Source organism: Salmo trutta, chromosome 25 (genome assembly GCF_901001165.1).
Source record: "Salmo trutta chromosome 25, fSalTru1.1, whole genome shotgun sequence".
In the NCBI taxonomy this organism is placed as follows: Eukaryota; Metazoa; Chordata; class Actinopteri; order Salmoniformes; family Salmonidae; genus Salmo; species Salmo trutta.
In genome coordinates this window covers 32,875,560-32,947,648 of record NC_042981.1, presented here as the reverse complement: position 1 = coordinate 32,947,648, position 72,089 = coordinate 32,875,560, and the positions used below count along the sequence as shown (strand labels likewise).

Genomic DNA, 72,089 nt, shown 5'->3' with positions numbered 1-72,089 from the left:
TTTTGAGTTCAGGCTGTAACACAACCAAATGTGGAATAATTTAAGGGGTATGAATACTTTAACAGACAAAACAACTATTTCATTCTGTGCTGAGGTGCAGATACAGTGCTTTCTGTCACGCCTGCTCCCGCACTTCCCCCATGGCGCTCGAGGGCGCCAGGCTCCCCAGCATTGCGCACTCCTGCCATCATCATTACGCACACCTGCCTTCCCCCCGTTACGCGCATCAGCAATTATTGGACTCACCTGGACTCAAACACCTCTGTCATTACCTTCCCTATATCTGTCTGGTTCCCCGCTCTGTTCCCTGCTTCTGCATTGATTGTGGTCTGTCTTTGTGTTTCCCGGTTCTGACACTGTTCCTGTCCTGCTGCATGTCCATTCCAAATTAAATGTTGACTCTTCGTACCTGCCTCCCTTCTCCAGCGTCGTCCCCTACAGCTTTCCCTAGTGGACAGAATAGTATCAGTGGATTCAATACCTATACATGTATAGGTTACTGCCAAAATAAAGGAAACCGTTGAGTAAATGAGGGATACAAAGTATATTGAAAGCAGGTGCTTCCACATAGGTGTGGTTCCTCAGTATATTAAGCAATTAACATCCCATCATGCTTAGGGTCATGTATACAAATGCCCAGTTGCCCATTATTTTGGCTACCATGGCTAGAAGAAGAGATCTCAGTGACTTTGAAAGAGAGGTCTCAAATGAGTATAGGGGGTTTACGTGTGTGTGTGTGTCAGTCACCAGATCTCAGCTCAATTGAACACTAATGGGAGATTCTGGAGTGGCGCCTGAGACAGCTTTTTCCACCACAATCAACAAGACACCAAATGATGGAATCTTTCTCTGAATAATGGAGTCGCTTCCCTCCAATAGAGCTCCAGACACTTACAGAATCTATGCCAAGGCTCATTGAAACTGTTCTGGCGGCCCAACGCCCTATTAAGACACTTTATGTTGGTGCTTCTTGTAGCTCTTTACCTTGTTTGGAGCCATGAAAAGGCTTTGTGGGAGCACTTTAGACTGGAGCATTTACCAAAGTGACAAACTAAAAGCATGTCCTTCATGTGTCCTTGAGATACTGTATGTAAGGAGTATACAGGTAAAATAAACATTTGCCTTCCAGTGGAAAGGAATTCATCTTACAGGGTACAAAAAGGCATGGAGCCCCTTTATATTAAGCATTCTCTGCTCCAAGAGGAGACTCTTTGGAGATTTGATGGAGAGTGAATTTTTCATTTCTACAGCACTTTCGGATGCCTCTAAGACACTTCGGATAATTTTAAACGGGAACATAGGCCTGCCCTACAGGGTGTTGCCCATAGAATTGCAAGACACAACAATCTAGTCATTCCATTTCAAGGTTTTATTAGTTGTATGTAGAGGATACACATCAATAGAGGCTCCTCAGAGGCGGAAGGGGAGGACCATCCTCCTCAGTGAATTTCATAAAAAATAAAATTGTGAAACATTAAAGTTATACTTTTTAGATAAAACTATACTAAATATATTCACATCACCAAATAAATGATTAAAATACACGGTTTTGCAATGAAGGTTTACAGTAGCCTCAGAAGACCTCTGTAGGGTAGCACCATGGTGTAGCACCAGCTAGCTTCTGTCCTCCTCTGGGTACATTGACTTCCTTACAAAACATAGGAGGCTCATGGTTCTTACCCACTTCCATAGACTTACACAGTAATTATGACAACTTCCGGAGGACGTCCTCCAACCTATCAGAGCTCTTGCAGCATGAACGGACATGTTGTCCACACAATCAAATGATCAGTCAATGAATCTAGTATTGAAAGCATAAGCTACAGCTAGCTAGCACCGCTAGTAGTTGAGTAGTTAACTCAAAGAGAGAGAGAGACAATAGTTGAACAGTTTTGAACAAATTAAGTTCTTCCAAAATTAAAAAGAAGCAAGAGAGAGAGAGAGAGAGAGAGAGACCTATCTATATTTGGTTGCAGCTGCCTAGTTTAGCCTACTCAAACTCCCGGCTCAAACAGAGAGGGATGCTATTTTAGCTAGCTGGCAATGGCTATCCAACACTGGAACTCTTCCAAGTCAAGGTAAGATTTAGATTTTATAAATGTACTGCCAGCGGGGCCCACCGGTGTAACTGCTAAAATGCTTTCTGACTGTACACTGTACTGCATGACTATAGCGGGTTTACTAATGTGTTAGTTCTAGTATGTTGACTATGAGAAACAGTGACATAGGCCTACATTCTGAATAATAAAACATTCTGAATCCCATATTGGTCTTTCACAGTCAGGCAAACCCAAGCTGTACTGTGTAAGTAGGCTAATAGTAGGACTACCATTGAAAGAGATTCATGTAAAAAAAAAATGCACAGGTTTTCAGATTGATGCAAATAATCATGTAGCTACTATAGTTAACATTTCATTTGGGAAAGCCTTCCCATCTACCAGAAGATGGTTAGGCCTATAATTAGCATGGCTATATTTTTTCTATTCCTTAATTGTTTGAAACCTGGATGTTTTACTTCATATTATGAGGCATGTTGTAACAGTGCCTCTAGCCAGAGGGGGGTGTGTGGAATCAGGAGCAGGAGAGCAGACGGGTTCCAGGAGAACATATGTTTATTACAGGCGGTCCCAAATGAACAGCACAACCACAACGGGAAACCGCACAAAATGTAGCATCCACCCACAGGGAAGGAATTAAGTACACACAGAGGAGAAATCTGGACTCCGTTAACTAATCGAGCAAAAATGTCTCACGGTAAACACATACCGCACAAAACAAAACAAAACCCGTGGTGCAGGCACGCACCCCTTTACAGTACAAATCAGTAACAATCCCGCACACAGCCAAACCTGCAGCGGGGAAATATAAACCAACCGAAATCAGTACAACAAGACACAGGTGTGTAAAACCAGACAGTACTAAACGAAAAAAGGAAAATGGGATCGGTGGCAGCTAGTAGGCCGGCGACGACGACCGCTGAGCACCGCCCAAACAGGGAGAGGAGCCACCTTCGGTGGAAGTCGTAACATGTATTACTTTACTTGAAAGTAGCCTATAGCCAAAATCCCACTATAGAAACGTGGAGGCAATTATTTTTTATAAAGACTCATAGGCTTTCTCTTGTTCTATTGGTTTTATTTCAACTTTCTTTCATTGTCTAACATCCAAGTCATATTAGCAACCCATGATAGTTGTATATTTAAACCCCCCTCTTTCTAAATGTATAATGGATATTTCCAGCTCTGTCCATGAAACTGCTCACATGTGCGGCGCACATTTTAGAACAGTTTCGCTGTCCGACAAGGCTCCGCTGATAGCCAGCTGTAGCAGTGGTAAGGTGTTGGGACTGCTGTTGGGACGCTGCTGTTGGGACAGCTTTATGTAGGCCCTAACAGTTTGTGGGAACCGTTTGTCACTGTTATAGTCCAATTAATGTATTGTTTAGTTTTGTGTTGTGTCGTGTAGTGTAGTGAGTTTGCCCCACGATTGACATGCTAAAATCACCACTGCACACATGGTATACACCATCCAACAAAATGCTTACTTGCAGGTTCCTTCACGACAATGCAACAACATTAACAAATAAACAAATAAAAGAATACGATCTTAAAGTAAATGGCTCAGTAGAATAAAATAAATATTTTAGCATAAGTATACCAGAAGGCAGAATTTATTTAAGTGATAATGCCCGAGAAGCAGATGTTTGGAGGATATATTGGCACGGGTGTTAGGCCCGAGACGAAGTCAAGAAAATGTGCTCTCTAGTCAGGACACTGTTGTTCAGAGGAGCTAGCCAACAACACAGCTAACACAATCACTTCAAACTGAAGCTGGAAAGACTGCAAACTAGCTGCATTGCGTTTACTTATACCTGTTTCCATTGACATTTCTTTCTAAATATCCATAAAAATGATGCCAGCTGATGTATGATTTTGACTGGCTGAGAAAAGCTGTCTGCCTGTCACGTCCTGACCATAGTAAGTTGTTATTTTCTATGGTAGAGTAGGTCAGGGCGTGAGAGGGGGTGTTTGTCTATGTTTTGAATTTCTATGTTCAGTTTCTAGTTTTGTATTTCTATGTTGGTTTTGTTTGGTATGATCTCCAATTAGAGGCAGCTGGTTGTCGTTGTCTCTAATTGGAGGTCAAATTTAAGATGATGTTTGTCCCACCTGTTTTTGTGGGTGATTAATTTTTGAGTAGTGTTTATTTCTCTCTGCGTCACGGTTTGTTGTTTTTGTTATTCTAGTTATTTGTGTATCGCAACGTTTCACGGAATAAATAAATATGTGGAACTACAACCAAGCTGCATTTTGGTCCGATCCTTTCGACAACCGTGAAACTGCCTGTCTGTCTCGTCCCGACAAGTTCATTACTACAGCTGGAAATCGAATTTCAATATTGAAACAATGTTGCAAATGTCAGAGAGACAGACAGCAAGGTTTATACAAATCTCTGCAGTTGAAAACCAAATGCTAGTCTGAAAGAAAAGGGAGATAATGTCTAGATGCTTTTTATAGTGGAGATCAAGTTTATAAATTGCCTGGCTGGCCTGATGAGACAGTGGATTGCGCAGTGAGATGGAACAGAGTAAATAGGCATTTCAACGTCATAGCTTTAGCCGGTGGTAACTTGTTGAAGACACCGGTTGGAATGCGGTTTTAACCAATTAGCATCCAGGATTAGACCCACCTGTTGTATAAAGTCCAATATTTACATGTGTTTTGGGGAAGGGGGGATTGGGGGAAAGTGTATCATTTGTTCAGTAAAAGTCTGGTAGCGGCAGTTGTGGTGTGTGTGTGTAGTATGAATGTACTGTATACAGTACGTGTGTGTGAGTATCTGTAGCCTGCTGAAGGTGCCCCAGGTGTCTTTAATAACATTCATTGCTTTATGGTTTAATAGATGCAAATCAAAGCTACTCTTTGTGTAATTGTAAACTTAGAAAATTGAAAGTGAACAGAAAGAGAACAATTCTTGACATAGCTTATTGAGAGCAGTGGTCACATAGGAAAGTACAGTGTACGTCTGATGACAGCCATGTCAACATATGGGATCCATTCATGTAACTCAGACATAATCATTGAGATTTCCATTGTTATGGGAGCATTGTTAGTCAACTGTTAGGGCACTCACACTGTTGGTTAAATGGTTTGTCATGAGTGCATCCTGCATGGTCATATACAAGCATAAAGGGGCATTTATTTCTATGGTAGACACATCCGTTGTGATACAAACTACACATTATATGGCATGTATTCACATCACATCCAACTATGACTCGGCTTTGTAATTGGGAGTGATGATCGTATGTAAAATGACCCATATAGCAAGTAGCCCATGCTTGATGCTTCAACAACAGATCTCATACTATATGTTGAAGAGCCGATGCTCTAATATTGTCTGTATTATCCAATAAGTATGTATACTTCAAGAAGTCATTGAGTCTTGAATCACAGAATCTCCCCTGACATGGCAGGGTGCTCTAGCAAACAAACAGCAGGGAACTGAGGACACCATCCAACCTGGAACTGAGTGAGTAGTGTTTGGTCTGATACTATTTTGAAAGCCAAGAAGAAAAAGAAAAAAGAAAAAGAAAGTACATTACAATGATATATTTTACTTTATGGGGACTGAATGCTGAGTTAAGGCTGCAAGGCTTGCAAGGACAGACCAGATACAAATTCAATTAGCACTAAGGTGTGAAGTAAAAGGTGTCGAGGCCTTTGGGCCCAACAAGTGGCAGGAGTCTTTGAAGCATCCTCTGAAGCCCCCTCCTGCTGTTCAAAGACCATTCACTGGCATTTTCTACAAGAAATCTGCCTCCAGAAATAAAAGCTTCTCCCAAGTGTGTATGACACGCCTGTTGCCTGCTGCACTGCTGCTTGGATTCCACCTGGCGATCTGTTCACCATCTGCACTGGCCTGTCTCCCCCTGTCTGGTACAGGTACCCCACCACACTCCCCCATCTCTCCCGATCTTTCGCTCACCTCCAGCACACACGCACTGTTGGGGCGAGTGACTCTGAACTTACAATGGCTAGCCCAAAGTCGTTATATATTGCATTTTTTTCTTGTGCATTTTGCTATTTGCCTCATGACTACTGCATGCTTTGTTGACTACAAACTTTCTTTACCCAACCGTGGGACAGACAGGTTGTTCCCACACTCAGGACTCTGACCCTCTTATTGGTTACACAGACTTTTGGCCTCCCATCCCATTCTAACCACCTCTCGCCGGCTTTGTATTCATGTTACCTGATGAAATTGCTGTACAATATGATCTTGTTGCCATCTGATGCACATTCAGATGTTATATATCAGCACTGCAGAGCTCTCTGTCCTATGCCGTGCCTTGATTGTATTACTGTTGATAATATCTGGAAATGTGCATGTACACCCTGGCCCATCTACTGTTGCTATCCCAAATTCTGACTTGTGCTCTGATATCTGCTTCACTGATTTCTGCTCATAAAAGCCTGGGTTTTCTGCATGTTAGAACACTAGAAGCTTATTACCTAAAATGGATCAATTGAAAGTGTGGGTTCACAGCTCCAATCCAGATGTGTTGGTCATTACTGAGACGTGGTTAAGGAAGCGTGTTTTGAAAACTGATGTTAACCTTTCTGGTTCTAACCTTTTTCGGCAAGACAGATCTTCTGAAGGTGGGGGAGTGCCAATCTTTACCAAGGATCACCTTCAGTGCTCGATTGTCTCCACAAAGTCTGTCCCCAAACAATTTGATTTGCTGGTTTTAAGCGTTAAAAACTTTCAAATAGCTCTTTGTTGACTGTTGCTGGGTGCTATCGTCCTCCATCAGCACCGGCCTGTACCCTACCTGCCCTAAGTTCTCTCCTGGCCCCTTACACTAAGTCTGAATTTGTTCTGCTCGGTAACCTAAACTGGGACATGCTTAAAACACCTGACCAAGTTCTAAAGCAATGGGACTCCCTAAAGCTTTCTCAGATTATTACCAATCCCACAAGTATGACTCCAAACACCCAGAAAAGGTTTCTCTCCTTGATGTTATCCTCACAAATAATCCTGATAGGTATCAGTCTGGTGTTTTCTGTAATGATCTTAGTGATCACTGTTTTACAGCCTGTGCTCGTAATGGCTGCTCAGTGAAACAACCTGTCCTGATTTGTCATAGACGCTTGCTAAAAAACTTTAATGAGCAAGCCTTCCTTCATGAACTGGACTCTGTAAAATGGTATAGAATCAGCTTGATCGCTTGGACCTTCTTTTTTGATATTTTCAGTGGTATTGTTAACAAACGCCCCCAATAAAGAAAATTAGAATTAAAAACAGGTTCAGCCCCTGGTTCGACCGTGATCTTGCAGAGTTACTCCACCTCAAGAACTGCATTTGGCGAAAGGTTCGGCACACACATACTCAGGCTGACTGGCTCTCGTTCAGACTAATGAGAAATACGTTTACTCAGGCTATCCAGAAGGCCAAAGGTAGCTCCCTTAAGGAGCAGTTCTCTCTCTGTGGGTCTAACCCCAAGAAGTTCTGGAAAACGGTTAAAGACCTGGAGAATAAACCCTCTCCCTCACAGCTGCCCATGTCCCTTAATGTTGATGATGTGGTTGCTACTGACAAGAAGCACATGGCTGAGCTCTTTAATCACCACTTCATTAAGTCAGGATTCCTATTTGACTCAACCATGCCTCCTTGCCCGTCCAACATTTCCTCAACTCCCACCTGTTCTAATGTGACTATCCCCGATGCTTCTCCCTCTTTTTCCCCTGCCCCGCTACATAGTTTCTCCCTGCAGGCAGTCACTGAGTCTGAGGTACTGAAGGAGCTCTTTAAACTTGACTCCCAAAAACCATCTGGGTCTTATGGTTTAGATACTTTCTTCTTTAAGGTGAGAGCCCCTATCATCGCCAAGCCTATCTCTGACCTTTTTAACCTGTCTCTCCTCTCTGGGGAGGTTCCCATTGCTTGGAAGGCAGCCACGGTTTGTCCTTTATTTAAAGGGGGAGATCAAGCTGATCCTAACTGTTATAGGCCTATTTCTCTTTTGCCCTGTTTATCAAAAGTGTTGGAAAAACTTGTCAATAATGAACTGACTGGCTTTCTTGATGTCTACAGTATTCTCTCGGGTATGCAATCTGGTTACCGCTCAGGTTATGGATGTGTCACTGCAACCTTAAAGGACCTCAATAATATCACCATTGCCCTTGTATCTAAGAAATGTTGTGTTGGTATTTTTATTGACTTGGCCAAAGCTTTTGATACAGTAGACCAGTGGTTCCCAAACTTTTTATAGTCCCATACCCCTTCAAACATTCAACCTCCAGCTGCGTACCCCCTCTAGCACGTGTCAGCGTATTCTCAAATGTTGTTTTTTGTCATCATTGTAAGCCTGCCACACACACACACTATACGATACATTTATTGAACATAAGAATGAGTGTGAGTTTCTATCACAACCTGGCTCATGGGAAGTGACAAAGAGCTCTTATAGGACCAGGGCACAAATAATAATATTATAATAATCAATAATTTTCTCTTTATTTAACCATCTTACATATGAAACCTTATTTGTTCATCAAAATTGTGAATAACTCACTACAGGTTAATGAAAAGGGTGTGCTTGAAAAGATGCACATAACTCTGCAATGTTGGGTTGTATTGGAGGGAGTCTCAGTCTTAAATCATTTTCCACACACAGTCTGTGCCTGTATTTAGTGTTCATGCTAGTGAGGGCTGGGAATCCACTCTCACATAGGTACGTGGTTGCAAAGGGCACCAGTGTCTTAACAGCGCGATTTGCCAAGGCAAGAAACTCTGAGCGCAGCCCTATCCAGAAATCTGGCAGTGGCTTCTGATTAAATTCCATTTTCACAGAACTGCTTGTTGCAATTTCGACTAGGCTCTTGTTCAGATATCGGTAACTGGACTGTAGGCAGGGCATGAAAGGGATAACGAATCCAGTTGTTTGTGGCGTCCGTTTCGGGAAAGTACCTGCGTAATTGCGCACCCAGCTCACTCAGGTGCTTCGCTATATCACATTTCACATTTTCCGTAAGCTTGAGTTCATTTTCACACAAAAAATCATATGATGGAAAGACATGTGTGTTGTCCTTGTTAATACAGACAGAAAAGAGCTCCAACTTCTTAATCATAGCCTCAATTTTGTGCCGCACATTGAATATAGTTGCGGAGAGTTCCTGTAATTCTAGATTCAGATCATTCAGGCGAGAAAAAACATTACCCAGATAGGCCAGTCGTGTGTCAGACAAGTGAAAATTATGGTCAGTAAAGAAAACTTTAAGCTCGTCTCTCAATTAAAAAAAAAACGTGTCAATACTTTGCCCCTTGATAACCAGCGCACTTCTGTAAGTTGTAAAAGCGTTACATGGTCACTGCCCATATCACTGCAAAGTGCAGAAAATACACGAGAGTTCAGGGGCCTTGCTTTAACAAAATTAACCATTTTCACTGTAGTGTCCAAAACGTCTTTCAAGTTGTCAGGCATTCCCTTGGCAGCAAGAGCCTCTCGGTAGATGCTGCAGTGTACCCAAGTGGTGTCGGCAGCAACTGCTTGCACACGCGTTACCACTCCTCTATGTCTCCCTGTCATGGCTTTTGCACCATCAGTACAGATCTTGACCATCAAAGTCCATTTGATGTCAAAAAGCTGTCCAGTACTTTAAAATCATCCTCTCATATTGTCCTGGTTTCCAGTGGTTTCCAATTGACCCCCCATAAACGTAACGGACATATACCAGGAGCTGTGCCAGGTCCACCACGTCTGTTGACTCATCCAGCTGTAACGCATATATTTCACTGGCTTGTATGCAAAGCAATAATTGTTTCAAAACATCTCCTGCCATGTCACTGATGTGCCGTGAAATAGTGTTGTTTGATGAAGGCATTGTCTGTATAGTTTTTTTGGCCTTTTCCCCCAGCATTGTCCCAGCCACATCCTAGGCAGCAGGAAGAATTAAGTCCTCCACAACTGTATTGGGCTTGCCTATCCTAGCCACTCGGTAGCTCACCATATAAGACGTGAAGGTTTCCCATGAGAGAGGAACGGTTCATGTGATTGGATGTTAATTATTTGACTAGGCTACCTGTATTTGACACTGTGTTGTTATTTTGCTAAACACCAGATGGTTTCATTTTTTATTTTTGGCAGTGAAACGAGGCTACTCAGGCAAGAAAAAAACCTCACCCAAATGTATAGCCCCGTTGGAAAATATAAATGGACTGTTTGAAAATGTGAAGATTTATAATTTTTTTTATATACAAAATAAATAAATGTGAATCACATTTTTATTTTGCGTACCCCCGACGGCATTACGCGTTTGGGAATACCTGCGGTAGACCATTCCATTCTTGTGGGCCAGCTAAGGAGTATTGGTGTCTCTGAGGGGTCTTTGGCCTGATTTGTTAACTACTGTACCTCTCTCCAAGAGTGCAGGGTATAAAGTCAGAACATCTGCTGTCTCAGCCACTGCCAGTCACCAAGAGAGTACCCCAAGGCTCGATCCTAGGCCCCACGCTCTTCTCAATTTATATCAACAACATAGCTCAGGCAGTAGGAAGCTCTCTCATCCATTTATATGCAGATACAGTCTTATACTCACCTGGCCCCTCCCCAGATTTTGTGTTAAATGCTTTACAATAAAGCTTTCTTAGTGTCCAACACACTTTCTCTACCCTTAACCTTGTTCTAAACACCTACAAAACAAAGGTCATGTGGTTTGGTAAGAAGAATGCCCCTCTCCCCACAGGTGTGATTACTACCTCAGAGGGTTGAGCTTGAAGTAGTCACCTCATACAAGTACTTGGGAGTATGGCTAGATGGCGCATTGCCCTTCTCACAGCACATATCAAAGCTGCAGGCTAAAGTTAAATCTAGACTTGGTTTCCTCTATCATAAATCGCTCCCCTTTCACCCCAGCTGTCAAACTAACCCTGATTCAGATGACCATCCTACCCATGCTAGATTATGGAGACAATTTATAGATCGGCAGGTAAGGGTGATCTCGAGCGGCTAGATGTTCTTTACCATTCGGGCCATCAGATTTGCCACCAATGCTCCTTATAGGACACATCACTGCACTCTATACTCCTCTGTAAACTGGTCATCTCTGTATACCCGTCACAAGACCCACTGGTTGATGCTTATTTATAAAACCCTCTTAGGCCTCACTCCCCCTTATCTGAGATATCTACTGCAACCCTCATCCTCCAAATACAGCACCTCTTCTGCCAGTCACATTCTGTTAAATGTCCCCAAAGCACACACATCCCTGGGTCGCTCCTCTTTTCAGTTGACTGCAGCTAGCGACTGGAAAGAGCTGCAACAAACACAAACTGGACAGTTTTATCTCAATCACTTCATTCAAAGACTCAATCATGGACACGCTTACTGACAGTTGTGGCTGCTTTGTGTGATGTATTGTTGTCTCTACCTTCTTGCCTTTTGTGCTGTTGTCTGTGCCCAATATTGTTTGTACCATGTGTTGTGCTGCTACAATGTTGGTGTTATGTTGTGTTGCTACCATGCTGTGTTGTCATGTGTTGCTGCCTTGCTATGTTGTCGTCTTAGGTCTCTCTTTATGTAGTGTTGTGTTGTCTCTCTTGTCGTGATGTGTGTTTTATCCTATATTTAAATTTTATTAATTTTTTAATCCCCCGTCCCCACAGGAGGCCTTTTGCCTTTTGATAGGCCGTCATTGTAAATAGGAATTTGTTCTTAACTGACTTGCCTAGTTAAATAAAGGTTCATTAAATAAAGAAATAAACAACTATTTGCAGCCTGCTACCACTGTTAAAAGCTAAGAGCTAAACGTGGAATACAGGCACTGCCTCTCACCACAGTGTCAATCAGGAAAAGTTATCTTCCAAGCTATTTATTGTGTTGTTATACACCGAGTATACAAAACATTAAGAACACCTGCTCTTTCCATGTCAGACTGACCAGGTGAAAGCTATGATCCCTTATTGATGTCACTTGTTATATCCACTTCAATCAGTGTAGATGAAGAGGAGACAGGTTAAAGAAGGATTTTTAAATCTTGAGGCATGAGATTGTGTCTGTGGGCCATTCAGAGGGTAAATGTGCAAGACAAAAGATTGAAGTGCCTTTGAACGGGGTATGGTAGTAGGAGCCAGGCACACCGACTTATAACAAGAACTGTAACACTGCTCAACAGTTTCCTGTGTGTATCAAGAATGGTCCACAACCCAAAGGACATCATGCCAACTTGACACAACTGTGGGAAGCATTGGAGTCAACCAGGATCAGCATCCCTGTGGAACGCTTGACACCTTGTAGTCCATCCCCCGACGATTTGAGTCTGTTCTGAGAGCAAAAGGGGGTGGTGTTCTTAATGTTTGGTATACTCAGTGTATTTTGTACAGTATACCTCCTCTCACAGAGTTATCTGCCGCACCAAGTATCTGTTGACCTGCTCCTTAACATGGATATTATGTTAGGGAGCCTTTTAGCAAACTCCAAATTATTCCGACACATTCCCTTTCTGTGTGAGGTGCAGGGCTGGCTGAAGCCATTACTGGTAATGAGTGTGGAGTCCTACTTTAGAAGGTTCAGGCATATAAAGTCACCTAAAAGCTGACTAATGGAATCCTACTGATGTACTGAACGCCAGGGGCTTTTACAATATTACAACATAACATGGCTTTGCAAATGTTCAATATTCTATAGACATGATACAGATTAACTTTCATGTACGATTCAGAAAGGCGACCTCTCACAAGATAGGAGTAACAGGTTATTTACAGAACTGGAAAACAGGCTGAGTGGACACGCTGCGTTGGTTCAGGTGATTTGATTTCCAAGGCATTTTAACTAGTGTAATGAATATTCACTACTTGAAGGGTGAAAAGGAAAAGGGTGGATGGGAGGAGGGAGGTTGATGGTTTAACAAACTGCATGTTTTTTTTTCACAAAATTAATTATTATGTCTCTGAGTACTGTATGTCTACTCGACACATAATCTGATCACAAAGCATTATACAAAAATAGAACATGAAAACATGATCGTACTTCTTCTGAGCAAGAAAAAATTGGTGAGTTTGAAATGTCATAGCAAATGAAAAGGCACATGGGAAATGGAAGAGGAAAACGAATACAGGTCTGATATAATCTTTGTATATAAGTACAACTTCACCAAACAGTTTCAAAAACATACATTGTGATCATTGTGGATCTGTTAACACGACGGTACATCTCGTCCTGGGCGATAGGCCACTTCAACAGGTCCGCAGGTCGTTTGGTAACATCCAGAGTGGCCATTGTTCTTTGTCATTTCACAGGTGACTCACGTCACTACACTCAAGCATGCTAGATGCAGACCACTCGGAGATGCTTGCAGCATTCAAAATGCATGATTTCCAGCCTAGTGCAAACAAATCGCTTCAAAAGACCCGTTTAATCTATTTCAAGCTGTTATTATGAGTTGTAAGAGTCATTCAGATAAAGAGACTGAAGAAGGGTTAACATCGGTGCGTTTGAAAACTCTTCACATACTTTAACCACAGTAAGGGGTATCAGGTTTACCATTATACATTTTTTATGATACAGTATGCATACAATTTACAACGTAGATAGAATTTAGTCGGGTAACGAATGGAAGAAAAGTAAACAGTATGCAGATGTTCTCTAAAGCGCTTTCTCTCAGCAGCTTCTGTTAAGAATCCCTTTTCTCAGGTAGTCAGTCCTAAAAATCCTCAGAGTTGTCATTGTTCGTATTGTATTGAGGACGCAGAGCTGCTTCTATCTCCGAGTTGCTGTCGTCTGATTCTCCCCAGAAAGCTACAAAATAAATAACAGACCCAACATTTGACGCCTGAAACTGAATCATGAAATTCATAAAAGCAGAGATGGGGGGGGGGTGTATTCAAATGCAAATAGGAACCGATAGTCATTGTGAAATGCATACTAATTACACATGTAACATGGTTATTACAGAGAGCAAGATCTTCAATAATTGTCCATGTGCCCTTTTCACACCCATTTGTGATCCATACATAGATGGATGGTTCTGACATTAGCATAACATAACATCTCACGTGGTTCACAATATTGCTAACGTATTGCTAATAACTAGCTAGCCTGCTTGGAGATATGACAAAGATAGACAGCATTATTTAGGATGGCTTTGTAATGCATTCTAAACTCACCTTTAGACTGTACAGCAGAGTAGGTTTTCATTTTTGTCATTTCTCTCCTGAAAACACAAAAAAAAGTCAATAGCCCTGTGTTTTGTTGACAGAGCATCATTTCAAGAAGCAATAGTTAAATGTGACGGTGGTCTTTCACATTGAGAGCACTTAAGATTTCAAACGTGTATGGCAGTCGTGTCCTATAAGAATAACCTCACCAGTTGTGTCAAAAGAGACACAAACCTTTTGTAATCTCATACAAGAAACATTGGTTCAGAATTCACACAAGTCAACCACATAACAGGTAAATAGCCTTCAAGGATAAAAAATGATATCGTTGCCACACAGTCAGTGAAATCCTAGAAAAACCATCAATAAAGCTCAGTACATGTCCCATCAATCAAACGCACAACTCACACCAATAAATACCTCGTTTCTTGTACCAGTGCCCTTACCAAAATGTGTATCTAACACACACGTTACAAGGATGCCTATCCAAACGTCGAGGAGCCAAACTTCCAAGCCTAAGCCCGTTTTAAAGGAAAGGAAAACCAAAGGGAACTTCCTTGACTCCTGTTCTAATCGTGCTGAAGGACTTCCACAAGCCCCCTCTTTATTCAGAAGTGGTCCAAAGACAGGGTTGCTGGGTTCCCATAGCATCAGTGATATCGCTATGTAAATGTAGGACCCCTGAAAAGGCTTTGATGTGCCTTGATGCATATGCAATAGGACGTTCCACTTTTAAAGGCCTCTTCAATTTACATCATCACAGGGCCTATTCACAACCACCACAATACATCCCAATCATCTTTCGGGTTATCGTATATCCATATGGCCAGTTGTTTATATTTTTATGTCCTACGGTGAAAGTCTTTTCTTTGAGATGGAACAAAAATAGGGCAGAGTTTGCTCACACACACACACACACACACACACACACACACACACACACACACACACACACACACACACACACACACACACACACGCACGTTGTGTTGATTCATCTGCATCCATGTGTCCCTCAATTGAAACGCATGACCCCTTTGATTGCCATCCTCACAATTACCCCCTTCTCCCCAAGCACAGCCTTGGCAGAGCCAAATGTGACTGCTGTACATCGAGTATATGAACTCAATTATGTTGGCTCTGATCCTATTTAAAGCCACTCCATCTTACAAACTATATGTTTCTGCTTTTGCCACACCACCCAAACAGGTATGTATATATATATATATTTTTTTTTTTAAATCCTCCCAACTCCCCATTTCTAACAGCGAGAAGATTGCTTTCCAATACAATGCATTCAATTATGTAGTCGGCATAACTATTACGGTGCGACCATCACATTCACATATCAATAAGCTTCCTGGCAGATATTTGGATGATGTCTACCTCTATGCCTCAAGGCAAGAGAAAAAGAGTATAAGACTGAAAACCTTTGGCACTCCGAGCAGGCAAATCAAAACAGAGCCAGTCAAAAAACCAAGGTCAAGAAAGTAGATGTGTGGGATGAGGCAAGGACGCAATCACAAATGATTAGCCTGTCTGCATCTTAAAAGGGCACCTTGCGTACAGTATGTCCTTCTGAAACCCAGAGCAAGGTTTTGTTGGGGGCCTTAAGCTTTTTAGATTACACCTTTTTTAGTTCAAAAAGGTACAGATTCAGATATGATTCAATTAGATATTCTTTATGCAAGAAAATGGCTATATTTAACATTAATTTATTCAGACTAGACAAATATACAGTGCCTTCAGAAAGTATTCACACCCCTTGACTTTTTACACATTTTCTTGTGTTACAGCCTGAATGTAAAATGGATTCAATTGAGATTTTGTGTCACTGGCCCACACACAATACACCATAATATCAAAGTGGAATTGTGTTTTTAGACATTTTTACAAATGAATTCAAAATGAAAAGCTGAAATGTCCTGAATCAATATGTATTCCTCCCTTTGTCATGGCAAGCCTAAATAAGTTCAGGAGTACAAATTTGCTGAACAAGTCACATAATAAGTTGCATGGACTCACTCTGTGTGCAGTAATAGCGTTTAACATGATTTGTGAATGACTACCTCATCTCTGTACCCCACACATACAATTACAGTTGAAGTTGGAAGTTTACATACACCTTAGCCAAATACATTTAAACTCAGTTTTTCACAATTCCTAACATATAATCCTAGTAAAAATCCCCTTTCTTAGGTCAGTTAGGATCAACACTTTATTATAAGAATGTGAAATGTCAGAATAATAGTAGAGATATATTTATTTCAGCTTTTATTTCTTTCATCACATTCCCAGTGGGTCAGAAGTTTACATACACTCAATTAGTATTTGGTAGCATTGCCTTTAAATTGTTTAACTTGGGTCAAACTTTTCGGGTAGCCTTCCACAAGCTTCCCACAATAAGTTGGTTGCATTTTGGCCCATTCCTCCTGACAGAGATGGCATAACTGAGTCAGGTTTGTAGGCCTCATTGCTCGCACACGCCTTTTCAGTTCTGCAGATACATTTTATATGGGATTGAGGTCAGGGCTTTGTGATGGCCACTCCAATACCTTGACTTTGTTGTCTTTAAGCCATTTTGCCACAACTTTGGAAGTATGCTTGGGGTCATTGTCCATTTGGAAGACCCATTTGCGACCAAGCTTTAACTTCCTGACTGATGTCTTGAGATGTTGCTTCAATATATCCACATAATTTTCCTACCTCATGATGCCATATATTTTGTGAAGTGCACCAGTCCCTCCTGCAGCAAAGCACCCCCACATGATGCTGCCACCCCCGTGCTTCATGGTTGGGATGGTGTCCTTTGGCTTGCAAGCCTCCCCCTTTTTCCTCCAAACATAACAATGGTCATTATGGCCAAACAGTTCTATTTTTGTTTCATCAAAACAGAGGACATTTCTCCAAAAAGTACGATCTTTGTCCCCATGTGCAGTTGCTAACCGTAGTCTGGCTTTTTTATGGCGGTTTTGGAGCAGTGGCTTCTTCCTTGCTGAGCGGCCTTTCAGGTTATGTCGATATAGGACTTGTTTTACTGTGGATATAGATACTTTTGTACCTGTTTCCTCCAGCATCTTCACAAGGTCCTTTGCTGTTGTTCTGGGATTGATTTGCACTTTACGCACCAAAGTACGTTCATCTCTAGGAGACACAACGCGTCTCCTTCCTGAGCGGTATAACGGCTGCGTGGTCCCATGGTGTTTATACTTGCGTACTATTGTTTGTACAGATGAACGTGGTACCTTCAGGCATTTGGAAATTGCTCCCAAGGATGAACCAGACATGTGGAGGTCTACACGTTTTTTTTTCTGAGGTCTTGGCCGATTTCTTTTGATTTTCCCATGATGTCAAGCAAAGACACACTGACTTTGAAGGTAGGCCTTGAAATACATCCACAGGTACACCTCCAATTGACTCAAATTATGTCAATTAGCCTATCAGAAGCTTCTAAAGCCATGGCATTTTCTGGAATTTTCCATGCTATTTTAAAGGCACAGTCCCCTTAGTGTATGTAAACTTTTGACCCACTGGAATTGTGATACAGCGAATTATAAGTGAAATAATCTGTCTGTAAACAATTGTTGGAAAAATGACTTGTGTCATGCACAAAGTAGATGTCCTAACTGACTTGCCAAAACGAGTTTGTTAACAAGAAATTTGTGGAGTGGTTGAAAAACAAGTTATAATGACTCCAACCTAAGTGTATGTAAACTTCCGACTTCAACTGTAACTGTAAGGTCCCTAAAGTCAAGCAATGAATTTCAAACACAGATTCAACCACAAAGACCAGGGAGGTTTACCAATGTCTCGCAAAGAAGGGCACCTATTGATGGATGGGTAAAAATAAAAAAGCTGACATTTTTATATCCCTTTGAGCATGGTGAAATTATTAATTACACTTTGGATGGTGTATCAATGCACCCAGTCACTACAAAGATACAGACATCCTTCCGAATTCAGTTGCCAGGGAGGAAGGAAACCGCTCACAGATTTCACTATGAGGCCAATGGTGACATTAAAACAGTTCCAGAGTTTAATGGCTGTGATAAGAGAACTGAGGATGGATCAACAACATTATATAGTTACTCCACAATACTAACCTAATGGACATAATGAAAAAGAAGCATTTACTGAATAAAAATATTCCAAAATATGCATCCTGTTTGCAACAAGGCACTAAAGTAATACTGCAAAAAATGTGGCAAAGCAATTAACTTGGGGCAAATCCAATACAACATATTACCGAGTACCACTCTCCATATTTTCAAGCTTAGTGGTGGCTGCATCATGTTATGGGTATGCTTCTAATCGTTAAGGACTGGGGAGTTTTTCAGGATTAAAAATAAGCGGAATGGAGCTAAGCACAGGCAAAATCCTAGTGGAAAACCTGGTTCAGTCTGCTTTCCACTAGACACTGGGAGATCAATTCACCTTCAAGGAGGACAATAAATAATACTTTCTGAAAGCACTGTAAGTCAACTTTAACGAATTGTACTTACCTACAAAATACCTCAGCTATAAAATTTGACTCACAGCCCTGATCCAATTTGTCAAAGTTACAGTGGAAGCTGTTTGCAACCTTGCAGTGGACATCTTTAATATGAACACGATTTAGACTTCAATCCATGTTCAAAATCACTTGGCAAGATTGTCTTCTTAGCAGCCATTATACCCAGCATAAAAATATATTTTTTAAGTAATGTTCAAGTCACCTTTAAGTAGGAGCAATTCTTACGAGAATGTCAACATCCAGAACATCCATTTAGATGAAGTGTCAGACACTCCTATAACATTCTTTGCTTTCATTGAGAGATTGTTTGATTTAGGGAATACCAGACAGATAAAACTGTAATTACACAAAACGCACACACACACAATCAATAGTTACATGGTCGAGTCATCATTTTGGGAAGTGCAACCTTGTAGTCCTGACTACACCGTTTTTCCATAATAGCATTCATGAAGTTTTAGTCCAAGGTGAGCTTCAAATGAAATGTTTTTCAAAACGGTCTGTACTTTTCAGAAAATTGGCAATTGAAGTAAATGTGGAATAGCAAAGAGTGTCTTGTCGTGATGTGTTTTGTTCTATATTTTTATTTTAATCCCAGCCCCCGTCCCCGCAGGATGCCTTTTGGTAGGCCATCATTGTAAATAAGAATTTGTTCTTAACTGACTTGCCTAGTTAAATAAAAAAATAAAAGATAAGGATGTCTGGTCTGTTACTTCCCATTTAGCCTGCTGCTACACTAACATAGCTTGTCAAACACAGTCCCACTTATTTTGGATAGGGACGTATTTTACAAAATTATACATCAGCTGTTACGGCATTGCATCCTAGGCTACGACATCTGAAAACACAGACATAATCAATATGTATGTATGTACAAATATATATATATATACACATACATTCCTTTTTTAAATCTCAAGCCATTTACAGCAACATGTTACTTCTTCTCCCCGCCACTGTAATGACGGTAATAAATACATGTTTCCGGGGAATAAACATGGACTATTCTTTTATAACTTCTGCAGGCAGCATGGGAATGATCCGTCAGCTGCTCCACTTCAGACAGGGACCGGACTGATTTTCAAGACTGGGCCATTACCATAGAGAGCCCAGGACGCCAATGAATCCTTCAATCTAATATTACATTTCCATAAACATTTATGCCAGTTCATATTGTGCTGAGTTTCCCTTAATTGAGGCAATGTTCTGAATATGTAAGACAGACTGGGCTAGCCACTGTTTTGCACTCTGGTAGGCAAAGGTGAACGTAATGTGAAAAATGCTGCAAATTATAGCTACCATTGAAATGCCTCCTTTTTGTAGTCTCTCCTTCCTGGTTTTTGTGATTGTTACATATTCCTGTTTACCTTATGTTATATCTACATTACAATAAGGTTTGTGAGCTGGAGGACTGGCATCTTTCATTCACAACTTCATGATTTTTCCCCCTCGCATTTGATTATTGTCTATCATTAGGTTATAGGCCTTGCAGAATTAACAAATGTTGTATGATACATTTGGTACAAATTATACAAAGAATTCCACAATTACAAATCCGTATTATCCTACTGCATTTCAAAAAGCAGACTTTATTTTCCCCCAATTAGACATACTTATTGCTAGTGTCTAAGTAAAGGAGACCTAGGCCTATGACTACCTCCTTCGCTTCTCATATGCTATCCTTTCAAACTGCACTATATAATGATTGTGAATGTTTTTGTAATGAGTTCATTGGAATGAAGGTAATTTGATGATGTGCTTCCATAATGGAAAAGCTATACAGGGTGGTGGATTCTGTCTGGAAAAATAATGCTTACCAGGCATTTCATATACTGTTAGCACGGCCTGGTAGAGAAGGCTGCCTCTATTTACCCTGTCTTTTTTAAGCTCCTAACACCCACACAGAAATGCTAATAGCGCAGGCACTCTAGCACAGCGTTTGTCTAAAGGTAAAGGGAAAAAAAGAGGGAGACCCATCACCCCATCACTCCCATCAACTCCTACTCCCTTCCCAGCTATGACCCACAGCTAAATTGTTTAGATGTCGAAAAAAGCAGAGGATTAGAGTAGGATGGAGCACTCAGGGGATTCACCGATTCCACTCTGTGCTCTCTAATGTGTGAGTGCTCTCTGCTGGCCATAAAGGAAAACTGCAGCGCTGGAAATAGTGCCACAGATTCACACTCGGGTACATTCATTGATAGTAGGTGGCTCCTTCATTGGAATCACAGCTGCTTCACAGAACATAATGACCGACAGGAAAAAATGTTATATTTTTATTAAATTAAAATTCTAGACCAGTGAAATTAGTCACAAGTTTACAATAAATGATATACTGAACAAAAATATAAAATACAACGTGCAAAAATGTCAATGATTTTGTTAAAAATCGGTCAATTTGAATAAAATTCATTTCAAATTGTATTAGTCACATGCGCCGAATACAACAGGTGTAGACCTTACTTACTTACGAGCCCCTAACAGAGAGTAGCAGCAGTGTAAAGGGGGGGGGGGGGGGCAATGCAAATAGTCTGATTAGACTAGATGTTCGGGAGTCTCATGGCTTGGGGGTAGGAGCTGTTTAGAAGCCTCTTGGACCTAGAGACTTGGTGCTCCAGTACCGCTTGCCGTGCGGTAGCAGAGAGAACAGTCTATGACCTGGTTGGCTGGAGTCTTTGACAATTTTTAGGGCCTTCCTCTGACACCGCCTGTATAGAGGTCCTGGATGACAGGAAGCTTTGCCCCTTGATGTACAGGGCCGTACGCACTACCCTCTGTAGTGCCTTGCGGTCGGAGGCCGAGCAGTTGCCATACCAGGCAGTGATGCAACCAGTCAGGATGCTCTCAATGGTGCAGCTGTAGAACCTTTTGAGGATCTGAGGAACCATGCCAAATCTTTTCAGTCTCCTGAGAGGGAATAGGTTTTGTCGTGGCCTCTTTACGACTGTCTTGGTGTGCTTGGACCATGTTAGTTTGTTGGTGATGTGGACACCAAGGAACTTGAAGCTCTCAACCTGCTCCACTACAGCCCTGTCGATGAGAATGTGGGGGTGCTCGGTCCTCTTTTTCCTGTAGTCAACAATCATGTCCTTTGTCTTGATCACGTTGAGGGAGAGGTTGTTGTCCTGGCACCACACGGTCAGGTCTCTGACCTCCCTATAGGCTGTCTCGTCATTGTCGATGATCAGGCCTACCACTGTTGTGTCATCGGCAAACTTCATGGTGTTGGAGTCGTGCCTGGCCGTGCAGTCATAAGTGAACAGGGAGTACAGGAGAGGACTGAGCACGCACCCCTGAGGGGCACCTGTGTTGAGGATCAGCGTGGCGGATGTGTTGTTACCTACCCTTACCACCCGGGGGCTGCCCGTCAGGAAGTCCAGAATCCAGTTGCAGAGGGAGGTGTTTAGTCCCAGGGTCCTTAGCTTATTGATGAGTTTTGAGGGCACTATGGTATTGAACGCTGAGTCAATGTATAGCATTCTCACATAGGTGTTCCTTTTGTCCATGTGGGAAAGGGCAGTGTGAAGTGCAATGGAGATTGCATCATCTGTGGATCTGTTGGGGCGGTATGCAAATTGGAGCGGGTCTAGGGTTTCTGGGATGATGGTGTTGATGTGAGCCATGACCAGCCTTTCAAAGCACTTCATCGCTACAGACGTGAGTGCTACGGGTCGGTAGTCGTTTAGGCAGGTTACCTTAGTGTTCTTGGGCACAGGGACTATGGTGGTCTGCTAAAATCATGTTGGTATTAGACTCGGACAGGGAGAGGATGAAAATGTTGGTTGGTCAGCGCATGCTCCAGTACACGTCCTGGTAATCCGTCTGGCCCTGCAGCCTTGTGAATGTTGACCTGTTTAAAAGGTCTTACTCACATTGTCAGTGGAGAGCGTGATCACACAGTCTTCCAGAACAGCTGGTGCTCGCATGCATGTTTCAGTGTTATTTGCCTCGAAGCGAGCATAGAAGTAGTTTAGCTCATCTGGTAGACTCGTGTCACTGGGCAGCTCTCAGCTGTGCTTCCCTTTGTAGTCTGTAATGGTTTGTAGGCCCTGCCACACCCGACGAGTGTCAGAGCCAGTGTAGTACGATTCAATCTTAGTCCTGTATTGACACTTTGCCTGTTTGATGGTTCGTCGGAGGGCATAGCATGATTTCTTATAAGCTTCCGGGTTAGAGTCCCACTCCTTGAAAGCGGCAGCTCTAGCCTTTAGCTCAGTGCGGATGTTGCCTGTAATTCATGGCTTCTGGTTGGGGAATGTACGCACGGTCACTGTGGGGAGGAAGTCATCGATGCACATATTGATGAAGCCAATGACTGATGTGGTATACTCCTCAATGCCATCGGAGGAATACCAGAACATATTCCAGTCTGTGCTAGCAAAACAGTCCTGTAGCTTAGCATCTGCTTCATCTGACCACTTTTTTATTGATCGAGTCACTGGTGCTTCCTGCTTTAATTTTTGCTTGTAAGCAGAAATCAAGAGAATAGAATTATGGTCAGATTTGCCAAATGGAGGACGAGGGAGAGCTTTGTTCCCTGCATTAAAGTCCACAGCCACTAGGAGCGCCGCCTCGGGGTGAGCGTTTTCTTGTTGCTTATGGCAGAATACAGCTCATTCAATGCTGTCTTAGTGCCAGCCTCTGACGGTGGTGGTATGTAAACAGCTACGAAAAATACAGATGAAAACTCTCTAGGTAGATAGTGCGATCTACAGCTTATCATGAGATCCTCTACCTCAGGCGAGCAAAAGCTTGAGACTTCCTTAGATATCGTGCACCAGCTGTTATTTACAAAAACATAGGCCGCCACCCCTTATCTTACCAGACACCGCCGTTCTAGCCTGCCGATAGAGCGTATAACCAGCCAGCTGTATGTTGATAATGTCGTCGGTCAGCCACGACTCCGTGAAGCATAATATATTACAGTTTTGAATGTCCCGTTGGTAGTTCAATCTTCCGCGTAGGTCATTGATTTTATTTTCCAAAGATTGCACGTTTGCTAGCAAAATGGAAGGCAGTGGGGGTTTATTCGATCGCCTTCGAATTCCCTCCGGACCCTTATTCTCCGCCTTCTCTTCACGCAAATCACGGGGATCTGGGCTCGTTCCCGGGAAAGCAGTACGTCATTCACCTCGGGCTCGTCAGACTAGTTAAAGTAACAAAAAGGATTCTGCCAGTTCGTGGTGAGTTAAATAACGTCTGGACATCAGGACTGTGATTTTGGTCATAAGAGACGGTAGCAGCAACATTATGTACAAAATAAGTTAAAGAATTTTTTTTTAAGTTACAAAAAGTTAAACAACACAAACAAACAAAAAAACACAAAATGTCAGCCTTCTTCTCTGGCGCCATTTGGCCCTAATCTATGGATTTCACATGACTGGGCAAGGGTACAGCCATGGGTGAGCCTGGAAGAGCATAGGCCCACCCACTGTGGAGCCAGGCCCAGGCAATCAAAATTAGTTTTTCCACACTAAAGGGCTTTATTAGACAGCACTCCCCTCAGATGATACCACAGGTGAAGAAATTCAATGTGGAGTCCTGGGCTGGCATGGTTACACATAGTCTGCGGTTGTGAGGCCAGTTGGACATTAAGCCAAATTCTCTAAAAACAACGCTTATGGTAGAGAAATGAACATCCAATTCTCTGGCAACAGCTCTGGTGGACATTCCTGCAGTCAGCACCCCAATTGCACGCCCTTTCAAAACTTGAGACATCTGTGGCATTGTGTTGTGTGACAAAACTGCACATTTAGAGTGGCCTTTTATTGTCCCCAGCACATGTTGCACCTGTGTAACGACTAATCAGCTTCTTGATATGCCACACCAGTCAGGTGGATGGAATATCTTGGCAAATGAGAAATGCACAATAACAGGGATGTAAACAAATTTGTGCAAAACATTTGAGAGAAATACATTTTTTGTGCATATGGAACATTTCTGGGGTATTTTGTTTCAGCGCATGAATCATGGGACAAATACTTCACATGTAGCATTCATTATATGTTTGTTCAGTATACAAATTGTTTTAACTACTTAAGTTAGACAACTTACTTATTGGAATGTGACATATTTTCTTTTCCCACTTTCTACTTACTTTTGTCATGAAAAATGAAAACACTTTACATTGTGTGATTAAAAGCCCAGTGCAGTCAAAAAGTGGATTTTATATATATATATATATACACATATATATACACACACACACAAAATATTATGCTCTTTCCATGACATAGCTTAGACCGGGATTCACCTTGTTAGTCTATGATCCCTTATTGATGAAACTCGTTAAATCCACTTCAAAATCAGCGTAGATGAAGGGGAGCAGACAGGTTAAAGAAGGATTTTTAAGCCTTGAGACAATTAAGACATGGATTGTGCATGTGCGCCAGTCAGAGTGCATTAGGAAAGTATTCAGACCCTTTGACTTTTTCCACATTTTGTTACGTTACAGCCTTATTCTAAAATCGGTTAAATAGTTTTCCCCCCCTCATCAATCTACAAACAATACCTCATAATGACAAAGCAAAAACAGGTTTTAAGAAATGTTTGCAAATGTATAAAAAAAAAAATGGAAATATCACATTTATATAAATATTCAGACCCTTTACGCAGTACTTTGTTAAAGCACCTTTGGGAGCAATTACAGCCTCGTGTCTTCTTGAGTATGACACTACAAGCTTGGCACACCTGTATTTGGGAAATTTCTCCCATTCTCTGCAGATCCTCTCAAGCTCTATCAGGTTGGATGGGGAGCATCACTACACAGCTATTTTCAAGTCTCTCCAGAGATCGGGTTCAAGTCCGGGCTCTGGCTGGGCCACTCAAGGACATTCAGAGACTTGACCCGAAGCCACTCCTGCGTTGTCTTGGCTGTGTGCTTAGGGTCGTTGTCCTGTTGGAAGGTGAACCTACGCCCGAGGTCCTGAACGCAGTGGAGCTGGTTTTCATCAAGGATCTCTCTGTACTTTGCTCAGTTCATCTTTCCCTCTATCCTGACTAGTCTCCCAGTTCCTGCCAGTGAAAAATATCTCCACACCATGATGCTGCCATCACCATGATTCACCACAGGGATGGTGCCACGTTTCCTCCAGACGTGACGCTTGGCATTCAGGCCAAAGAGTTCAATCTTGGTTTCATCAGACCAGAGAATCTTGCTCCTCATGGTCTGAGAATCTTTAGGTGCCTTTAAGGCAAACTCCAAGCGGGCTGTCATGTGCCTTTTACTGAAGAGTGGCTTCCGTCTGGCCACTCTACCATAAAGGAATTATTGGTGGAGTGCTGCAGAGACGGTTGTCCTTTTGGAAGGTTCGCTCATCTCCACAGAGGAACTCTGGAGCTCTGTCAGAGCAACCAGTGGGTATTTGGTCACCTCCCTGACCAAGGCCCTTCTCCCCCGATTGCTTCCATTTAAGAATGATGGAGGCCACTGTGTTCTTGGGGACCTTCAATGCTTCAGAAATGTTTTGGTACTCTTCACCAGATCTGTGCCGCGACACAATCCTGTCTCGGAGCTCTACGAACAATTCTGGAGGACAAAAGGGTGGGGGCGGGGGGGCTGTTTGGAAAGACCACCTGAAATTCAGCCTGTTTTTGTGGGGGGGAGTTTTGGCCTTGCATGGTGACATCCCCATGCGGTAAATTAGTCGATAGACAAATATGAGAGTTCTAAACCGCTCTGCCAATAACAGCTAATTTTCAGTTTCCCACTCCCCACTCAAACCACTCCCAGACAGCCCTAGTAAAATTCTTGCTTGAGAAATTGCTATTTGCTAAGAAGTTAATTTAAGTTCTTTTTTTAACCATTTTAATTGAAGACAATCACAGTATGGTACTTAATTGCTACCCGTAAAAACGTCTGCTTTAACCTATTAGACAGATGTATACACTATATGAATACTGTTAGATATGATCTAATTGACTGTGGGAGGAGGAGAGGAACTCAACGCAGGAGAGTGACCTCCTCTGTTTCTCTTGCCCAGTCCCAAATCAACTCACAGTGGGCTATATGGAGTTACACCCATATTGCTTACACAATTACAATGCTTTCAGATCTACTGTGAGTTGAAGGGCCATCAAGTGTCTAGGGGTAGGAGCAAGCATTTGTTTTTAGACTGGGGATGCATCTGCCTTTGCCATGAATTCACAATGAAAAGATTGTCACCATATTATTTCTCTGCCGAAAGTCTCTGAACACATTTCTGTCAGCTGTGTTCTAAATCAGGCTCAGTTAGTTTGTCTGCATGTTCGTTGGTCTCTCTATCTGGCACCTTCTGGTGCCTGATCTTGGTTTTTCCTCCCTCTCGCTCGCTCTCCCTCCCTCCCAGTGTTCTGTGAGATGCCACACACATTGCTTCCTCCTGCCTCTCCTCCAGAGGGCTACCTTCTGATTATGACACTTTGTCTGTCAGAGTGATTGGGGGGGCGAATGCCTGAGCACATCCTGTTGTCCAAGGGAACGCTCCACACTAATTGTCAAGTCAAGGTTTTTGTCAAGCAGGAAGAAGGCATCACAAACACATCACTCACTGATTACTGGAGAGATCACCTATGTTTTCTTTTTCAGTGTGAGAAGTTTTTCTTAGATCAAGGCCAGGCCCAAACAAATAAGGGAAAAAAGCAAAGAAAATACAAAAACAACAAAGGAAAATCTGAAATGCCTACAGTAAAACAAAGAAAAACAGCACAATGAATCTTGCGCAACAGGAAGCAGTGGCATGCACCCCCAGACAAAGGGGAACAAGTAGTCTTTACATGGAGTGCAGCTGCTTATTAAGTCTCACTCCTTGCATTATTCCTTTTATCCCCACTCAACCACAAAGTGATTTTGCTTTACCACTCACAATGGCAGCAAAAGATTTCTAATGGATGAATCCTTAATAAACTGTTGTTGCAGCTCAGTCCGCCTGACCATGATTTACAATACAACAAACAGCACATTCTATGCTCTCTGAAAAACACTGTGTGGAGGAGAGAGAAAAATACTGAATATGAAAGACCTTGATTCTCTCCAACGCCATAATAGTGAAATGAGCACATATAAAATGTGTTAAGAGTATTTCTTTGCATCTTGTATCGACTGCGTGTATTTAATCTGTAAAGCTTATTAAAGGCAGTCATTGCTATGCAAAGCAGCACCCAGCGCTTTTCTCTTGCTTTTCAGCTGAGTGTAGTGTTTGGCAAATAGGACTGCCCCCCTGCCTCTCATTCTGCATTCATAACATGCAACATTTGCACAATGCATCTCTCAAAGGCTCCTGAATAGAGGACCGTAATACTCATGTAAACAACTGCAAACCAATTACTTAATGAATCGGGCCCACACATAATGAGGAGCCACACAAAGGCCTATAAATGCATTTTTTGCACCAAAGCCTCTGCTTTAAACTACAATCCCTCAGCTGTAGTCTAGGCTTAACTGGGAAATCATAATTATTGTCTAAGACAACAGAGAGGAAGCCATTTTTTGAGTCCAGCCACAGAGTCGTTTGATGTCACTCATCAGCTCACTGACAAAATAAAGCAAATCATTTAAAAAAAGGATGAAGTAGAGGGGAAGAGAGGAAAATACATAAGGACAGTGTGAGAGAGAGGAATAGAGAAAGGGGAAGAGAAAGGGGGAAAGAGATGGGGAGAGAGACATTGAGATAGAGTGAGAGAGAGAAAGACATGGCAGAGCATGCTGCAGTGTTATGCTTCTGTTCAAGTGCAGGGTTTCCAGACCACTTGTAGAAGCAATAAAGCGCAAGAAGTGACTGTGGTAAGTGGAATGCTTAAAACGGAAGCATCCGGGGGTGGGGAATCACAGAGGAGCAGGAAAGAGGTACGATGGTGACCGCTCTTAGCTGTCGCTCTACAACAGATCACTTCTCCCCTGACCAGATTAGGTGTCAAGCATGCAAAACTAGTCATTAGTCTCATTTCAATAATTTATGCACAGGACCAACACGGCCACAGTAGCCAATCAGAGCAGTGTGATTCTCTCCATTTCCTCGCGTTTTATCGCCTTCCCATGCTCCTTAATGACAGTGGAGACAGAGCGATCAGAGGGTCTGGAGTCTGAAATTGGCTCATGTTTATTAAAGAGGTATAGTCATTGGGCTGGCACTGGCAGACAGTAGCGCCTCAATAGAACTGGGCCATTATGCCCTTCCCTCTGCTAATAGGTAGACTGAGAGACCCGCTGGCCTGGCCAGGGAGACGCACACTTTGGGCCCTTGTGTCAGCGTGGTGCCCAGTAATCACATGAAATCAGAGAAGATTATTCCTCATAACGTTTACCCAGCCATTACCTTCCCAAATGGGCTCCCGGTGAAGAGCCGCTCTGAGGACCTACAATTGCAGATTTTGATGAAGTCGTGTTGATATTCAAATGCGTGAAAAACATGCAGCTATTCAGACGTTCTTTTCCTACCACTCAACGCTTTGATTTGAGCAGCCTAAATGCAATTCAGGACGTGGGGAAGCTCTGGAAATGAAGGGATGTGTCGTCTTTAAACTCATCCTTGTAAGTCTTCTTCTCAAAACAGTTGTTTCTGATTTTCTATTTGTTGAAACACAGTTTGTACACATAGTACAAACCATTTGGGGCCGGATTGGATTTTCCAAACTAGTTTAGTTGGCAAAGGTCTGGTTTTATAGCTAGTCTCCTTTAACAAAAACCCAATAAATAGTGAGAGCAGGCTTTAGGCTTGATAACAGTCTGGCCTTTTCTTTTCATGCACAAGTTAATGGGTGGCGCCCCCTTGATCTAATGGAAATTAACAGGGAATTATGAGAGCTACATGCAAATGGACATCATTCACTTTGGTGTCTGGTGGCCTATTTCCATAAAGGGAGTGAAGAAGAACAATGTCCTTACCAAGGGTAAGGGTCTTGATTAGAGGAGCGCTCAACCCTCCCAGTAGTCTCTTCATAGCCATCCTTTATTCCTTAAAGAGCAAACAAGACAGATCAAACATTTTGACGTGCATCTAATTACACATTAATATATGCTGTGTATTGACATGTAGGTAAATAGACGGAGAGGAAAAGCACAGAAGACCGACAAAATAAAAGTTGTACACATGGTGGTATTCTTTATACAACGCTTGTGCCAATTCTTTATAGAACATAGAACAGTGAGACATATGGGCAGTGTTGACTGATGATTAGGCCGCGGTGGCTCGCTGGAGGGGTGGGGTGGTGCAGACGCTGTCTCCCCTTACCTGACAGATCCTCCTCGTCTCCAGAGCTCTGCTGCCTCGCCTGTGTGGCAGACTGTTTAAGCAGCTGATATGCTTTTGTCTCTGTTCCAAAAACACAAAATGTCAGAGTTAAATATTGACTCAAGGCCCAGGTTTCCAACTTTCAGAGGCTGTGTGTTTGATGAGACAACACGCTCCGATGGCTGGCTCTTTGGGCCTTCTGATGAACAGTGGGTCAAAACACAGCGCAGGGCCGGCTAAGCTGTGTGTTTAAGCAGTGTGCATACACACGCCAAGGGGAGTAACAGTTTCCACGACACCATAATCACCCTCCACCTTATCTCTGTATCAGGTTGGCAGGCACCCCAACTCGGAAGAGAGAGCTTTTCTTTCAATAAAACACTAACTACTTCCATATACAGTGGATTAGGTCTGATATTTGAGAACTACACAGGCTTTATAATCTATAGAGCAGCTAGCTGTATGTCATAAATGGCCAATTGTCTCAAGTTGATGACACTAACACACGACAGTAAATCGAAACATAAAAGCGTTACATCTGGTCGTTTTAATCCAAGTTCAGGCCAGGGGTCGAGTTTACGCAGCCAAGCGTGCTATCCATAGGCAAGAATCCTTTGAACTCTGTGGGCAACAAATGTATGTTTGGCCTTGCAGAAATGATGAAACAATGGAACATTTGTATGCCAAATATATCTAAGTATCTGTCCATTGTAGTTGTCTTGTCTGTCAAATCGTTTGCTCGGACTAACAAGTGCATGTCACTTTGAGCATTTACAGCCACACATTATTAACTCATTACCGTCGGTTGCCCAGCAGTGGCTCCAGCCATGCAACTGGACTGGCAATTTTTCTTTTCAAAACAATATTTTGCTTTTAATTAGTTGAGAGTTGAAACTGGGCTAGTTCTGTGGTCCTGCGTCCTTGGGGGTGTTCCACACATGAAATGCCCAGTAGGAAATCCCATTGCCTAGTGTAATAAGAAATCATTTTACATTTCTGAGATTCTGACTGTGGACTAGTACACAGGCCGCTTTCAGATCCCGTCTTTTCAAGTCTGCTGCTGCACAGCATTGTTTATAAGATAATGAGAACCAATGACAGATCTTTGGCTACACCCCGGTGTCCTGACAATTAAACAGCTGCATTATGCGGGGTGCGAATTATCAATTTGGCCTCGCCTCTGCTCTGGCCGGCTGAAAACATGCACTGTTTCTCCAGTATAATTAGAGGAACTGCACAGCTCTTCAGGTGGGACTTTGACCCCAGATTCACCTTGATCATCCTACCACAGCCATCCATTTAAAAAGAGCCCATTATCGGCTGCTGTGGGAGGAAAACAAACGGCACACAAGAACTCTGAATGCAGGGCTCGGTACTGCCTTTTTACCTTTAATAGGAATACTTTCCACGGGGCTCTCGTCTTGGCTGTCCTCTTCACCACTTTGTAGTCCTGTAAGAAAGGGAGGCCCACACAGAGCTCAGAGACAGGGGGAGGCTAGGCGGGGACTCTGGGTTTCCCTTTGTCTGAATAGAAGGCCCTATGAAGACTGAGGCTGCCAGGGATTCAGAAAGAGGCCTATGGTGAAAGTGTTGTGATTCTTTGTCATATGGGGGAAGTTTCCTTTCAGTGCAGCGATTGCTCATACTTAACAGAAATGGCACCATTCTACAAAACGCTCACATCCCAACCTCTCTGTCTCACTGGGCAATTACTGACTTTTCTCAGTTTGAAATGTTGTGTAAACTTAAGTTGCAGTATGTGCAAATTACTTCTGATTGAAAAAATTATAGTCGAAAAACACACGCGTCATTGGACAGGGTCATAATCACAACTTCCCTCGTTAGTTTTAGTCTTGAGGCTGGTTATACAGTTCATTATCATAACCGGAGAGTGATGCACCACTACAAAGGAGTAGCACATTAGTTACCAACTGGCCAGACAGAAATGGTGACAGAGGGATAATGACCTTGCATCCCTGCGGCGCGGTGCTCCTGAGAAGGTCTGGCTGGTTGGACCTCCGCAACGCTGTCGTTGAGGAACGAGGGAAGGCCACAGGATGACGACTCACTCTCCACCGAGGGGCACTCTTCACTGGACCGGGACAGAAGTGTCCTCAGCAGCACTTTGGCCTGCAACCATGGCAAATTAAAACCACATTCTCACTGCTCCCACAGTGACTAAACAAGTAATGTACCCAGGCCTGGCTGTGGCACAGAGTACTGCACACATCCTGACTGTGACAAAGAAAATAACTTGAAATTCTCTCTGGTTTAAGCAAGAGATTATGCTCTCCCTCTCTTTCTACTCTCCCTCCCTTACACACACACGCACGCACGCACGCACACACACACACACACACACACACACACACACTCCTCTCATCCATGAGATTAGACAAGTGCCTAAAGAACGCAATCATACTCGTGTTAACGTGAAATGCGTTAAGTTATCTCCACTTGGCGGAGAGGATTGAGACAAACTGCTCTCTTCCTTCCTCTCAACTTATCTCCCGGTAGACGAGGACACACACAATTAAGAAGAGCTGCTCCATGTGAGGAGGAGGAGGAGGGAGATGGACACGGTGATTCCATTCACCGTATCAAACCAGCCATCATCATCATCATCTGAGCGATAGGCCCTCTCTCGTCTTCAAAGCCTGCCTCTCGGCTCAGACGGCTGTTCACAACTTTTAATGAGCGTTAATATGAAGGGGAAGATCAGGAGGATTTAGAAACAGACAAACCTGTACAATATTAGTTGTGATCGGCAGGTCATCGGGAGACTGATAGCGTGTACAGGCTTTCATATCCTGAGAGGAGAACAAACACCCAATCTGATCTTTTCTTCCTACTCAACACTCACAATCCAAAATGTCCTGATCCCTCCTCGTGATATTTCTCTTTTTAAATATATTCAAAATGCACCACATAGTGGAGAGCGCTCTCACAAACCACTGCAATTGAAATATCAATGAATGCAACGGTTGGCCCTTCAATATTCAAAGGGTCTCTGAGTGTGCATGCGAGATGCATGCTCCCGTTGGTCACAGAGTGGTGAAGGCTGTGTGGCAAGACGTGAATGGAAATTCTGTTTGGGCTCGTGTGTGAGAATGAGGGAGAATAAGCTGTTGTGTGGGTTTGTGAGAGGGGGCGAGAGAGAGAGAGAGAGAGAGCGAGCGAGCGAGAGGGGGCAGGAGAGAGAGAGAGAGGGGGCGAGAGAAAGAAAGAGAGAAGGGCGAGAGAGAGAGAGAGAGAGGGGTTTACACTCAGGCTCTTCCTGATGCGCTTGGACATGGTGATCAGGATTGCAGCACCTCTCTTCTCTTTGTCAGTTCATATTTTTAAGAGCCTCTACAGCCTCGCAAGAACCAGAGCTAAAATGCTAGCAGCCTTTTCAGGAGATTGGACACAAATAAGATTGAATATAAATCAGTTTCAAAAAAGAAGAAAGAAATAAACAAATATTCCCTACTCCATCAAATGTTAAGAGATTAATCTGTACAGACCTACTCATTGATTTGTGATACAGTTACAGTCAGAAGTTTACATGCACTTACGTTGGAGTCATTGAAACTCGTTTTTCAACCACTCCACAAATTTCTTGTTAACAAACTATAGTTTTGGCAAGTCGGTTAGGAGATCTACTTTGTGCATGACACAAGTAATTTGTCCAACAATTGTTTACAGATTATTTCACTTATAATTCACTGTATCACAATTCCAGTGGGTCAGAAGTTTACATACACTAAGTTGACTGTGCCTTTAAACAGCTTGGAAAATTCCAGAAAATGATGTCATGGCTTTAGAAGCTTCTGATAGGCTAATTGGCAACATTTGAGTCAATTGGAGGTGTACCTGTGGATGTATTTCAAGGCCTACCTTCAAACTCAGTGCCGCTTTGCTTGACATCATGGGAAAATCAAAAGAAATCAGCCATGACCTCAGAAAAAACAGCCGTCATACCGCTCAGGAAGGAGACGCGTTCTGTCTCCTAGAGATGAACGTACTTTGGTGCGAAAAGTGCAAATCAATCCCAGAACAACAGCAAAGTACTTTGTGAAGATGCTGGAGGAAACAGATACAAAAGTACCTATATCCACAGTAAAACAAGTCCTATAATCGACATAACCTGAAAGGCCTCTCAGCAAGGAAGAAGCCATTGCTCCAAAACTGCCATACAAAAGCCAGACTACGGTTTGCAACTGCACATGGAGACAAAGATCATACTTTTTGGAGAAATGTCCTCTGGTCTGATGAAACAAAAATAGAACTGTTTGGCCATAATGACCATCGTTATGTTTGGAGGAAAAAGGGGGAGGCTTGTAAGCCGAAAAACACCATCCCAACCGTGAAGCACGGGGGTGGCATCATCCTGTTGTGGGGGTGCTTGCTGCAGGAGGGACTGGTGCACTTCACAAAATAGATGGCATCATGAGGTAGGAAAATGATGTGGATATATTGAAGACATCAGTCAGGAAGTTAAAGCTTGGTCGCAAATGGGTCTTCCAAATGGACAATGACCCCAAGCATACTTCCAAAGTTGTGGCAAAATGGCTTAAGGACAACAAAGTCAAGGTATTGGAGTGGCCACCACAAAGCCCTGACCTCAATCCTATAGAAAATGTGTGGACAGAACTGAAAAAGTGTGTGCGAGCAAGGAGGCCTACAAACCTGACTCTGTCAGGAGGAATGAGCCAAAATTCACCCAACTTATTGTGGGAAGCTTGTGGAAGGCTTCCTGAAACGTTTGACCCAAGTTAAACAATTTAAAGGCAATGCTATCAAATACTAATTGAGTGTATGTAACTTCTGACCCACTGGGAATGTGATGAAAGAAATAAATCATTCTCTCTACTAATATTCTGACATTTCACATTCTTAAAATAAAGTGGTGATCCTAACGGACCTAAGACAGGGAATTGTTACGAGGACTAAATGTCAGGAATTGTGAAAAACTGAGTTTAAATGTATTTGGCTCAGGTATATGTAAACTTCCGACTTCAACTCTACATGTGTCAAATTTACAATGACAACCGTGAGCACACAAACAAAGAAAGCAACAGAGGATTCAGGAAGGAAGATGAGTAGCAATGATGGTACCTTACTCTTATCTCAATCTTTCAGCCTCTGTGGGCCTGGTGAACAGTCTGTGTCATTTCATGGCCGGTTTAATTGGGCATGCTCTGCTGCAAGGTCAATGAGTAGGGAATTTCAAAGACTCCCACCTCTGTTGTGAAGAAGGTCTAATGGCTGCCTCATTCACGTGGGCCTGGGCCACAGCAATACTTCAGCTAATAACAAATTAAAGGCCTGTGTTTTTCAGGACAATAAGCCACAGGATGAAAGGAGTCTGGGCAGAGCCTGTTATTTGCGATTAGCGCATGGGTCACAGTTTCCTTTTGGTCAAGGTCACCCTGTGTAGCAATCTGATGAACGGGAAGCATTACATTTCACACACACACAAAGTGCTATTGCCTTCTTAACATCGAATGTCCACACAATGGCTAGTTACTATCTTTAAAAGACAACTAACTTATGAGATCCCTTGCTATGACATCTTGTTGTCTGAGGTGTAGTACTGTATGTCTGTACAGATGTTTTATCCGGGTCTCCTGAGTGGCGCAGCAGTCTAAGGCACTCTGCATCGTAGTGCTAGAGGCGGAACTACAGACCCGGGTCACAACTGGACGTGATCGGGTGTCCCATTGGGCGACGCACAATTGGCCCAGCGTTGTCCGGGTTAGGGGAGGGTTTGGCCGGGGGGGCTTTACTTGGCTCATCACGCTCTAGCGACTCCTTGTGGCGGGCCGGGCACCTGCAGGCTGACCCCGATTGTCAGGCGAACGGTGTTTCCTCCGACACATTGGTGCAGCTGGCTTCAAGGTGAAGAGGGCGGGTGTTAAGAAGCGCGGTTTGGCAAGTCATGTTTTGGAGAACGCATGACTCAACCTTCGGCTCCCGAGCCCGTTGGGGAGTTTGCAGTGATGAGACAAGATCGAAAATAGAAAAAGGGGGTAAAAAAATTTGAAATAATAATAAAATAAATAAGTATATCCTTGTAATGTATGACATGTGCTTCCTGTGCATGACAGAGTTTGTACTGTAGGAAAAGGTACTGTACTTTGAAGTGTATTGTGAGATGCATACCTTGGCACTATAGGAGGCGTTGTATGGCAGCAGCAGTGGAGTGAACAGCTGGACGAGGTGCTCGGGGGTGAGGACACGGTTGTCCTTCAGCAGAAGGGCGTGCTTGAACCAGCGATCCCACAGAGGAGCAGCATCAGAGGGGAGACGGGAGCTGCAGCGTGGAGGACACGCAGTACCGTGAGCGAGGATCACAGGCTTGTATCTTACCACAGTAAGATACAACATCAACATCTTTCATTACAGCGAGAGAATGCATTTATACTTATACTGTCCATCTATATAGTGTAAACACTTCAAATATAAACCATTATGGAGTTGGGTCATTCATGCATGTAATGGTGAGAAGAAAAAAAACGTTCTCAAAATTTGGAGATGGAAAGAAACACGCATGGTACGCCTAAAGAAAAGGTAGCGTAGTTTGACATCTTGATATATTGACCAAAGTTGACTTATTTTATATTTGTGAATTGAAATTAACCTAATGACACATAAGTTGGCTACATACTGAGAAAAGGTCAAGCGACCACAGTAGGGTATAAAAGATAGTGTATCTCAAGACACTTTCTTTTTGCCTGAATACAATGAGGTATTCAGGCATAGCAGAGCTTGGAGCTATGGTTCAAAATGGAGCTCCTCATTATCAAAAGAAACCAGTCACAGATAGGGCATTTCATTTGCTCATGACATTCACACACAGAGTTACTGCTTGAGGTAACACAAATGACCTTTACATTTGTGGAGGATGGAGATGTGTTCACGGACATTCAATTCAATCTCAACCTGTTCTAAATATGTGCTTCCCCTCTCCTCTGAACTCCAATCAAACCTTCAAGAAAAATGCACAGGAACTAATCTCCTCTTTGTCTGAAAAGTGGAATTCATCTTTGAATCGGTTCACTTTTCATTTGGACGGTGAGATTGTCTATTGGACTCGGTCACTTTTAGAGCACTGATATCTCTGCTCAATGACTCCATTATAGCTCACATTTATTACAGGAGCAGAGTTGAAAATGTTCCCGTCTTCACTCACTCAGACTTGATGGAATATTTAGCAAATATAATACTAAGGGACCCTGAAGCAGCAACACAAGACCAATGGAAGCATTTTTCTACCTGGGTTTTTATAGCACATACATGCCGTCTGAAATAATTATCAAGTAATTATCCCAAAATAATATCAAAAGCAATTAATAATTCTCTCTAGAAAAGAAAAGGACGCAAAGGAGAAAATAAACATTCTGTACATGAAGGCTCAATTTCAAAGGGTCATAACATTACTGACCAGCATGAACCTGAAGATCATTATAACCACCTCACCTATCACACACTTCTATATACGATTGAAAACAAATGCATCAAATGATGAATCCAATTTTCAAAACAGTGACATCAACAAACAAAAAAAGACTTATCTGGTGCAGAGTTCAAAGAAGCCTTACCTTATTTTCCTGGGCTCGGTGGTGGACCAGTTGGAGCTAACTAGCTCTTCGGGTAACAGGCAACCCATTGACATGGTCCATGACAACCTCTGAAGCTGGTGAAGGACGACTGCTCCACATGCATCAAGGTCCTCTCCATTCAAGCCTGCCCTGGCGTTACAAAGGCTGACGAATATATAGAGCGGAGTGAGCCATCGCCATGGAACCCGGGGCTCAGCCCTGCAGCCCACAGGTCAGGAGTATAGAGCACAGCAGCTGCTCTCAGTACACCCCATGTTAGGGATGAGCCCCAACACACACAAGCCACAAACACATGGCAAAGGCCACAGCAGGAGACCAACACACACAATTCACTGTCTGACAACTAGGTGATAGTAGTTCTGATCATTCTGGCAAAAAGGCAAGAAGTTGGGAATGTTATTTCCTTCCCTGCTATTCTATTGCAAACACTTATTGATAATAAAACATTTGTATCTTTATCCTCTTGTACAAAAATTTGATATATTTAGAAAAGTGGTGACTTTCGTTTCAAATGACACATAGCCAGTGAATTTCAATGACTCCCAAATGCCAGGAGGACCATAATTCAGCAGCAAAGTGCGGTTACTATGACAATCCGGTGTCTTTGAAAAACCCTTAGAAACCAAGATGTGCTGCAAGAGCATTGTTGGTGCCAAGTGATGACACTTAATTTAAAGTGAGAGCCCTTGGCGGCAGGTTAATACATTTTCCCCAGATCCATGAACACTGGTTGATAATGAAAATAATTGCAGCTAAACTCAAGACAAAGACCAATATCGTTTCTAAATACGGAAAGAGCTTACCTGATCACTTTATTGCGTTTGCTATCGCCAAGTGACGAGACACAGTACACATTTCTTTCTCCTCTGTGGAATCGTTCTTCGATGCTCTCCAGTAGATGGAAGAATCCCTCCATGGACAGCCTGAAAGAACATATATATGAAGACACAGAAACAAAATGTCTGACTGGATTTGAACCATATGTGTTTACAGATTTTTCCTCTCTCTGTGTGTGTTTAAGAGGTCAAGGCACAATGGTAGCATTTGTATTGATTGACATGTTAACCAATGTCAGAGATGGGGCTTCAACCATTCAATTCAATGTCAATTGATGCGGAGTGAATACCAGGCAGGAAAATAAAGTGCCTCAGCACTGGGTAGACAGCTAATAAACTGAGGGATTAGGAGCATAGAACAAAACTGTCCTTGTCTCATTTCAATATAACAGGGGCCTGGAAATGATGATAGAAAAACACTAATTTCATCCATATTCGGACAGCTAACATAGCCCAACAAGAAAAAACCCAAGATGATTTCTTTTGGTGAGAGATTTACACTTTAATCTGGCCATGTGAGGCTGTAAAATGAGAAATGGGTGCCTAACGCATGTGGATTTGGGGAATCCATCTCTTTCTTGAGCATTAAGCTCTGGGTGGCCCTCATTGAATTCCCCAGAAACCCCAGCCAAGATCCTGAGCCCCCCAACATAAAAGGGGCAAAAAGAATGTATGACAATCTATAATGGGCTCCGGGGTTAGAGGTCAGCAAACAATTGCTCCTTCCCTTTTGCAGGTTGTTTCCTGGTAACATCCTGATTAAGCTGGCAGCTTGAATTATATCCATGACATGTAGTGCACCATCCATCTGCGCTAAGTCCTCTTCAATGCAGCTGAAGTAGCATGGGTAAAAGCTCTGCCTTTTTCCCTCCCGTCAGCGTGGGCCTTGAAATCGTCATAAACTTTCTCTACATTTTATTTGTCAGTGCTCTTCAAAAAAGGGATCTTTTTACAAAAAAGGGAATTTGTTGTGTGCACCAAACCTCTCCGTATTGTTGCGAGGGCTTCATCGCGAGGTCTCATACCACACGTTTGGTGTTGCTGTGTGTGTCTGAGTTTCGACATCATCAGGAGTGTATTATTAGTAGGGATGGAAGGGGGTCAGCCTCTGGCGAGCGATATAACACTGACACTGTGTACAGTGGACATTTCAACATGATTTCCTAAATGTAATGGTCTCAACATAAGTGATTGGTGTCAGATCACTTTTAGGGCATTTCTTTCACACACACACAAAAAAAGGGAAAATGCTGGAAAATACTAATAGTTGTATCAAATGGAGAGACCTGGTAAAACAAGTAACACTGTACAATAATTCTGACTATTAAACGGTTGTATGTGAGAGTACACAATAACCAGTCAATTCAGACTAACCAGTACAATCCAGACAGCCTTTGTCCGTTTGGAACTATTTCTAAGTAATGCCCTTGATTAAGGGGGTTCGTACTCAGACACTTCATATAGCTACAGACCCTCCACATGTTTTGTCTTCTAAAATCATCTCACAGCTGACATAGCCATGACGTAGTTGTCTAAACAACAACATAATACAAGTAATTCCCTGTCACTACAAGAGACATTACACAGTATCTTCTAATTATGTACATATTTCCATCATCACCATTCTTTTTTTTTTAAACTACTTTTTATTACTTATTTGTTAATATTAAGATAATTTTACTGCACTAAAGAGAGCTTACAGGTAAGCATTTCACTATCACTGTATCAGTGGGTTTTTTTTACTTCATGTTTTGTGTGGACCCAAGAAAGAATAGCTGCTGCTTCTGCAAAAGCTAATGGGGATCCTAAATAAACAAATAAAACACTGCATCCCTGTGAAAGACTCCAGCCATTACGATGAGCACTAAAGAAAACCCAAGAGGGTTTCTGTTCTCTACTCCCTCACCCAGGTCACACCAGGGGGAAATATAATGGAATAATGGAATGAATTGCCAACGCTTGTTTTCCTGCCTGGGAGCTGAATGGGAAAAGCGATATAAACTCTAACCTTGACGTTGAGTGAGGCCGCGTGGCACTGGAGACAGGCTGCTCTGATCAAAGCTTTGTTTTCCCCCCCTCATACACAGGACTCCATGTTAACAATGGAGAGCTCAGATTCTCCCCTCCCCATCACCGCCACAACCAACCACTCTACAGCTTCTCTAAAGGGCACAGTGGAACATTTAAATAGAGTACACAACACCTAAACAAAAACATTCATTGTTCAGGTTCTAAGTACAATAATTTGTCTGTTTTATTTTCATTCCATGTCAAACTTCAACCCTGATACCAAGCAAACAATAAAAAAAAATGTGTAGCAGATCAAATGTTAAAATAGTTTGGACTGTAAAAAAAATGCGGTATTTTTGTGGCCTTGGAAAACATTTGTACAATACACATGTACAACTGGAAGGTGAGGCCTATGCATTGAGGAATATACACCCATGCATTGCAAAATCTAAATCACAGACAAGCTACACTTATTTCTAAGAAATACCTTTGAGTTTCACCCCCAAACAGTTACTTGTCTACCAACACATATACTGAGAATTATCGTAACACATAGAGGAAAGATGCATATTACAGCTACGTCTATAGCCTGCAATCTGACTTTTTTCAGAGGACAGTAAAGATCTGGATTGAGGGACAGAAATTGTCACTCCCTTCACTGTGCAAGCCATCACAAGCAATCCTTAAAATCAGAGGACACCAAGCGCTGGATTTCTTAGTGTGAGTGCCTGTCCACATGCCCACCCTCCAGAACACTCAATGGAGCCACAAATGTCCTCCTCCACTGAGACTTCCTGAGGTCTCCCAAGCAGAAAATTGCTCTGTCACAGCATTATCTTGGATTATGGCAATAATGTTTGTCACGGGTCCTAAACCCTCCCTATAAGGTGCACTGAGGCTAAAGCGGCTGCTGCTGAGAAGCAGTGAGTGCGGTGGGTCGTGTGGAGCGGGACTCCCACCATCCTCTCTGACGGCTACAGATGTGGCGCAAGTCAACTGTCTTGAGCAGAATCCCCAGTACAGCCTAGTTATCCTGCAGCCCTGTTCAGCTTGGCCAATCTGGAACATGCTCATGTAGAGCTGTAGCCTCGCTGCTTTAGCATGCCCCTCTGTTTAATTTACTCAACAATAAAACTGAATTAAACAGATAGGCTGAGAGGAAAATGTAGAAAAAATGTTTACAAAATTAAAAAGAACTGTGTTTGTTATGATGGCTGACATAAGGGCTTAATTGAATGTCATCAAATGAATAGACAGCTCTTTCCAGTGCAGTGCAACACTTCACTGAGACCGAAATGTAAAGTACATAACGAACTCCTACCTTTTCAATGGGATTTCTGGAGACGTGGATTCGCTACGTGATTCTGGTCTGTTCCTAGGCTCTGGAGTGTCCAGTGATTGACTGTGAACACTGGCGCTGCGGAGCTCCCTCTCGCTAGGTGGAATAGCACTCCTCTGTGGTGGGCTGTCTGTCCTCCTGGTGTGGCTGTCTACATGGACTACACCCTCTGGCACCTTTGGTAGCTCAGCCAGGTCAGACAGGGAGATAGACAGGTCACTACCACTGCTGGTCACTGACAGCTCCATACTGGAACTGGATCTACTGAGGGTTTCACTCTTCTCTGAAAACACATACACAACAGGCTATTTCAATCAGTGTGTATATGTAGCATTATAAAGTCAAAATATAGGCATTTCAGCAATTCCTTAAAAGGAACACGTTTCAATCTAATTGCTAAGGAATAAAGTACTAGCTAGTACAGTCAAACAACGTACAACATACAGTCTGTATATCTTCTGGCATGCAATATCTTTCAGTAATAAGATCACCAACCTGGCACATCTTGAGATTCTTTTCCCAAGTCAGTTTGAGGCGGTGATCTTTGCAGAACTCTCTCCAAACCTTCTTTTATGCTCTCCTGATGACCAGACCCTCTACCCCGAGTGTATTCTGCAGGTGAATTCCTGTCCCACATATGGCTGATAGTGTTGGGCGATGGGCTATTCTCCTCAGGCCTCGTCAAGGTCACTCGAGGTGAAGTCAGTTGTTCATCACCTCCAAAAGGCACGCCGGCGCTGGCTGTTAAGGTACGAACAGATGGAACCACTGCCGCCGTCCTTTCATGTTTGTCACACAAATTACAGCCGTCGGGGGAATCGTTTGAGCCTGAAATGTCAACTGATAAAGACGCTCCGCTCTCGGCAACGACCTCTCTGGAAACTTTGGAGTCATTCAAAAGGCCACTTTGCAGGCATTCCGAGGCATGTGAGAGATGATCTGGCGAATGACGCTCCGCTTGTCGTAAGTGTATACTTGTGGTGGCATCTTCAGCCGCGGAACTTCTGGAGGTCTGGCGACCCATGAAGATTACAGATGGTTGGCGTAAACCCCTGGCCTGTGGTAAGGGGGACTCACCCTGAGGATGGCAATTCAACAAATCTCCCTGAAAAACAGGAAACAATAAAAAAAAAGGGTAACCCATTCACGGTTACTCAATGTCAAATAGCAAAATGCTTATCAAAAGCAATGCATTTTGGAGATCAGTTCTAGGGATGCAGGTGTATTGTGTAACTTCAGTTAAATTGACTGCTAATTCATATCATTATGCTCAAATAATATCCCCAAGAGCAAAAATTTCTCATCGTCACAGTCCACATTCCAATTTGAGCAATGAAAATTCGAAAGACAAATGGTACTTCAATTAATATGTAACCATAATAACACGACGTACCATAGACAAGATTGGCAAAATAGCATGAAATGGTCAAGGATACCCTTCAGCCACAAGCAGCAGAGACATTTCAAGTTGGTGTTGGTATAATATTGCTCCTACAATTTTCTGCTTCTATAATTATGTTTTTCTCCTAAAAATGCAACACTTGGAAATTAGGTTATAGGGGCTTTTTCTTCAAAAACAAACAGCGGAGTGTTTTAAAAGTATCACTTTTTCTGTTAAAAACGCTGTTTATTTGAGTCAAGGTCATATTTATTTCCAAACCCTCTTTCAGAAGAATGTTACACGATCAATGTTTTAACTTCTAATCTTATAAGCAATCCTCTGTACAAGTTGTGATTCATGTCTGCTATGGCACGAAGGGGGTCGGAGAGAAAGCTAAAAAACCTTCCTCCAAACATAATAACAAAAAGTATGGCTTCTGTTTCTTTTCTGATAAGAGTCTTAAATACCAAACAGTTAGCTGCTTAATAACATTCACTGTAAACCATGCAGCTCTGCCCAGCAGATCCACAAAGTAGGTAAAAAATAGGAAAAGTTAATTTCTTGGCTGAGTGATTCCATCGGTAGCTGCAGGGCAAAGTAGAAAGTGTTTCACTAAAGTAGCAATTGATTCTTCTATCAATCTGTGGCACGCGCGTGCTCTTCCAAGGAATGTATTAAATATGAAAATCATATCCCGTTATCATCTGTCTCCAGCTTTCAGCCCGGTAAGCTTCCCTTAATGAATGCTGTAGCCTGAGGGACATGCACACTGCCAGCAATGGCTTGTATGCATAATGGAGTGACGGTACCATTTTGCTCATTACAATATCGCCAAGCTGAGGGGGGGGGGGGGTTGTGCACACAGTCACAAGTGACTGCTCTAGACAGCATGCTCCAAGTTATTATGAGATGTCTTAGACATTTCATCTAAAAGAGCTTTAACTGCGTTAAGTGAAGGAAGAAGCAGCTATAGGCTTGAACTACATCGCTTGTACAGATGCACCAACCAGGATTAGACACCTGCATTATTACAGACACAGTTAAATGTATACTGCTCTACAGATTTGCTCTGCATAATGTCTACTTTTCTTTGTTGTTCCAAAGCTGAAAACGCAGTTTGATAGAGCTAAGATTGGCATTATCCTGACAAAAAAAAAAGAAGAGATTTGCCATAAGAAGAGAATACTATGCGAGTCAAATATTTTTTGCCAAATCTTCTGGAATTCTAAAATATATGAATTGCATAATACATGGTACGCATTTCCCAAAGACTATTTTAGACTGTATAACTTTTTAATCATATAAATGACCCTTATATAAAATGATCTGTACAAAACATAGGGCAACCTGCATTAACAAACTGTAGACTACTACTACAGCCAGAATGAAACATACCAGTAGCTTAGTTGCAAGTCATGTATGTTCTTTCAAAAATGTGTACATTTATTCCAATCAAAGGTTAGGCTTACATCTATCTTCTAATTTACTTTTTTTTGTAATTTCAAGAGACTCTTAATTATTATTTTTACCTTGTCTATTTTAAGATTTGGCTCTTCTTTCTTCTGCCTTGCTGCCATAAATCTGGAAATTCTATTCAAGCATTCAACCTGTGAAATTCAGGAAAAATACAGACAGTACAGCACAATTAATTTAGCAAATGTCCCTTTTCAAAGTGATCTATAATTCTAGATCTATTGTACCGTTTTTCAATGAGTCAAAAAAAGGGATACATCATTGGACATTGTCCTTATCAGAAAAATCTACATAATGACCATGTCATTATCTTGGTAATTGTATACATAGGATGTTTCTTCAGTGTGATAAAACCGCGTTAAACATGTTCTGCAAACACATTTAAAAACATAGACAAGAGGAGCTGGTGAAATCCAAAGTGTCCAAACATGAGAGTTAGTCACCACGGGTATTCCCCAGTGAGTGTCCTCCATGGTGCCTGCAACACTCTTAATCATCTGAGTAGCCAGACTGACTGCCCTAATCCCAACTCCAATGAAACAGTCTAATGGTGCAGTTAAGGGCACTGGGATTAACTCCAACATCCCAGGCCTTTTCTTCAAAACAATACCAATTGGACACAAAAAAAGCTACTTTTGTTTATCAAAATGACTAAATACACTTGTTATCTATTTGCACTGATTCTACAGCGACTGATATCAACAATGAAGTCACAAATGATTATGATCAGCATCATTTGTATGCATGTGTGTGGTCGTACTGTATTGTACTGGAGAAATAGGCTGAAATATCTAAACAAAAAAACAAATAGTGACAGTCTACAAAATATCTACACTTGAATATTAAAGGTACCTTTTCACAGTTGTTTGACTGCTTGACAATTAAGCCATAGCACACTTGTAACAGGAAGATGAATGAAACAATGTAACAACAGAAAATGATTTATAAAAATAAACTACAAACATTTATGAATCATAAAGCATTAAAAAATAAACAAAGCAACTGCTTGAGGGGGAAAAATAAACCTCTGGAGCACTTCACTGTCTCAATATTGGGCAATTAATTTAGCGAGTCATAATTAACCAATTTTGTTAATTTGATATTAAGCTGTAGAGCACTGTTGTTGAGTTAAGCGATAATCTGACTCGTTCATTGTTTTCTCTTGCTCATTTGCCTGCAGTGATAAACTGCAGTGTTCGAGTGTTTACTATTGTTACATCAAGCAAATGAGTGTAAATATCCCTACAGTGTACGGCAATTAGAGCATGATACTAAGGCAATTGACAATAAGAACATCATTGAAGTGCATGCATCATATTTTTGAAATTCCAAAACATTTTTGTGTTGTGAAATGGCCTTGTAAATCATGATCCCACACTCACATGAACTATTCTTCAGTACATAAGGGACAATAGAGCATGAGCGTCAACCATAGATTTACTGTACAGTGATCTTTACTGAATCATGTAAAAAGAGTATAAAATGTGCTCTCCATCTCAATCATGTAAAATGTGGTACAGTTTGCAGAGAATCATAAACCGTTTAAATTCACAATGCCTAATATCAACTCTGCAGCTGTGGCTACACACTGAACAGATGAGACACTGGCACTGCAGTGTCCCAGTCTTACCTTGTGTTCATCCAGAGGGTTACGGTCAGGACAGTGCTCCTTCATGCTCATTTCAATGCACTCCACATCTCTCAGGAGCTCAAGGTTTCGAATTTTCGCTTGTTTTTCTCTCTCACAGATTTCCTTGAGATAACCACGGAGTGTGGCACACTTTATCTGAGAACTTAAGGCAATAAAGAGATGTATTTATTGAAGGACACTCGTGCAAATAAAAGCCAGATGTGCAGTACTATTCTTCCACACATTATTCTAATGAAATGGTTACTACGGCAGTGTTTCCCCTATATTAATTTAGCTGCGGCACCCTGCCACTCTCCCCCCAATTAAAATATTATTATTTTTAAGATGGAATGTGCAGTAGAGGAAAAAGTGCCACTATCCGCCACCGCAGCCGTTGCTATTGTTTTTGTTTTTTCTTACGATGCAGACGTCGCCCGGCGTGACAAGAACATTTGCAGTACATAATCTGCTGTTCTATCGAGCATAAAATTATGTCTTAGGGAAAAAACAGTGTTCGTTGTTTGCAGTAACGTCTTTGTTGTTGTAATTTCGCAAACGGACGTGGCAGTTTCATTATTAAGAACTCCAGCTTTAAATATTTCTGCCAAGACATGCCTTTAAGATCAGAGTGACAAGTTACAATGTGCAGTATATTTGTAGTATTTGATGCATTCAGAGTATTTTGGGGGTTTTCAATTAGGTAAATGCAGATGGGAAACCCCGTGCTTCAGCCCATTTATTTAAATTTGCACTCTAGTCTCCTTTTCCCCTCTTATCACCTAGCACCACTATTTATTTTACCTTTATTTAACTAGGCAAGTCAGTTAAGAACAAATTCTTATTTTCAATGACGGCCTAGGAACAGTGGGTTAACTGCCTTGTTCAGGGGCAGAACGACAGATTTTTACCTTGTCAGCTCGGGGATTTGATCTTGCAACCTTTCAGTTACTAGTCCAACGCTCTAACCACTAGGCTACCTGCCGCACCAATGCTGCATCAATTGGGCTACAGGTTAATAAAGGGAAAATTATATTTCAGATGGTGTCAACATACTTACATTTTCATTCATTTTGGAGTAGAATGTCCTTTAAAAAGTCACCAGAAGTGACCTTCTGACAGTCGTTCCACCCCCCAGAAAATATTCCCCGCTACCTTTGCCACTGCTGCTGAAAAATATCCTAGGGGAAACACTGTACTATAGAGTAGGCCTATCTCTATGTTTTGTTTTCACTGGCATTCCTCATTAGTAGCTGAACAGTTTAGAACTTCAGTGTACAGTAGAAAACATTTTACATTGTATAGGCCTAATTCATACCTGAGTGACTACCAGTGAAATAACTAGCATACTAGTATAGCCTAATAACAGTGGTACTATGTAGTCCAACTGTCTGTACTTACATAACCACTACAATGTCACGCCTACAGGTTATTGCTCATCGTTACCCTGGAATAAACCGTGTGCTGTACCCACATAAAGGAAATACAACAATTTGGGATGAAAAGTAATAACTGGATAGCTAATGAGTGAACTGTTATTATGATTAAGGGTTTGATAAACAATGCACATAAAGCTAAACTGCTAGCTAACGAGCTACATTGTTAATTGTTGGGACCCACTTACCCTCTCTTGTCAGATCTGCAGTAAGCAAACAACTCCCTCTCCAACTCAAGTCTCCTCTTTTCCCTACAGGAATAGATGAAACAGATGTTGGCTACATAGAAAAAAATATCTTTGCATCATACGAATAAAAACTGTTATAGGCAACAAACAAAGACGTGTCCCCATAACATACTAGCTTCAGCAGCCACATGCACGCCCACAATAGTGGTGTTCTGTAAGTAAAAACGTCCAGATGGTCGTGCACGGAGCTAAACGTACAGTAACCGTCAACATTATCATAGTTAGCTAGCTACAGTCACTAGCTAATTATTAAACTACTGATTAGTAGCCTTATCTAACGTTGCTGCAGTTCTGGTAAGAATTACATGTTTTACCAGTTCGTATGAAACCGGTATTGCATACACAGTGACATGAGTAACAGTAGCTATTTAACGCTAAGCTAGCCCTATCAAGCTAGGTAACGTCGTAAGTTTGCTGTTGGTGTAAACCCCCTACTAAGTTGGTTAGCTAAAGTTAGCTAGCATAACGAAAATATGCAATAGTTATTGTTAAAATAACACATTGAGGTTACTTACACGTCTTTTTCAAGACATAGTTGCTTGCTAGCGTGTCAATCTTGCTAGCTAGTTAGCCGTTGCTAATGGTTAGTTAGCTAGCCACCTTATTCAGTGACACATGGCGTGAAAGGCAGCAGCAGTGTCGGGAGAGTGCACAACTCAAACTCGTGGTGTCAAAGGGGCCTGGCGCCAAAAGGAAAACGGGTTAAAATCTTACCTTTCGTGCATGCTTTGTTGAATGGATCCAATTCTTTCATAGTATTGGTCCTTACAGAACGCCATGACAACAACGAGCCTTGCCCTTTGCGCCCCGTTTTGTACAAGCAGCGAAAACGTAGCTACTGAAAATTGTTTATGCTGGTTGCCATGAGCACCACTTCCCAGAGATCCCCTCTTGTAAACAACAGGAGCGGAAAAGTAGAGAAGTGATGTGATTTGCGCCTAGCGCTGGTCTAGAATCAGCTTTCAGACTGTACCAATGACTGTATATGAACGGTACACTCATGCAAATGAAAAAGGCATTTGGAATCAAAATAATTATTGCATACATACAGGAAGAACGGGCATCATTTCCCTATAATCAAATCAAATTGTATTAGTCACATGCGCCGAATACAACAGTGAAATGCTTACTTGCGAGCCCCTAACCAACAATGCAGTTTAAACAAAATACGGATAAGAAGAAGAGACAAAAGTAACAAGTAATTAAAGAGCAGCAGTGAAATAACAATAGTGAGACTATATACATGGGGGTACTGATACAGAGTCAATGTGTGGGGGCACACATTATTTGAGGTAGTATGTACATTTAAACTATGTTTTTCACAATTCCTGACATTTAATCCTAGTAAGAAATCCCTGTCTTAGGTCAGTTAGGATCACCACTTTATTTTAAGAATGTGAAATGTCAGAATAATAGCAGACAGAATTTATTTCAGTTTTATTTCTTTCATCACATTCCCAGTGGGTCAGAAGTTACATACACTCAATTAGTATTTGGTAGCATTGCCTTTAAATTGTTTAACTTGGGTCAAACGTTTTGAGTAGCCTTCCACAAGCTTCCCACAATAAGTTGGGTGAATTTTGGCCCATTCCTCCTGACAGAGCTGGTGTAACTGAGTCAGGTTTGTAGGCCACCTTGCTTGCACACACTTTTTCAGTTTTGCCCACAAATATTCTATGGGATTGAGGTCAGGGCTTTGTGATGGCCACTCCAATACCTTGACTTTGTTGTCCTTAAGCCATTTTGCCACAACTTTGGAAGTATGCTTGGGGTCATTGTCCATTTGAAAGACCCATTTGCGACCAAGCTTTAACTTCCTGACTGATGTCTTGAGCTGTTGCTTCAATATATCCACATAATTTTCCTTCCTGATGCTGCCACCTGATGCTGCCACCTGATGCTGCCGTGCTTCACGGTTGGGATGGTGTTCTTCGGCTTGCAAGCCTCCCCCTTTTCCTCCAAACATAACAATGGCCAAACAGTTATATTTTTGTTTCATCAGACCGGAGGACATTTCTCCAAAAAGTATGATCTTTGTCACCATATGCAGTTGCAAACCATAGTCTGGCTTTTTCATGGCGGCTTTGGAGCAGTGGCTGAGCAGCCTTTCAGGTTATGTCGATATAGGACTCGTTTTACTGTTTACTGTGAATATAGATACTTTTGTATCTGTTTTATCCAGCATCTTCACAAAGTACTTTGCTGTTGTTCTGGGATTGATATGTACTTTTCGCACCAAAGTACATTCATCTCTAGGAGACAGAACGCATCTCCTTCCTGAGCGGTATGACGGCTGCATGGTCCGATGGTGTTTATACTTGCGTACTATTGTTTGTAGAGATGAACGTGGTACCTTCATGCATTTGGAAATTGCTCCCAAGGATGAACCAGACTTGTGGAGGTCTTGGTTGATTTCTTTTGATTTTCCCATGATGTCAAGTAAAAAGGCACTGAGTTTGAAGGTAGGCCTTGAAATACATCCACAGGTACACCTCCAATTGACTGAATTGATGTCAATTAGCCTGTCAGAAGCTTCTAAAGCCATGACATAATTTTCTGGAATTTTCCAAGCTGTTTAAAGGCACAGTCAACTTAGTTAGTGTATGTAAACTTCTGACCCACTGGAATTGTGATACAGTGAATTATAAGTGAAATAATCTGTCTGTAAACAATTTTTTGAAAAATTACTTGTGTCATGGACAAAGTAGATGTCCTAACCGACTTGCCAAAACTATAGTTTGTTGACAAGAAATTTGTGGAGTGGTTGAAAAATGAGTTTTAATGACAACATAAGTGTATGTAACCTTCTGATTACTTGTGTCATCCACAACACGGCCAGGTCTCTGACTTCCTCCCTATAGGCTGTCTCATCGTTGTCGGTGATCAGGCCTACCACTGTTGTGTCATCAGCAAATTTAATGATGGTGTTGGAGTTGTGCCTGGCCGTGCAGTCGTGAGTGAACAGGGAGTACAAGAGCACGCACCCCTGAGGGGCCCCTGTGTTGAGGATCAGCGTGGCGGATGTGTTGTTACCTACTCTTTCCACCTGGGGGCGGCCCATCAGGAAGTCCAGGATCCAGTTGCAGAGGGAGGTGTTTAGTCCCAGGGTCCTTAGCTTATTGAGGAGCTTTGAGGGCACTATGGTATTGAACGCTGAGCTGTAGTCAATGAGCAGCATTCTCACATAGGTGTTCCTTTTGTCCAGGTGGGAAAGGGCAGTGTGAAGTGCAATGGAGATTGCATCATCTGTGGATCTGTTGGGGCGGTATGCAAATTTGAGTGAGTCTAGGGTTTCTGGGATGATGGTGTTGATGTGAGCCATGACCAGCCTTTCAAAGCACTTCATGGCTACAGACGTGAGTGCTACGGCTTGGTAGTCGTTTAGGCAGGTTACGATCCACAGGGATTGTGGTGGTCTGCTTAAAACATGCTGGTATTACAGACTCGGACATGGAGAGGTTGACTATTTTAGTGAAGACACTTGCCAATTGGTCAGCGCATGCTCCAGTACATGTCCTGTCAATCCGTCTGGCCCTGCGGCCTTGTGAATGTTGACCTGTTTAAAGGTCTTACTCACATCGTCTGTGGAGAGCGTGATCACACAGTCTTCCGGAACAGTTGGTGCTCCCATGCATGTGTCAGTGTTATTTGCCTCGAAGCGAGCATAGAAGTAGTTTAGCTCGTCTGGTAGGCTCGTGTCACTGGGCAGCTCTCGGCTGTGCTTCCCTTTGTAGTCTGTAATGGTTTGTATGCCCTGCCACATCCGACGACCGTCAGAGCCGGTGTAGTATATTTGCACGGTAAAATGAAATTACTATAGCTCATTTTTACATATTTTGTTTGAGTTGCTTTTGAACGCAAAAGACGAATTAAAAACAGTATTGGTATTGTTGAATTCGATTTTCATAATAGCAAGCTAGGACTGATAGTTTGGTTAGCCTAACAAGCAAGTCTGTTTGTTTGGTTACCACGGCAACTACTGTATATAGTTGTCACGTCCTGACCAGTAAAGAGGTTATTTGTTATTGTAGTTTGGTCAGGACGTGGCAGGGGGTGTTTGTTTAATGTGTTTCGGGGTTTGTTGGGCAATGTTCTATGTTAGTATATTTCTATGTTCGTTCTAGTCTTTCTATTTCTATGTGTAGTTTATTGGGTTGAACTTCAATTGGAGGCAGCTGTTCTTCTTGCCTCTAATTGAAGGTCCTATTTAATAGGGGTGTTTTTTCATGGGTTTTTGTGGGTAGTTGTTTCTTGTTTAGCTGTGTGCCTGACAGGACTGTTTTCGTCGTTCTTTTTGTTCAGTGTTCATTCTTTTAATAAAGAAGAAAATGAGCATTCACATCCCTGCTGCATTTTGGTCCAATCACTGCGACTCCCGTGACAATAGTAATCTTGCTAGCTACTTGTTTAGTGGATATTGAATATATTTCTACCGGCAAATGAACACATTAGTAGTGGCAAATGTGTTAAATTATAGCCATAGTATAAAATGAATAATCAACTCCGGCTCTATGTGTTCTCTGGAAAATAATGCAACTCCGTGGAAGGTCAGTTCCACTCCACTAGCGCGTCGTGGAACACACCTTCCACGTCGTTCATTACTTTCCATAGAACACAAAGCCTCTCGTTGATGATCCCTGACCTAATCTACTGTCACCATGACTCGTGGAAAATAATGGAGGGAGAGATCGAGGCATTTTAAAAAAATTTTTTTTACTGCTGATGTAGTGATTTGCATTGGTCAGCAACGATTGGATATTTGGATTGACACATTATTCAAGCCAAGATTTTCTACAATGCATTATTCTACTCATGTTGTTTACTATCATTTCAGTCATTTTCTGTGATAATCTTCCCTTTTAAATACGAAGTGATGTACAGTGTAGCCTGGCTTGACATAGCAGGCCTTGAGTGGACAGAAGATGCGGCTGTAGACAGAGTGGACACAAAAAAAGTGGGCAGAAGATGGACAGTAGATGTGGACAGAAGATGCGTGGACAGAAGTGGACAGAAGATACGGCTGCTTCAACAAGCAGGGTAAGCCCCATGCATCTCTTATCCCTGATCCCAATTAATATCAGGGAGACTCAAAGAAACTAAAATGACTAGGGAAAGCTTTCTTAGCCGTGGGCTCTTCGGCCTACAGAACGTGCCTCCAAAATTATCAACAGCCTGTTGTAGGTTTTTGTTAAAGGTCTGTGTGCTGCTAAATAGCTAAATAGAAGCCAAAACGAATGCATGAGTGATGCACATGTAAGCCATTATTACTGAACAGATAAACTGGCTCTGTTCTCTGTCCATGGTCCTGATGCAGCAGGCTGCCTTTTTTTCTCCAGTAGCCACAGTATCCTCACGGATCATGCTTTGCATTTCAGAAGTTCATTGTTGACAGCTCTCTAATGTCATGCCACGTTCTGACTGATGCCACAATAGCGGCACATCGGTTTTGTGTCTCGCTACGGACGCGTCACCCACAGCCGAGGTGCTGTTATTGTCAGCCCCTCCAAATGCAGCCCCTAATCAAGCAATTTCCCCAATTCCAGCCCCATCAAATTGCTATTTAGCTGTTGAACTAGGGAGTTTTGCTGTCCTTTTCATATGTTAATCGCCCCTATTCAACATCTCTCTGTGAGGCTATTTGTTGTGGAATAAATCCCCTTGTTTGCCTCCTGCATGTATAATTGATATTGTTGCGGGGCTCTTTGTTTGTGCTGCACAGAGCTGAAAAGCACTACTTTGGAGGTGATGAAGTAAGTGAGACTCGAAATCACTCTTTCTACTGGGGCCCAGCCCAGCCAAGGTTGGTGAAAGTGATCAGTCCTCCTATTAGATTTGAATATTACAACACTGTATCATATGATGGGATGCATTAGATGTTTCTGTTCATTTACAGTCAGCTATAACTTCCCATCTGCATATGAACAACCTTGAAACACAATCTCTACTAGAAGCCCAAATTTTGACAATTACAGTCAGTTAGCATGTACTTGTGGAATACCAACAACAACCTGCCTATGGGTTATCCATCATAGCAAATACATTCAAATGTTAATTTTTTCTTGACTTATCCCTTCCACTGACACACACATTCAGTCTCCGCTTTACGTAGGTTAACTTTCTTATCTGACTCTTGAACCTTGAGTTACATGGCAGTCTCAAGAGATAAGTAAGCCTACATATTCCACTTTTACGGTTCCAGACCCATACCATACATCAAAACATACACTGCCTTCCATCCTATTTCAGGTTTACTAAGAAATGATTCAACATAAAACCATTAATGTCTGTTTTGCCTGGGAGAGTATGTATGGAATATAAACAGCACAATAGGCCTATCCACCAACAGCAGTAGTCATATACATATTTGGGAAAAGCCAGCATGTTATGTTTTATCAGTTGATGCTTAATGGTAAAATGGGGCTTTATTATTTGAATTATAATATATGCATAGGAAAATAGAAATGTGTCCATTTCCAATTGTATTCCCATATAGAATTATTGTCCCTTTTCTTCCTGCTCCTCGTCTTGTAGAATAGATACAGTATGTAGGGTAATTGATATGCCTTAACAGAGGTCTTGATTTGCATGAGAATTAACGGCAGTAAATTAAATTGATATTCTGTGCACATCTCAAATTATTCCTTCAGACCTTTGTTTCCCTGCTTGGCAGAGCCCGGGTTCAGCTGCTAACCAGACAGAAACATCTGGGTGGTTAATAATTTGATAAACAGCTTATAGAAACGCTCCCCAAATGATCTTCTCCGAAGACTCAGATTTCTTCTTGTGTCAAACTTGGAACAGTTGGTTAAGGCTGGGCTTTCTGTAATGCACATGTTGGGTTTATCTGTTTTGTGGCTATTCTTCCATATCCTAGGTCTTCATGGCTTTTGCTCACTCTTTTCACTATCATTTAGATTTTGGATCAATGTTTGGGGTTAATTCAAACCTCCAGTCAATCTGACGGTGAGAGTTAAGTAAAATATTTTACAGGTTAGTTATTGTGGCCAACATATAAAGGATCTACAACTGCATTTAATATTCATTCAAAACATTGAAGACATTGTGATGAACAATAAATACAAGAAAAAGCTACATATTTTCCTGGTAATAATAGCCATGGAAGGAATAGCATTTGGTACTCAATAGGAATAAACCTCCCATTTCTAATGTGTCTAAGGGTAGGCCATTGTTTGACTGGAGCTCAGATGAGTCCCACTGAAATTGCAAATAAAGTGATTTTTCCCCCACAGAATTTATTCTACATCAGAATATAAAAGCTGTCAAGTTCTAGGTATGGGTTAATTCAATGGTCACTTGTTTCTATAATTGGCTTATGCCATCAGAAAATGAAATTTGACAAGCTTTTATCATTGTTTCAACAATTGGGCACTTGAAGTTGGTATAGCTATATTTTGATTTTCACACAGTCATATTAAAGCTGAAATGGGGCCAGCTAATGATATGAGTTCTGTCTGTGAGAAACTGTCCACCTTCAACAAATAATAAAACAGAAAATAGGTTTGTTTATTATTGCCAATCGTCACATAGGCGTCAAATTCGGTCTATTTGATACAACACTTCATTGTGGATCCAAACAAAGCAGCAACATGTTGATGTGTGTGTGGTATGTACATGTATGTGTGTTTGTTAATGTTTGTGTGTGAGACAGTCAATTATGAGTTAAGTGCTGTCAAGTGGATAAAAAGGTGCAAAAAATCCCCCCTTTTTAATTGTATGGCCAGCAAAGTTAATAAAGTATGGAGTGGGGATCGATGAGACGGAGTTTCTCTGAAAGCTTTTCTTCACGGGTGAAGATTAAGAGGCAATTGGACACAGAGAGTCTCAGAAACGAACGTCAAGATGCTGTATCACTGCTGCCAGTGACTATAATTGTCCTACTAATCCAGAAGACGTCTCCAGTAAGTATTAGTCCTCCCACACATACTCTGAATGGGTGTGGTTTGAAGCTAATTTGAAAACAAAGCATTCTGTAGGATGGCCATCTCATCAGGCTAACTAGGAAGGACAGTGCATGCTAACTAGGAAGGACAGTGCATGCTAACTAGGAAATGACAGTGCATGCTAACTAGGAAGGACAGTGCATGCTAACTAGGAAATGACAGTGCATGCTAACTAGGAAGGGCAGTGCATGCTAACTAGGAAGGACAGTGCATGCTAACTAGGAAATGACAGTGCATGCTAACTAGGAAGGACAGTGCATGCTAACTAGGAAATGACAGTGCATGCTAACTAGGAAATGACAGTGCATGCTAACTAGGAAGGGCAGTGCATGCTAACTAGGAAGGACAGTGCATGCTAACTAGGAAATGACAGTGCATGCTAACTAGGAAATGACAGTGCATGCTAACTAGGAAATGACAGTGCATGCTAACTAGGAAGGACAGTGCATGCTAACTAGGAAGGACAGTGCATGCTAACTAGGAAATGACAGTGCATGCTAACTAGGAAATGACAGTGCATGCTAACTAGGAAGGACAGTGCATGCTGACTAGGAAGGACAGTGCATGCTAACTAGGAAGGACAGTGCATGCTGACTAGGAAGGACAGTGCATGCTAACTAGGAAATGACAGTGCATGCTAACTAGGAAATGACAGTGGATCCTAACTAGGAAGAACAGTGCATGCTAACTAGGAAATGACAGTGCATGCTAACTAGGAAGGACAGTGCATGCTAACTAGGAAGGACAGTGCATGCTGACTAGGAAGGACAGTGCATGCTGACTAGGAAGGACAGTGCATGCTAACTAGGAAATGACAGTGCATGCTAACTAGGAAGGACAGTGCATGCTAACTAGGAAGGAGAGTGCATGCTGACTAGGAAGGACAGTGCATGCTGACTAGGAAGGTCAGTGCATGCTTCACGGCCACATGCTCCAGTAAATATAAAGCAGTTTAATTGTGCCAAATTGATCTGAATTGAAAGTACTCTGTTAAAAGCAAGAGATGTCACCAGAGATGTAACCTACCTTTGAAAAGAGTGTGAAAGGTGTCCATTATTAATGCAATAGTGTAAATCATTATTAAAGGTAGGCCATTTACAGATTACTATACACATTTCTATATCAGTGTTCAATGGACGACTTGAGGCATTACATTGACCATGATGTTGCATTTGTTGGTGATTTGAATAAGCATCAGCAAAGTCTAGAGTGCTGTCTGAGAGGACAATGGATACAGTGTTGGTAAAACAAAGCCTTGTCGATGAGGATGGTACTCTCCTGTTTGTTTGTTGCTCGGTTATGTAGATCTTGTGATGTCACAGGTTGGTGAGTGGATTCATTCTCTTTCTCTGGAGCCTTGGCACCGGCTCTGAGAGAGAGGAAGCAGAGTATCGTCATGCACTCAGACATGAGGCAGTAAGTCGGGTGTTTGAGTGACAGCAGTATCAGTGTCAGTGTGGAGGGCAGTGGATGAGGCCAGCAGTGTGTGTGGCAGGCTGGCTGGCTGGCTGGTTGATGAGAACCATGTTGTCAGGGTCGTGTGTGACATCCAGGGCCTGTCTGGGCCCTCACATGAGGTTAGAAGTCTATGTCAACTCGTCTAAGCTGTAGCATGTGGAAATGCACCTCCATGTTTACCAGCTCTCTGTCTGTAGCTGACAGGTAAACCATCTGTCATGTGGTGGGTCAGAGATCTGGAGTGATCCCATTACAGATGCTGTGCTGGTGCTGGGTTCACTGCAGTTTCCTTACTCTGTCTCTCTGGCATCGCCGTGGGAAGATGTTTTGGGGTGGGGGTGCTGAAATGTTCTCTCGACCGGGGAGGTATGACAATAGCAAATAATGATACGATATTAGTAATACAGTGATGGTGATATAACCATGGCGATAATACGGTTTTGTCAATACTGAAATAAACCATCATATCCTTGACGTTGACTGCTCATTGTCTGGAAACCTCTACCCACATTGAACGAGATGTTTGGCCCCCTCTAGCAGAGAGGCCCAGGTTACATGTCACATCCACGTCAGTGCATTAGTGAACGTTTATTTGTTGTGTGAGGGAGCCCTCGCTCGAATCCACTTTCAAGGTCACACTCGATTGACACTGCCACTGGATGTTGTGCTTATGTGGGTTTAGTCTCAGAGGTCAAATTATCCTTTAAGTTGGAATGAAATTGGGAATAGTGGAGGCAAGGATCAGCCCTGAGCCCAGGCCCTGGCTCTCCTCAGTATTAAGCCATCACAGTGATGTAAGCTCATATAATGAACCCTTTCACCGCTACCACTGCACCAATATCCCTACAACACAGCATGCATATTTATTGCAGATTGTGAGTGTGTGAACGTATTAGCGTGTGTGATTGTCTGCGTGAAAGTGTGCGTGAAAGTGTGTGTGTGTGTGGGTGTGTGGTTTGTCTTTTTCCTGCGAGGAGCAGGGGAATCGTGTTACTCTCCGACTGATTAGAAAGCTCATGCATAGGAAATCACGACCGAGACGCTGGTCCCCATCTGCCCACAGTGCAGGTGAAAACAATTTACACATCGGCAGGCTAATGGATACATTCATAGGGAGGAGAGAGAGAGAGAGGGAGTAGAGGGTAGAGGGAGAGAGGGGCGCGTTAATGGGCCTGGGCCAATGCAGGTCAGTGGCCCTGGTCAGACAGCCAAGTCAGATAGCAGCGTATCAGATGACACATAATCGCCGGGTCATGGACTAATGAGTGTGGTCGCGCCCTGGCCCCCGTTGTAAATACACTTGTAAACAATTCTGTGGGTGAAACATGGCAATAATATGTTGATTCAGCAGGTAATGAGGTGCTCCCAGAATCAATACCCCTGTCACCCTCTCCCAGCCGGGCCAGTGGAGAGCAGCTAGCCAGGTTGCTGTGTGCCTCTGCGGATGACCTTTCCGCTGCAGTAAGGACACGGCGCGGTCTGAAGAGGACTATTCTCATATTGCAGGAGGTGCTGAGTGCCAGAACTTTCATTCGCAGCAAGCAAATGAACAGGCAGCCCCTGCATGCTAATGAGCGGCAGGCTATTTTCCACCTTTTTTATCTGCACATTATGCTCTTGACTTTGGAGAAGGTGGGAATTAGGTTGGACCTCAGTGTCAGACTGCCTGATGGTTCTGCTCAGGAAAACTGGTAATTGAAGCCGATGGCTGCCGCGGAGGAGGTCTGAATTTGGAAATAAACAGTTTCAAGCACTGCGCGTCATTTCTAGAGAGATGACAGGGGGAATAGAAATGAGCTGTCTGGATCTAATGTGGTTTCACAGCAGGGGAAAAAGGGTCCATCTTTTAGATAACAATTCCACTCATTAGGACTTCAATGCAGCCATAATGACAGCAGCCCCGGGTTGTTAAATTCAGAGAGGGCAATTAGGAAAAGTCCGCACCCAAAGAACCCAAATAAATGCAGATGTGTCGCACGGAATTCTGTATGTTGTTGTTATTTGACATTGTGAGATACATCTAATTGCTTTGAAGGGGAAGTAAAAAAATAATAATGAAATGGCCTCCTACTGAGTAGTTCTTATCGGCGTGGCAACTTTGTCATTATTGCTTCTTTATTAGCATAATGGGAAGTAGACCAATTATTTCTCCTCTCATTGGCAAAGTGACTCATTTGTGTTTGTTTCTCAGCTTATTAAGTGTGAGGCTTTAAACATCTTCATCTCAGTGTGTATGTGTGTGTGTGTGTTGATGCATGCCAGCATGATACTATACTTACTGTTTACACCTGTTATGAAACATTGCACAGATTTCAGGATCATAATTAATGTTTTTAATTGGTGCAATTATCAAAGTATAGCCATAATTACTGGAGCTGAAGCGACAACTGACTGCCTTTGCAGCATATGGCAGTTCTGCTGAAATAAACAGAGGCTATGAGAAGGGGGACTTTTGAAAGCACATTTTTCTGCTGTATATTCCATCGCAAATTCTGGAGATGTGGCCCCTTCACCTTGTTCCCACTTGGCTACAATCTTCAGAACCCCCGTGGTGATCACCAAACTTCTCTGTCATTCAGACGCTGGAGCCTGGTGGTAAGCTGTGTGTGTCCACTGCATCGCCCTCCCCTTAGGAGACGCTGCATCGCCCTCTTTCAATTTCCAAAGGATTATCAACAACAATGCATTTCCTCAGCAGATGTGCAAACTTTCTCTCTCCCCTTCTCCCACCCTCCTTTCTCCCCCTCTCCCCCCCCCCCAAACCCCCCAAACTTTACTTAGCTGACATTTTGAGAAGCATTCCATGAGCTGAATGATGTTTCTCTATTTATAACTAGTTGCAACATGGCGGCCATGGTCACTTCCTCTGTGTCTTACAGTATAATAAACAACTTGTTTATACATCCACAAATGACTTGGTCGGTTAATCCCTGTTGCTTTTTAATGTGGCATTATTGTTGCATGTCAAAAACACAACCTTCCCCGAATGTGGAATTGATGCGGCGCAGCAACCTTGATGTGGCGAGAGAGACCGCGGGGGTTTCTTAGCTCAGATAGACTTCATGCTCATGAATAAAACAGAGGGTTTAGGGCTTCCTGTGTGGCTAATTCACAGCTCTGAGGTTTCAATCTGTTTTTATGGTGCTTGGGTGGAACAATTTCGCTTCCCAGCTCCAGGGCTACAGCAGGTAGAGGATTCTCGGCTGCTCATACAAGCTAGTAATTTGTCATAATCAATCATTGTGCTTTTGTGAAGTCGACACAAGCTGCAGAGACATGATACTTTCTTCTTTGTTTGCGATTGTATGGAAGAAAATTGTTTATTTATAACGTCATCGAAATGGAGCTTGTATAAATATTGTGGGCCGACGTGGTTTTGTCACTCATTTTCAGTGGTGACATTACATTTTAGTGCCTGCTATTGTTTGTTTACAAAAACTTGTTTAAATGCATCCCGGTAAAGGAGATCAATCAATTGGAGACTTATTACATAATTATTGCTGATTAGCAAGACCTTGTCTTGCACGTTATACCTACACCGAGCTCTAACCAGGAGACATAAGATTAAGAGACCTGTTTCAAGCACCATCCTTCAACTTGGTCAAATAGAGCCCTATAGCTAAAACTCCAGATACTCTCAGACCCTAGTTTCTCTGTTTCTGTCACTCAGGGCAATTAGTCATGAGCAAAGCGGTTCTTTTCCTTGTAAGTCTTGTTTGCAGACTCATTACTGGGCCCTGCTGGTGTCTCCTGCACTGAGAGGAAGTCAAACAAAGCGCCACTCACACCCGGCGGCTCTGCAACAGAAGCAGGGCCCGGACCCACCACCAAACGCTGAGAAGTGAAGGGCTGCGAAAACAAACCGCTACGGAACACCCTTCACTTCTACTCCCGTCGCAGTCACAACCCGCCACCTCCTCTCTCTCACCACCACTCTGAAGTGCTGGGAAAACACACCAAGCTGGTCCCCTGTACGACTCACCATTTTACAGACCAGCCCCCAGATACAGCACCTCCCCACCTGGTCCATCCTCTACTTACCTTCTCTACTCAGTTTAACCTGCCAAACCCTAACCAAGTGAGCTGTGGGTTTTAATAGAAGGGTAGGACACATAGGCCTAGATTACTGTACACCTGGGTCTTCCCAATCTCCCTCTCTTCCCTCTCCATCTCTGAAACAGACAGACAGAGGGGACCAGCTAATTAAAAGCAGACAGTGTTGCTGTGGCCAGGCATAGCGTACAGTGGAGCTGAGCTGGGGACCACAACACCACCGCAGCTCGAGCTCCAGTTCATCTCAACCAATTAGCATGTGAGCATCAAAGCCGGGGCGGCCATGAAAGGGTGGGTTCAGAGGAGACATTGTTGTGTGCGTGGTCAGCAATCAGCATGGCCCCCGCTGTGAGACGGGTTGTGTTTACGCCGTTTAAACATCGTACGCAGTCACGTGACGTGGCTCGCTACAGTGGACGCCTCGTTTCTGATGTTGTTCTCATAACGCAGGACTGAACTGAATCGTGGATGTCCAGAAGGATAACAACGTATTATGATGTGTTTTATGTTTTCTGGGACAGTTTGGGGGTCATTTGCTTTACAACTTCCATGGTTTGACTCAGAGAATATTGCAGTGTGAAATTCAAATGAGGTGGAAGAAATTCATATATGAAATGGTAGCCTATATGGCATTGGGAAGAGTATATGGTTTATGATATTGTTCATTCCCACCTGACTGATAAAATACCACTGAAAGTGCTGAATAATATGGTGTAGGCAAGCTCCCTGCAGAAAAACATACTGCATAGAACACATTGTGTTCATGCTGTATGTGTACCGTATACTGCGTGTGTCACAGTTTATTTTCAGTGAAGATATTGGTTCTCACTTCAACTGGTTCTCCAATCCTCTCCTCTTACAAAATTAGCCAATTTCCCCTCTCCTCCAATGACTCGCCTGCTATCCATATCCTCCCTCATATGTCAGTTTCGAGTGTCTGAGAGAGAAAGAAAGAGAGAGAAAGAGATAGTGAGACAGAGAGAGGCAAATAAATAGTAAGAGAGAGAGAGAGCGAAAGAGAGAGAGAGAGAGAGAGACGTGCTTGACCTGCTGAATGGGCAGGTGCCTGCCGTCTCTGTGGGTCAGTGGGAGGAGCAGTGATAGGATCTGAGGGGAGCTAGAGGAGCCGGGATGGCCCCTGTGTTTCTCCCTAAAGCCTTGAATAAGCCTGCAGTCAGCAGAGACTGGATCCCCAGGATTAGGACGAGGGCAGGGCTGGAGTGCTGCCACTCTCCCTCTCAGCGGCTGAGCAGGAACTCCTCATTATACCTGAGGTGCAAACCATCACTCATGGTGCTTGGCCCTCTCAAACTGACTGTCCCATCACTGTCTGCCACCAGGACTGGAAGGACTGCAATCTGTTATGGTTGATATATGAGAAATTGGAGGTGTTGTGGTCTACATTCCTTGATCCGAAGTAAACTGGATTGACAGACCAATCTCTCCAAAACTGAAGTAAACTTTTACAGGGCAGCAGGTAGCCTAGCGGTCAGAGCGTTGGGCCAGTAACTGAAAGGTCGCTGGTTTGAATCCCCGAGCCGACAAGGTGGAAAATCAGTCGACGTGCCCTTGAGCAAGGCACTTAGCCCTAATTTTCTCCAGGGGTGCCGTACTACTATGGCTGACCCTGTAAAACAACACATTTTGCTGCACCTATCCTGTTTAAGTGACACTGAAACATCTATTTCTTTAATCTATTCCGTAGCGATTCCTTCAGGTCTTGAATTTGACGGACTAACGACACCCTCTGGGATGTGTGTGAATGGAGGCTACATGCATGTACGTCTGCATATGTTAGCATGTCCACGTCTGAGAGGAATTTATATTCTGCTGCATCTAACGCATCCCTCACAGCACACTGACCAAGCTAATAGCCAATCATATTGATGGGCCTTTGCTAATTTATACATTTATTTATATATTTCCTTGGCTAAACATAATTAGTGATTACTGCCTGTGTTTGAAAAGCAATAGTTCTTAGTGAATTAGAGAATGATTATTGCATGGCAAATCTACTTCATTCTAAATATGGTAATTAATGGTCTATGCAGTGGGAGCATTGGTTAAAAGCACTAGTAACCTCACCCAAGCTTCAAATGTACCACACTCTAAATTGCTTGACATGGGTTTCTTTTGAAGGCTATATTTAATTGAATGCCATACAGTAGCCAGTTTTGAGGCTAATGGAATTTACATTATATGTAAGGGATCTGGTGAGGAGTCACTTAACCATCCATTAGGCTGTGTTTTTGAGCCACACTATTTTCTTACTCACCACATTTAAATGGCCACGATTAAATCAGGCTTGTAATATAATTAGTAACTGATAAAAGTAGAAATGTAAAATGTAGCTTAGACATTATCATATAGGAAATTGGGGGGGGGGGGGTGGAGAGTTGAACATTGACAAAGTGATTATGAAGTTGCGGATACACTGAGGATAAAAACACATTGATCACAATGGGTTATTTCATTTACTGGGGTGATTTTAAAATAACTGACAACCCCCATCACACAATATTGCTCGCTATTAGTTTTGATAGAATAAAGCATGAAAAGATATGTTGTATGAAAATAATAGAAACGCTTGAAGGGCGAGCATCATCATCTCCTAGCAAGGCATCCCCGCAGAGCCATCTAGTGTCAGCAGTTACTGCACTGCACGCTGCGTGCAACATCACCAATCATCACCTCCACACTGAACACTGAACACTGAACACTGAGGGGACACAAACAGATGGATGCACTCTGGCTTAACGAAGATTTCCTCTTTAAACATGTAATTACAACCTTTTACAGACAAACCAGGCAGTGTTGCAGCTATTGGTATATTACCCACTCCCCATCACTGTTCTACAAGCACCAAACATGTTTAACCACAGTGATGGTATTTGATTGTCTATTGAATATGGCTCAGTAATGTTTGTGACAACAATGATACTACAAGACAAAAACAATAGTTGTCATATGTCACTGTGACCACTGACCAATAGCTTCATGCTGTGGACCAGTGTTTCAAAACTTGGGTAAGGGTGCCCCCACATGGCCACTAGTATATTGAGTCGCTGACGTGCTCAGAGGCAGGCAGCGTTTCTGTCTGGGAGGCTGCAGTCATACCCATTGTGTTCTTGGAACACGCTGAACATCCAGCTACTATCAGGATTATGATAAAGAATTAACTGTAATTGTAGGTTTGAATTATATTATTTTCAGAGTAATATTACACCATTTTGGGATTTATAATAAGTTAATCAGTGGCAGGTAGCCTAGTGGTTAGAGTGTTGGCCCAGTAACCGAAAGGTTGCTTGATTGAATCCCTGAGCTGACAAGGTAAAAATCTGTTGTTCTGCCACTGAACAAGGCAGTTAACCCACTGTTCCTAGGCCGTCATTGAAAATAAGAATTTGTTCTTAACTGACTTGCCTGGCTAAATATAGGTTAAATCAGAACATGATCATTGGTCTATTTCTCAGGTCTTGAAGAATGTCACTGACTTCTCATATGGACCTCTAAATGTTAATTATATAGTTTAATCAGTGGTATTAGAACTCAGATGATACAATATGTAAGTATGTCTATGTAAATTATCACAATGTTTATGTATTTTCTAATGTAGTTCTAATATATACTCCCATCTCAGACAAGACGAACCAGAGATAGTGCCTAAACACTCATAGACTGCAGCAACAGTTGTTTTTGTCAGACTCTGTAGCTTTAGGAGAAAGACCCAGGCTGAGGCTCTGTAATTTGCAGTCTGGTCTGAGCCTATTTCATTGTGTGTCGTTAGGCGCTGCTGTTCAACAGTATGGGAGTCTATTAGGTGAGGCAGAAATTGTAATGATGGACACTGAATTCTGGGAATCAGCTGCTCAATATAGGCCCCTAATTGCTTAGCAACAGTGTTTCAGGCCTCTCATTTGAGATCAAGAGTTTACTGGACTGGAGACTCCGCTTTGGAGAAATAGAGCTTGTGACATTAGATAAGACACGCTAGAAATGGGCTCTGTATCTGCTTCCTCTGTGCCCTCCTCTTTCTCCCCCCCCCGTCTTTCTATCTCTCTCTCCCTCATGCTCTCTCTCTCCAGACCCACTGAACCACCCCTCCTCCCTCCCTCCCTCCCTCCCTCCCTCCCTCCCTCCCTCCCCGAACCCTTCCCCACCAGGATGATTATGTTACCTTTCACATGGCTGATGTATTCAGTTCACTAGATTATTTTCTGTCATCTCAGTTAATTGAATTCTGTCCATCACATTTAGATGTTTTTGCATTTGCATAAAGGTTAGAGTGGTGAAGAGTGTCAAACTTCAATTTAGACAATGTCACTCAAAATAAGTATACCGGGCTCTCTCTGGAGGTGGTTATTTCCGGATTTTGCCAGATTTGAAATATATTTATTCTTGGGATGTGGGGCTCTCATATACATGTAAATATAAATATGAAAATAACCGGATGGCTCTCTGATATTGGGTCCATGACTATGTGTGTGTGTGTGTGTGTGCGCGTGCGCACGCATGAGCATGCGTGCGTGTATGTGTATGTAGAGTGTGCGTGCGTGGGTTGTTAGTGTGTGTGTGTGTGGTCATGGGGTCTGTTTTGGTTGCCCTCATGGCCAGTGTGTGACACAGACAGTGTGTGGGCTTCACTACTCCCTATTGAAGCTGATGTCTCTCAATAGGTGCTTCCTCCTACTCCCATACTCACTGTCAAGTACTTCTAACCTCCAAACTACAAGTGCCGTATGAAAACAGTGCACAGGGCCATGGTGGGAGGGGAAGTCGAAGGACCTACCACAATCCCATGTGTTAAAACGCACACGCATGCGCGCACACACACACACACACGCGCGCGCGCGCGCGCGCACACACACACACACACACACACACACACACACACTCCTCCATTGAGTTTTGAACCAGTCTCTCCTCGGCGGGCAATCTGTTAAATCGCTGCGACTGACAGAGGGAGACGAGGCATAATAACATGTCACACAATGAAACATAGGAGAGAGAGGGGGGCAACTGTTCCTCCCTGTCAGCCAAGAAGACCTGGGCCAATTCAGATTTAATAAGTGTACCGGAATATCCAATTATGTTTGCTTTTGAAAATTGATTCATACGTCTTTAGTGGCAATTTTCATATTAGCCTCTTTCAAATAAACATCTATTAGGTTTATGTATCCCATCCTGTGGTGCTGCAGCACAGCCCCAGCTAAAATAAGTCTGTGTCAGTTAGTCAATAAAGAGGAGCCTGAGACGACGGACAGATTAGAGTGCTTATCTCTTTTCATCAACTCTGAATGCGGACTGAATTGAAGGTCAATATCTGACGATTCTCCAGAGCTGAGCAGGTGTCTGAGAGTATGGATTTGCGGCGCTCACAGCGCCACTGGCCCTCTTTGTGGGCTCGCCAAGGCCATACTTTACATGATGTTCCAGTCTCTTTCTCAACCCTCCTCTCCTCCATCCTTCCCTCTCTTTCTCCTCCTCCACCCCCTTATTCTCACCATTCTGAGACTACAGACATGTCATCCTTCCAGACAGTAGCCTCATGGTGTGAGTTATCTGTGGAGGCTTAGGAAATGATGTTGTCTTTTGAGAGGCCCAGAAAGGTATTCTGTTTGTATTATTCACAATGAAATGAAAGACAACAGCAAACTGGTATCGACTGAAAGCCTGCCATCGTTTCACGTGAGTGCTCTGAGGCTCTGAGACGAGATGGGAGAAAAATTCCTAGTCTGGTTCTAAATTAAAGAGAACAAATATGAGGACCTAAGTACAGAAGACAAGAATCCCTCTTTCAATGGGCCATCTGTTTACAGACATTCTCAAGGTTGTTTATTATTGATTATATCTCTTTCTCCAAAACCCACGCCTCAGATAAAGAGCTGCAACAGAATTTCAAACTTATCAGGCTGAATATGTGTGTGTGTGTGTTTGTTTCTTTATTCAATTTCTTTTTTTAATAGAACCAAATGTAAAGGTTGTGTCTGTGGAATGGGAGTGGACCAGAGGCAGTAGCTAATGGCCTGTTGAAGACAAACGGGCTGGGGACAGGGCAGCTGTCTTCTCCTCCAGGCAGACTGACACACTGTTTGTGTTTCAGCTTAGAGCCCAGTTCAAACTCCAAAACCACACCAAACAGTGGATAAAACAACATTCCCTCTCGAGTGGTGCCACACGCGAGCCAGACGAGTGTGGCCAGGGTGTGTGTGTGTAGGGCAGAGGCTGGGTGTGGATAGCCATGGGCTGAAGGCAGTGAGGTGCTCGTATGGAGGGCCTTGTCCAGTCTGTCAGAGGGCCCTTTCGGCTACTCTCCTCTCACACAATGCCTGTGTGAAGGGGCTCACTCAAACAGGAGTCTGGATGCTGCTAAGCTGCTAGGCTGGAGCAGCAGTCTGCTGCGGCCCTTCCAGGTGTAGAGCTATCTCAGACCACTCCTCAGGCCAGCCGGCCTTACTCCTACCCCCAGGGAAGGCCACATCCGACTTTATCTGATCACACAGGCCGGTGTCCATCAATATGTATCGATGTAGCTACAGAAACAGGCTCTCGTAGGAAGTTAAAAAAGGTCACAAAATCTATAAAGTGTTTATATATGCTGGCTAGCAAAATGATGTTCTAATGAAATTAAATATTTAGTAGTATTTAGTAATATTGACTAACGAAGATGAAGTGATCTTGACCGCTGTCACAATAAAATGATTGAAACAGTCACACAGCTTCTTTCATGAATTTCGAAATCTACAACCGGCTGGATGAAAAATGTTGATATATTTTCGCTGAGCTGAATAAAAAAAAATAAAAAAAGATATTGCCCGCTGAGTATATCTTTGAATGGAGCACTTTATTTGTGGATGCATCTGTAACGTTATTGTGTCCATTTTTATTCATGCCCGCGAAGTTGTGAGCTCACCCTAAGCTTTTATTTACATGGTAGTCTTTCTCCTGCGCTACAGGGGTGCCTGGCGAGCTTCAGATAGGTCCTTTCAGAACCTTACAATGGCCTGCTTCAGCAGCTTTTTGTTGCCGTAACGACCTCTTTCTTCTTAACATTCCAAATGGCTTTGGTTCAAACCTGGAGGCCTTGATGGACAAGGTTCTATGGAATCAATCAACTGCTACCCGCAGAGGATTTTAACATGCTTTAATGTTGGGCTTGTCTAGTTGTCCTTTTGATATATAAACCTCACGCGACAAACGTCTAAGACCCAAGTTTCTATTCTATTTTCTCTCTTTGTGCAAAGTGGATTTTAGAGAGGCCTCAATGTGGGTGAAAATATAGCAGAGACACAGGGGATAGGCTGAAAGCTATTGTCATCTATGGTCATCTTGTTGGGGGCAGAATGTACGTTTTTATAATTCTTGAAATAATTGAAATATACCCATATTAATATTTTGTATATTACTTATGCTAGTCAAGACATGTAATTCCTGAAAATAAAAAAATATATTGTATTTCCTCAAGGGATTATATAAGCAAGGCAAACATTTCATTCTAATGTTAGTGGTTTTGAAAAATAATCAAAGGACTGAGATCTGCACTAAAGAAATGAGATGCAACAATGATGCCAAAATATTTGTTCATGAATATTGAATTGTCTACTAACTAATGTATGAAAAGATGACAAATACACCTGTGATTTATTTTGGTCCCATTTGTGGCAGGGACCGCTGTAAGAGAAACAAGACAGCTACTCCACGATACTGCGTGCTAGATGTGCAAAGCATCGAAAGCATCTCTGCGACCTCTCCCTCCTTTACTAAAACAGCAACATCTGCTTTGAGTTTTTATAGCCGACAACATATGTCCCGTCTTTAGTGACAAAGCTGACCACAGCTCTCACGCTGTTCCCTTTCCCTAGTCCAAACATACAACTTTAGATACCTGTCAGCCTTTATTATACTGTCTTCTGTCGCCGCAGATAAGGCAAGTTAAAGTTTAATGAAATGAGGCCCGCCTTTCATAATTTGTCACAGGCTGTAAGGTAGAAGCCCCCTGCTATGTAAACATGGAGTCCAGTGCTAACAGTCATTAGTTCTAAATGACGGCACATGGACGGTGCAGCAGAAATGTCATGCTGCAGCCATTCTTCTGTTGCTCCCACAGGACCCACAGACACTGTACTGTAGACACCAAGCGAGACGGGCGTGGACATTAACAACATCTAAAAGCACATAATGTTCTTTAACAGTTTTGTGGCAAATCGCAATTATTGTACAGCTAGATAAAATGAATCAAAATGCAGGGAGCCCACTCACTTTACTTCCTTGGTGTTATATTAGTATGCAGTATTCAGGATTAGCTTGCCTGCTAAGATTTAGTGGTAAAGAAATAGGCCATCCATCACTGAATGTGGTGTGACGATAACTGTGAGAGCTGGGTTCTACAGTCAATGACCCACCTGTCCCTTTGGGGAGGGTAGAGGTTGGGTGTAGGGTGTAGCAGCCTATACTGCTGCAGCCCGAGGGGAGAGGATGACATTCACACTCTCTCAGTCACAAGGGCCACAGCACTACTTATACACACAGTGTTATAACCAGCCTGTCAACAGGTTGGGCTATGACTGGCTATAGTGCCTGCAGCTGCAGTGGTCAAGAAGCTCCACTAAACATCCACTGAACCCTCCATACTGTTTGACTGATGGGTCCTACCACCAACTCCCCTCGGCTCAGTGTAGCAGGGGATAAGAGAAGATCCGTATCTCTGACCATCCTTACTGGAGCAGTGTCTCAAGTAAGAACAACACAGTAGCCTGCTAGGAACTCTTGGCTTCGTGTGTGAGTGAGTAGCATCCTGTATTGTTTTGGTGCAACACTCTCCATGGTTTTGATAAGGGATTCCATCAAGAGCAACTCACCATGCTATCAGAAATTCAAGTAGACAGAGATTGTGATGAATCAGATGTGTTCTATAGATCACTTAACAAAAGCACAACGCTGCATATGGCTTCGTGACAAGATATTAGGGAAGGGTCCATCTCTCTTCAGTGGTTTGTTCTGCGCTAGTCTAAACTCTGGGAAGCAGCTTATTCTAGCACTTCAATTTGTAGCTTCATTTTAGCACAGTCTGCAGTCTAGCTGAGAACACCAGTCTGCACACGCAGCAGATACACACACATTGCAGCCATTGATGTCTTAATACTGAGAGGATCTAATTTTGCTGATCCTCTGACACTTATCCTTTAGGTAAACTCAAGCCCTCCCGTCTCTGTGTCCCTATGGCCCCCTTGCCAACAAACACAGCACTGGCAGCTTTTTGAACACCCGCTTCACTGCCGGTGAAGGTCTGAGCAGGGTCTGAGCTAACTTCCTACAATTCTAAACATTTTGCCATGGGGCAAAGAGAAAAATATGCAGTTTTATAGCTAATCTCATGCTATTATACACATTTTGTCATGAGGCTGAGAGAAAATGTTGCTGTTTTGAAAGCTAATTTCCTGCAATTCTACACATATTGATATGTGACAGAGAGAAAATGTTCAGTTTTATTGCTAATATCATGCTATTCTACAGATTTTGCAATGAGGCTGAGAGAATTTAGCATTTTTTAAGTGAATTTCCTGCTATTCTACACATTTTGCCATTAGGCTGAGGGAAAATTGGGCCCCCACGCCTCGTGGGGGCTGCAGGGTTGTGTGGCACGCCAGTGTTCAACGCTGAAAAGACACTCAGAGATGCTTGATGCCTCTGTCTTTTCACTGTGGTAGAACAGATTGATATTGTGAATAATAGCCATTTTCAGCTATACAGAAACAGAAAACAGAACTCACAGACAGACACTGTAGACACACACAAGCACATACACGCTGTCCAAAAAACAGACACACTGACAAAGACACGCACATACACTCTGCCTGTGTGTTTGCGTGTGGATGCGGCTGTCTGGACTGGCCCTGGCTGGCTGTAATCAGTAGCTCTGTGACAGGAGGGGAGGGAGGCTGGCGGGAGGGACAGAGGGACAAGAGTGATAACAGATTGGCGACTCTGATAAACTCTCCTCTAATGGCTCTGCCTGTCCCTCTCCCTTTTTTTCACCAGCACCTATTTAGTGGAGTCTTTCACCGGCGGGGGATTAGCAACCTGGATAAGGGGAGGTAAACACTAGCAGCTTCTCTGAGCAGGAAACGGAGAGAGAGAGAGGCACAGGGAGATAGAGAGAGGGAGAGGAGCGGGAGGGGGGAGAGAGATGAGGAGAGAAAGGAAGGGAGACTGAGAGAAAATTCAAGGAGTGGCACTTACAATACCCATCCATCCTTTTTTAGTCTATTCCCCTTCTCTTCAAATGTTCATGTTCATTTTGCTTTCTGGCCCCTCACCAGTGCAATAACTGCTATGTTCCTATACTCTCTTTACTACATGGTAGTGATGTTGGGTTCCTATACTCTCTTTACTACACGGTAGTGATGATGGGTTCCTATACTCTCTTTACTACACGGTAGTGATGATGGGTTCCTATACTCTCTTTACTACACGGTAGTGATGATGGGTTCCTATACTCTCTTTACTACACGGTAGTGATGATGGGTTCCTATACTCTCTTTACTACACGGTAGTGATGATGGGTTCCTATACTCTCTTTACTACACGGTAGTGATGATGGGATCCTATACTCTCTTTACTACACGGTAGTGATGATGGGTTCCTATACTTTCTTTATTACAAGGTAGTGATGATGGGTTCCTATACTCTCTTTACTACACGGTAGTAATGATGGGTTCCTATACTCTCTTTACTACACGGTAGTGATGATGGGTTCCTATACTCTCTTTACTACACGGTAGTG

General features: G+C 42.7%; 1 protein-coding gene across 2 annotated transcripts; it reads right to left on the bottom strand.

The window, feature by feature from the left end:
* Window positions 1-12,907: 12,907 nt before the first annotated feature.
* LOC115162447 (centrosomal protein kizuna) lies at window positions 12,908-48,861 on the bottom strand. Of its 2 annotated transcripts, none has more exons than XM_029713758.1 (15): window positions 48,549-48,861; window positions 47,775-47,837; window positions 46,154-46,316; window positions 44,580-44,657; window positions 42,165-42,747; window positions 41,652-41,952; window positions 38,288-38,407; window positions 37,464-37,628; window positions 36,025-36,175; window positions 31,845-32,007; window positions 31,265-31,327; window positions 29,878-29,958; window positions 29,532-29,601; window positions 14,167-14,213; window positions 12,908-13,798 (listed from the first exon to the last, which is right to left on the bottom strand). In XM_029713758.1, the coding sequence occupies exons 1-15, from the start codon at window positions 48,611-48,613 to the stop codon at window positions 13,704-13,706; spliced, it is 2,208 nt and encodes a 735-aa protein (XP_029569618.1). In that variant the 5' UTR covers window positions 48,614-48,861; the 3' UTR covers window positions 12,908-13,703. The 2 variants fall into 2 exon arrangements, with proteins under 2 accessions (XP_029569618.1, XP_029569617.1); XM_029713757.1 differs by having other exon boundaries at window positions 42,165-42,774; window positions 48,549-48,860.
* Window positions 48,862-72,089: the final 23,228 nt, after the last annotated feature.

Bases quoted from the DNA above. Each gene is read 5' to 3' on its own strand.
- LOC115162447 (XM_029713757.1), bottom strand. From the start codon at position 48,613: ATGGCGTTCTGTAAGGACCAATACTATGAAAGAATTGGATCCATTCAA. The intron at 36,176-37,463 runs GTAAGGCTTCTT...TCCACGCTGCAG, and splicing joins ACCGAGCCCAGGAAAATAAG to CTCCCGTCTCCCCTCTGATG. The intron at 29,959-31,264 runs GTAAAAAGGCAG...TTTTTGGAACAG, and splicing joins GGAAAGTATTCCTATTAAAG to AGACAAAAGCATATCAGCTG.